This window comes from Lynx canadensis, chromosome D1 (assembly GCF_007474595.2).
Source record: "Lynx canadensis isolate LIC74 chromosome D1, mLynCan4.pri.v2, whole genome shotgun sequence".
Lineage (NCBI taxonomy): Eukaryota > Metazoa > Chordata > Mammalia > Carnivora > Felidae > Lynx > Lynx canadensis.
Genome location: NC_044312.2, coordinates 97,933,347 through 98,003,715, shown reverse-complemented (window position 1 = coordinate 98,003,715; position 70,369 = coordinate 97,933,347). Strand labels below are relative to the sequence as shown.

Sequence of the window (70,369 nt, the reverse complement as noted above, 5' to 3'; positions counted from 1 at the left end):
TCCTCTGCACACTCGCTGGCAAGCTCAGCCACCCCCATGACGTCAGGGACCAGCATTAGAAGCTGCTGTCTGCTGCCCTCTCTCCTGAGGGCCAGCGTCACAGACAGACCCATATGAAAAGCAGGAGTGACTGTCACCACCCCCAGGCTTGAAAGGGCAGGAGAGAGAGGAGCTGCCCGATGGGGCAGCGCGCTGTGTGGAGAGGGCCACCTGGAGGAGCTGGGGCGTCAGTGGGGGGACAGAGCCCATCGGAGGGGGAAGCAGCAAGCCCACTCACTCTCCTCCTTTCCTCGGCTCTCCTGCCCCGTTGATGGAACCCAGCCAGAAGCTAATGGGTGAGGCATGCCACCAGCCTCCCAGGACACGGAGTAGGGGGAGAAAGAGGGGCGTGGGTTGAGGGTCTGGAGGAGCCAGTGGAAGATGCCCAGCTCAGGGAGGCTGACGAAGGAAGAAGCTGTCGGGATCTGCTAAGTTTCCACTGCGTGCATCGCTTCACCTTTGGGCCTTCTCTCCCCGTGGGCATCTGGGTCTGGGAAGTATCAGGGCTTTGGATTCAGATAGACCAGAATCAGAATCCCAGGGCTCTACGTCGCTGGCTGCGTGACCCCTGAGCAAGTTACTTAACCTCCTTGTACCTCAGTGTTCTCATCTGTAAAATGGGAACGAGAGCACCCACTCAGAGCACTGTTGAGAGGCGAGTGAACAAATGTACGGGGCGTGTCCGGAACATGGTAAGTGCTGGATAGATCGGTCTCCTTTTCATCCAGATCTGTCTGTTCTCCATCTCGCGGCTGGACTTGCAGGACCTCAGAGCTGCTCTCTGCCCCCGGTCTCAGCCCTGCTAATTCGTTCTCCACAAGGTCCCAGAAAATCTCTCCCTAAGACCCCGCCAGGCTATGTTATGGCCTTCCCCAGAGGGAAGTTCAAGTTCTGCCCAGAGGATGAAGTTCAAGTTCGTTACTGTCACAGTCAAAGCCATTCAGCTTAATCCGCCAACCACACCTTGCCAATCCCTCCCTTGGTCCCCTTGCCCAAGCGACATGGATCTACTCTGTCCCCACTGTCCCCAAACAGCCTTTAGGTCTCCAAGCCTTGCTGAGGCTATCCCCTCCACCTGGATGTACCCTCTCCTCTCCCTCTCATGAGACTCAGGTGCCATATGTTCCTTGAAAACTCCCCCTCACTGCACCCAAACGTAACCACCCGTAACACGTCCCTCACGCTTTTACGTAGCACCCACTCCGACCTTGCCTACTGGCATGAGCCGCTGTGACATGTCTGTCCCTCATTAGTCTCTGAGCATTAAAACATTCTTTTTTTCATGTTTATTTCTTTACTTTGAGAGACAGAGGGCGTGTAAGCACGTGCGTGCATGGTGAGCACCCAAGAGGGGGAGGCGCAGAGAGCGAGGGCGACAGGAGAATCCCGAGCAGGCTCCACACCGTCAGCCCGGAGCCCCACGTGGGGCTCGATCTCACGAACAGCGAGATCGTGACCGGAGCCGAAATCAAGAGATGGACGCTTCACTGACTGAGCCACGCAGGCGCCCCAGTCTTTGAGCATTTTGAAGGCCAGGCCTGTGGCGTCCTGTCCGTCTGTCCGCAATCCCTAAGCCAGTGCCGGACGTGAGTGAGGACCACCTGTGGGCCGGGGTGACCCATAGGCATTCCTGCTGATGCTTCGCCGGTGCCATTATCCTTTGGTTTACTAATAAGGAAACTGAGGCAGACAAGTTTGCCTTAGGCCCCCTTCCTAGGCAGTGGAAGAAAAGCTCTGGACCGGGGGTGTCTGGGCTCTGAAATCCGTGTTTTGCCCACCCCCTAGGGGATCCAAGAAATATTTGGAACCTGGACCAATGGATGAATGAATGAAACAGAGATGGCCGGACCTTGGGGAAGTCACTCCCTTTCCCCGAGCAGAAAGTAGGCGCTCAGGGAAGGTTGCTTTCCTGCCTTTCCCGACCTCCTCTCACGCCCGATCTTTGGACATGATCCGCTTTCCTGGGCCGGTGGTGAATCCCCTCTGGAACCCAGCCTGGCGGCAGGGGCCTCCCCAGGGGGGAGCAGGGACCCACGGGGCTGGGACAGATGCGGTGTGGGGGGCCCCCAGCCTGCAGGGGGGTGCACACGGCTGCCGTGACAGCCTTGCGAGCCAGCGAGACGAGCGTCTCAAGGTGTCTGCTCCAGCCCCCAGCGCGGGAGAGACGCCCGTTATAACTACTTACAGCCTGTCTGCCTGGAAGCAGGGGGTCAGAGAACGCGGATGGTTAAAAGGGTGTCTTGCCCCGAGGCCCCAAAGCGCCTGCTCACAGGGCCCAGGTCACCCTGTGGAATGTCTCCCTTCGTGACGGAGACCGTGATGGAAGCCATGTGAATATGTGAGATTCTGACCCGGATGTCATTCAGGCCTCAAAATACCCTGCCGCCAGCTGTAAGGAGGTGGGCAATCCAGACGGAGAAACGGATTTGGTCTTTCATTTATTCGTTCCTTCGCGTCTTCCCCCCGCTAAAATATTCTGCCCCGAAATCTTTGCGTGGCTCCTTGTCAAGATTCAGGTCTCAGCCCAACGGTCACCTCCTCCGAGAGGCTACGCTGACCGCCCTTCCCGATGGAGCCCCTCTCCTTCCATCCTGCCCGGAGGCCGTAACATCTTGGCGTTTTATTTCGCCACCGCACTTCCCAGTAACCGAGGCCCCCTCGTTTATCTGTTTGTTTACTGGTTCGGGGTCCACTGTGCCTCCAGGGCATAAAATCCTTGAGAGGAGAGATCTTGCCTTCTTGTTCACTGTTCTGTCCCCCAGTGCCCGGCACCGTGCCTGGTCCGTGGTGGCCCCTCATCCACCCACCATTTGCCAAGAGCACCCCCCCCAAGTCGTCAGACCGGTGCTGGGGCTCAACCGTGGCCCGAGTGCCGCCCCCAGGGGAGTCTGGCGAATGGGGTAGGGGGTGTGGATTACCCATGCGTTTCTGATGCTCTGACATCTGGGGCCTTTGTGACCCTGGAGGGACGACCCCGCCCCGGGCTGGCCAGTTCCTTGAGAGCGTAAACCACTGGCCTGTGAGTGTGCCTGTTAAGGGCAACCCAAACAGAGACATATTACAACCACCTCATCTATCCCCTATATCTGGGCCGCTACCCACCTGTCCTAATCACCCCGGGGCCAGATACCAGACAACTAGCGACAGTTCCTGGGCCCCAGAGCCCAATGAAATTACTCAAACTCGCCTGCTTACCTGCCCACCCACTCTTCCCTGCGGAAACCACGATACAGGGTCTTGCCCCTACGCTTCCCTCCCACTCGCGCTGCGTCCTGACCCGCCTGCTGCTTCCCTGCGTGGCTCCCCATGATGTGACGGTCCCCTCCTCTTGGGATCTGCGGGCGGCAGACTATGCCCCGATCTGCTGGCCTCACCATACCCGGATAACAGTGAAACCTACATGTGGCAACAGGCCACGGGGGTGAAGGCAGGCCCACGGGGCCAAGGTGATGCGGGGGCAGGTCCCAAAAGTAGTGGCTGCGGGCCTGCGTGCAGGGTGACCCGTGTCCCCCCCCGCCTTCCCTGACTCCTCTCACTCAGCTCCAGTCCCGGCCCGCCCCAGCCATCAGCACCCCCACCCGCTCTTTGCTGAATCACAGAAACAGCTGCTGTTTGGGCTGCGGCCCCTCGACTGAGTCGCACCGGCCCATATTGCCCCCTGTCCCACTCTCCCCACCTCCTGCACCCGCGGGTGGGGCTCCATGGGCCTGATTTCGAGGCTGGCGGGATCATCGCTACATGTGGCGCCCACGAGTCCAAACCCCTGGGGATTCGGACTCCACCGCCAGCTTCCTAACGGAGACTGAAGTGGTGATGGAGTGAGGAGCAGGGCCGTGCAGTAGGGGTGACAGGTGCAGACGTGGGCCCTTCTGGGTCCCCAGAGGCCTCATAGGCTTATCTGTCTTCCCCTCCTGTTGTCTCCTCATGGACCTGACCTGAGAGCTAGGAAGAAAGACAGGGTCCCCCTTGCGCCGGCCTGGAGGGAACACAGGTGCATGGAAGGAGGCCCTCCCATGCCCAGGGCCGAGTGCCTTCGGGCCAAGGTCAGGATGGCTAAGGAAATGGACCAGACCCTTGGCCTTCTGCAGCCGTGGCCTGAAAGAAAATAACACAGGCTGTCTGGGGAGATGGCCCGTGGCCACGGACATCCACGGCGCATTTGTTCCATTTCTTCATCCACCCGTTCAACCAACATGTTTCCAGGACCTACTAGGAGTCGGTCACGTTCTGGGCGCCAGACCTGCAGCCGCGCACAGAGCGCCCCGAATCTCCGTCATCGGGGTGTCCAACTTCTGTCAGGGCAGACGGCCGTAAGGGAACAAGGAAATAAACATAATGTCTGTCAGCGATGCATATTAGGGAGCAAAGTGAGCAGGTCTGAAAGCAGGAAGCACCGGGCAAACAGAAGGGAAGGTGAGGAGGGTGCATCAGATGTGACAGGGCATAGAAGGGACACAGCGGGTCCCACCTCGAGACAAGGGAGCCGGGGTCGCTCTACAACAGCCCGACCTGTCGCACCGAGCCAAGCCCGCCAGGGCCCAGCCGAGGGCAGCGGCCGTGCGGTCATCACTCAGATGGCTCGAGGAGGCGGGGGGCCCTGTGCGCCAAGATGGCCGGTAACTCGCGTTCCACAAGCCCCGTCTACGTGTGCCGGGCGCGGTGCTAAGGGCTTTGCTTGCACCATCCGGTGTTCCACGAGAAAGATGCTCGATTACCCCCTTTCACGGGGGAAAACACTGAGGCTTCCTTGCTCCAGATGAAGCAGCTTATAGGAGAGACTGGAATTAGAGCTGCACCTGTCTGATGTCAGAGCCCGTCTTAACCTTGTCTTGCTGCTGGGTAGGGTCGTGGGTGACAAGGCTGCAGAGACCGAGGAGAGGTCCTGGGCTGGGCCGAAGCCCACATTTGGCGGAGGAGGCCACTCTGAGCTCAAAGGACCCCTGCCTTGGGTGTCTGGAGCGCCGGATCCTGGGCCCCGCTCTGCCTCAAACTCACTCCCCAGCCCAGGACCAGCCCTGGGGCGGTGGTAGGGTCCTTGTCTGCGGCCTTCCTTTCATGCGGTCATGAGGACCAGATGAGATCAGGTGGGAGAGGACCCTTGCACAGCTCACGCGGCGGCTCAAATGTCCCTTCCTCAGAGAAGCCCTCCCTGACCACCCACTTACCTACAGCATCCCCAGCTCTGTCCCCACCTCTGCTTGACTTTTGCCTTTGCTCCTATTACCGTGTGGCATGTTACGGATACTTTTTGCTCGCTTGCTTGTTTCCTTTTTCTCTCTGTCCACTCCGTCACCTGCCACTTGCCCCGGCCTCACAGCATACCTCCAACAATCGGAAATGTCTGTATTGCTCCTAAACTCACCGCTCCCTTACGCCTCTGTGCGTTCGCTGCTGCCGTTCCCTCGCTACAGAGCAACCTTTCCATCCTTCTGAACCTTCTCCTGGCTTATCGGGTGTCCCTTCCTGTGGGTTCCCCGTCATCCCTTGGTGCACCTGGGGTACCTTGGACTGCCCCAGAAACCGCACCCTCCAGGCAGCATGAAAACCGGACATTTAACGGTGATTGCCCACGGGCTTGTGCATTTCTTCACTGCTGAGCTGATGCCTGCACCAGAAGGTGAGCGGTCAGCGAGGGGCACAGAACGGCTCACGGCAGGATAAGCCGTCATATAAAACAACACGGGCCCCCAGCCTGGGCCGTCTCAGTGGTAATGGATGGCCGCGGGGACTCCGGGCCCTCGATTCCAGCCGTTGGGGAGAGATCTGGACCACAGGATGAGTGCATTCTTTCCCGATGTGGATCGCCTCCCAAACAAAGCTGCTTCTCTTGGCCGTGGCTCCGTGTGGATGAGCCACTCGCTAAGATTCTGTCTGAGAAGGGTCTGGGGTCTTGTAAATCACCTGGTAGTCCGTGGGTGGTGGATGAAGAATGAGACGGCGAGAGATGGCCGGTCAAGAGAACGAGGTCCGAGAAGACAGTGAATAAATGGGCAAAGTCTTGGAAACCCTGGCTCAGGAGAGAGAGAGAGAGAGCAAAGGCCCGGGTAGGAGAGCCTGTTGCCCATCTTCCCCTAGTCACCAACCGGCCGTGTGACCTTGGAAGAGCGACTTCATTTCTCTGGGATTCAGAGTTGACTTTTAAAGCTTCAAAGAAAGCATCTGTAAACTAGACTTTGTCTCACAGAAAACTGGATACCTGGAATGCTGCTGGGTTGGGAAGGATTCTGAGGTAGACAGTGAGCTTCATGGGACATTACCATGATGCATTGGTAACATCTGTCTTGCGCATCGTCAGGAAGGTGTGTGTCGTTTCGGGCCCAGAGCCTCTTTCATAGTCTGACATTTCATAATTCTATGACTCCAAAGAGCTGAAGGTTGAGAGTGTGTGTGTGTCGAGGAAGGAGGGGGTAGGAAAGATAAGAAAAGTAGGTTCCGAAGCTTGGGTCAGACCCATGGAGAGCTCCAAAACAAATGGAGAGGCTTAGCAGCCTTGGTGCCCACAGAAAGCACACCCCAGGATACTGGTTTGTTTCCTGAGACGGGGTCTAAGACCCACTCCCCCCAGAGTATGGCACCTTGGCATACTGAGTATTTTACACTGAAGGAGTTTGAGAGGGTGGCAGGTCAGAAGGCTAAGTCGGAGCACCGGCCCCTCCACCCTTCTTTCGTGAAGCAGATCACGTGAGTGGCGCCCTCTTTAGACCTGGAGGAGAGGAACGTCCTTATCTCTGAAGACCAGGGAATCACCCAGAAGAACGCTAACAAACAGCCTTCTCTGGATGCCCGCGGTTTACAACACGTACTCACGGTATCACGTTCCTCCACAGCTGTTCGCTCCTCATCAAACGTCACGCAAACACACACGGGTCCGTTCCTCTGGGACTTCGCTTCCTTGTGGAGGCTCCTGTGTCACAGAAAACGTACATTAAATAAGTTTGCGTGGTCTTCTCCTGTTCATCTATCTTTGTCAATTTAATTTTCAGATCCAGGCAGGGACCCTAAGAGGGTCAAGGAGAACTGTTTTCCTCCCCTACAAATGTAGATGGTAAGGTTAAATGCCGTTCTGTGAACTTTTGTTTCAGTTACATATGTATATGTGAAGAAGGTCATAATTGATTCAAAACAATTTTTTTTAATGTTTATTTATTTCTGAGACAGAGAGAGACAGAGCATGAGCGAGGGAGGGGCAGAGAGAGAGGGAGACGCAGAATCCGAAGCAGGCTCCAGGCTCCGAGCGGTCAGCACAGAGCCCGACGCGGGGCTCGAACTCGTCAACTGTGAGATCACGACCTGAGCCAAAGCCGGACGCTCAACCGACTGAGTCACCCAGGCACCCCAGGTCATAATTGATTCTTAACTGGAGCTCATGGTCCAAACATTTGAGAGACTGTGAAGGAGTCGGGTGACCAAATATGCTTTGTGCAGGACAGTCTTGGTTCAAATCCATCATTCTGGCATAATTATAAAACACCTCCCTTCACCCATGTGGTGACTTAAAAATATGTCAGCACGCCTTTTTTGGATACTCTTTCCTTCAAAATGCGAGGCCTAATTCTCCTCTCTTTGAGTGTGGGTAAGACTTAGCGACTTGTTTCTAGCGAATAAAATATGGCGGAAGTGGCAAGATGTCACTTTTAGGACTATGTCATAAAGATATTGTGGCCTCTTCCTTGCACTTTCTTGGATCACTCATACTGGCGAAAGCCTGCTGCCACATCGTAAGGGAAGTCAAACACTCCCACAGAGGCCCACGTGGTAAGAAACTGAGGCTTCCTACCAACAGCCACGTCAGCCATCTTGGAAATGCGTCCTCGAGCCCAGCCAAGACTTCAGATGACAGCAGCCTGGCCAACATCTTGGATGCAACTTCCGGAGAGACCCTAACCCAGACCCTCCCGGCTAAGCCACTCCCCAACGTCTCACCTGCAGAAACTGTGAGAGCCAATTACTTGTGGTCTTACGTTTTAGGGTAATTTGTTACCCAGCACTTGATAACTGATACACTCTCGAAGTTATCTCTTTTGGCTGAAAATCATATGGTCACTCCATATAGCAAAGACTTCCAAGATCCTGTGGAGGGTCCAAGGATCAGGCAGAAGAGAAAAATCGCAAGGAGACTGCAGAGGGGCAAAGTTCCTTGGTTTACCAAAAAGCAGGGAAGGTAGAAGGGTGGATTCTGATCACCACAAAAAAGGTTTAGACTGGTTGACTAGACAGAAAGTCCAGAGCATCTGGAAAAGAACATGGCGTGATCCAAGGGCCAGACGGGCCTCATCAAAGTCAGGTGTCCCCTAGTTAAACATTGCCCCCCTTTCACAGGATGACTGGAAGGCAGACCGTAGGATACAGAGCACATTGCCCTGCTCAAACCTGTCTAGTAATTTTGCCAAAGACTTGGACGAAGACGCAAAAGATGTGTTCATCCAAACCTCGAAAGCACAAGTTATTCTGATACAGCTGATTTATGATCCAAAGCTCTCTTCCCAGGCGGGATGCTGGGCCAAAATCAACAAGAAGAAATTTAACAGTAATCAATGTAAAATCTGGTACTTTCAGAGGAAAAAAAAAAAAAAAATCAATGGTCCCAAGGAACAAGCCCAGGGTGGGTGGATGGGGCCGGCTTGGCAAAATTCCACTGGAAATGATCCGGTCATTTGTATCTGACCCTTCAAGTCAGTGTGAGCACAGACGATGTGATGTGGCTGCTAAAACCGTGGACCGTTCCTAGCTTAATGGGGGCCCTGGGAGTGGGGCGAGTTCCCTTCTGTGGCGCTATGGGTTCAAATCTGGACCCCGCACTTTATAGGCACAGTGTCCAGAGGGGAGGTCCAGGAGGGGGCAGCAGGACCTACTGTCCTTGTGTGGGGACTACAGGGGAACTATCGGGGAAGCAGCGTGGGACAGGACAGGAAGCCGGGCAGGGACAATGGGGCTGTCGTGGGCCATCTGGGGCCGGACCTGGGAGGAGGGAGGAGCCCAGTCCAGTGGGTAGAAGGGATGGGGTGGCGGGTTTGGGGTTGCTGAGGGGAGGGGAGTTCCTCTGTGGGTGCTTGGGCGGCTTCCATCACGGGGGGAGCGAGTAGAAGCCAGGTGGCCCTCAGTCTGGTCCGAGTGGGAGACTGGACCACAGGAGCCCAGAGTCCCTCCCCTCCTCTGTCCAGACTCAGCCTTGGTTTCCACGGGGGCCTTCCCCATGGTAAGAGATGCTCTTTGGTCAGGCCGGGGGGAGGACGGGCAGAAGGGACAAGGGCAGAGAGACAGGCAGAATCTGCCCGGGCCATGCTACGGGCCTTCGTGGACACCACACTCACAGAGCAGACGTCAACTCCTGCAGGCGTGCATCACACGGGCCAGCGAGTGAGAGGGAGGGAGAAACTGGGGAACCGGGCGGGCCCACGTGTCATCCCCGCCCCGCCCCCTCCCCCCCCCCCCCCCCCGGCTCTGCAGGGCTGCAGGGAACACGACCTCCGTACGTGTGCGCACATACGCGTGGACGCACACGCGATCCCGCTCACACGCGTTCACACGTCTGCCTTCACACGAAGGCTCACATACACAGTCACGTGTGTTCCCACTTCACTCATCTGCCTGCGCACGGGCTCAACCCCCCGCAAGGGGGTGAGCGAAGCAGGACCAAGCAGAAGGAGGAATTGGGCCGGAGGGCGTCACGACCGCGGCCGCGCCATCCCCGGGGAGCTCTGAAGCTGGGACGGCCCTTCAGAGAAGTCCAGAACTGAGGTGAAGGGGCTGGGCCTTCGTATCCCCGCGTGGACCGGTCTCTGGGCACCTGTGTGCCAGAGGTGGCCGTCTCCAGCCCAGGGTGGTCCCTAGAGATGGACTGGCTGGTCGCTGGATGAGTGGTGATCCCAGATTTGGGCAGCATCACGGCATCTACTCCCCTCCGGCGAACACGCACCTGCACCCACAAGCCTGGCTGGGTTTCTCAGCCTCTCCCGGGGCCTAGCCCTCCCAGGAGGGGAGGAGGCAGAGGGGCCCTGCCAGGAAGGCTGCCTCCCTGCCCAGGGATGGCAGGGGTGGGCGCAGCTCTGGGCGGGACTAAGGAGAGGTCTGGAGCCCCCGGGATGAGTGCGAAAGGCCTGCTTCACCAGTTTCATACCCTCCCCGGAGAAATTTCCACGAACTGATCTCCCTCCGCTCCATTTTTTATACCTTTGATCTGGCCGTGGAGCCGGGGAATCGCGGAACCAGCTCTCGAAATTGTCTTTGGTAAACTCTTCCCATGATAACTGGCCTCCTTCTCTCTGCTAATATCTACTCTCGGTGTCTCCCAGGCCAACGCTCAGCCAAAAATCTCTATTTTCGTATCTGGTTGTCGAGGCGCGGTCTGAAGCACAGGGCCTAAATTTGACCACCCAGGATCCAACGCTCGCTCCGCCCTCACTGGAGGACCTTGGTCCGATTGGACGATCCGTCTTGCGTCACTTGCGTCACTTGCCCCACCTGCAAAAGGGAGTAACACGCACTGGAGTGCCCTGGTAAGACGCCGCGTAGACCCCCTGGCAGGGTCAGGGCTTCCCAAGCTTCCTGCTGCAGGGCTCCTCCAGCCCTTCCTTAACCACACAGCGCAGAGCTCACGCCCTCCCCCTTCTCCTCCCCTGCCCTCCCCTCCCCTCCTCACCCCCAGGCTCTGCTCCGCTCCGCTCCTGGAATAGATCTCGGTGGCCAACGCTGGCCTTAATTGTGTGTGTTTGATAAATGGCTCTGCTAGATCTCCTCCCCCGGGCGGCAGCTGCAGACCTGAGTCAGGATGGAAAAGCCCACGAGGAAGGTTAGGAGCACAGAGTCCAGGAATGGGCTAAGGATGCAGGGCCCCTGCCCCCTCCAACCCAGGGCGCTGGGGACGGGGCAGCCCGCTCATCACCCCTCTGCAGCCGCTCTTGGGGAGTTAGTAGGAGTGGCAATCTGAGAGAGCCTACAAGGATCCTTGGAGAACTGCCCCCCCCCCCTCCTCCCGACTCTTATTTTCACAAATGAGGACGGTGAGGCCCAGAATGGTTAAGTAACTTGTCCGGGGACACACAGCTGATAAAAGGCAGGCTTGAAACTCAAATTTAGACCTTCTGCCTCCCCACTGGCCCACTCTGCCTCATTCCACAGCCCCCCAGCCAAGTTGCTTCCTCCTCTGTGCGAACTGGACTTGCCGACAAGGTTGAATTGCCCTCTGCCAACCTTCTCCCTTCTGAAATGCTTCTGGGAAGCATTTCCCGTGACGCCCAGTCATGGGAGCTCACCCCCTGGAGCTTTTATTTATTTTCCATGTGACTTGGGGTGATTTGCAACTTCCTCGAGCCTCGGCTTCCCCATCTATGAAATGGGGACGCTGCAAATTGTAACTGACCTCGCGAGATAGATGTGGGACATACGACAGCGCAGTGTATTGAGCAGAGTGGGGGCACAGGGTAAACTCAATGCTGGCCGTTACTGTTCCTGGTCTCAATGGACAAAACATCCAGTGCTTGAATGTGAAGATCTAATCGGCTTTATTAGGCGATTCACGAATCAGGCAGCGTCCCACCTAGCAAGGAGAGGGGAGCTCCAAGGAGTTGTATAAAATGGATGCTTTTTAGAGGAAGGTCAGCGGGGCAAGAAGTTACTAGCAAAAGGAAAGGAGACATTGTTTCAGGCAAGGTCGCTTTCTGTTAGGGGGAAAAGCAGAGAGGATCTTATCATGCAGATTACCTCATCTGGGCCGGAGGAGGTGGGGGAGATAGCGAGGGCCCTGTGACAGATTACCTCATTGGCAATGCCCAGAAATTTCCCGACTGACTGGTTAAGAACTACATTTCGGGGGGAGGTTGAAACTACAGTTAGGTTAGGTATTAAGCCTGGGTTTGATGACCGGGCCTCCCATAAGTGACTCTATCTTATGCTGGTGGTTTTCTTTTTAACACTAGTCAGGGTTTTTGGGGCTTCCTTATACGGCTGGGCGGTTTGCACACTGCACAAAGGTACTCAGCAGGAATAAGTGGGGCTGAAATGCAGCCTGTATTCACCGCCCCCCCCCCCCAAGCTGTGGACCCTTGGAACTCTTGTCTGTCCCCAGGAGTTGCCATTCTAATTCACCTACCCAGCAGCCCGGTATGCCCTGGCCGTAATTGGAAACGTACAGGGCAGGACTCCAAACTACTTTCATCTGGAGGCCGCAGTGCCTGAATTCCACCATTTAAGCTTCCCCTTGGGCCCCATGGTCATTCTCGATGTTCCAAAAATCCCACTTAAAGTGAAACATCCTCCGGAACACTAACACCCTAAAAATAATGATGCCTTATCATCATTTTCATTATCCTGGTCACCATTATTTCAAACCTTGAGTGGAGGGGCCTCCCTGCAGCCGGAGGCAGGAAAAGCCCTCCGGATGGGGCAGCGGAAGGAGCCAGAAGGAGCAGGGAGTGGGGAGCAGGGAGCTGAGGTGTGAGGCAGGCCACGGCAGAGGCCCAGCCTTCTGCCTTCCCCATTTTGTTTAAGCCCGACTCCAGCAGGAGGAACAGGCCAACTGGGGCCCCACCAACAGCCACGGCGGCAAAGGCTCTGATTCACAGGGAGCCCCGCTCCAAGGAGCAGTATTAACGCCAGTGATGAAGCTGTAGTCCCAGAAGCAGCTCCACTTTAAGGGGAGTGAGGGGCACATTCCACGGGACTGAATCTGCAATGGTGAGATTTCAGACAAGGGAGAGAGGCCTTGGGGAGGAGATTATGGGGCCCCGGGTCCTTCAAATCACACCCCAGAGGTGGCTGTCAGCATCATGGGTACAGAAGGTCTGTCTTGCAGGTGGGCTTCAAATGACACTGCAGAGGTGGCGCGTCTTAGGCCAGAGCCCCCAGGCGCCCACCTGACCCGAGGTTTCCCATGGGAGTGATTTATCAAGCAAGCGCTCCCCCGAGGAAGCCGCCGGGCAGTTGGGACAACAGGAAGGGAAGCTGAAGAAGGCCGGCAAGGATGTGACCTCAGGTGCCATCACAGTGGGGGCAGGGGCAGCTTCAGCTGGCAGGGACATCTGGGGGTGTAAGTGATGCCCCGAGGTAAGGCGGCGGGAACTTTCAGATGCCGAACCCATTAGTCACTAGCGAAGTGCAGCCCAGGGAGGGGCTGCAGGATGTAAATCCCCGGGATTTCCGGTTTCTGGCCTCGAAGCAAAGGGGCAGAGCTGGAGGGCAGGACAGTCCTCAAGAAAAGAGACACGGGCACTGGCTGCTGGAAGGGAGAGCACACACTGAAGCCCAGCACCCACTTCCGGATCCCCTTGCCCCCATAAAGGGGGTAAAAGGTAACAGGATCAGCGCTGGGCGCCTACAGTATCTGGTGTCTGATGGATGGGGCAAGGGGGGGGGGGTGGAATCTTAAATGCCCCCCACCCCAGCCCCCATGGAGGAGGAGTGTTCGCTCCAGGAATGAAAAGTTTTCTAATATTCCAGGTCCAATTTTCCACTCTCCCCGTGCTCTAGGAAACATGCTCTGTGTCCCACTCTCTCCTTGTTGAAATCCCAAGATCACGGGCAGATGGACAGGTGGGTGCACCCTGAGGGCCTCGATGCTGGGTGGCTCTACCTTAAGCATCCAGGTCCTAGGCTACCATGGCTCTCTAGCTGCTGCTCTCTCTCTCTCTCTCTCTCTCTCTCTCTCTTTTTGGAATGATTATTGTTTGCAAATGTTATCGAGTAGAGTTGGATTACTAATGTAATTCAAAAAAAAAAAAAAAACTCACACACCTCAGAAAAGGGGAGCATCACAGACACGCGTGCTGCAACCGATTTTCCGGCTCCCTGGGCCCCCCTGCAGCGAGGGCTGCGGTCTTCACACCAGTTCCCAGGCCAGCCTGGAAAAGAGCAGGATAAATGGAGCTGCTGAAGTTGGTTAAATAACAAAAACTCAACCGAGTACGTTTTAAAGATCTAATTGGCTTTATTAATCGATTCACGAATCCGGCAGCGGCCCATCTAGCAAGTAGAGGGAACAGAAGATGAAAGGTTTTCGGAGGTAGAGAAGGAGCGGAGGAAAGGAAATTGTTAGCAAAGAATCCACGGTTTGAGGCCAGGCAGGTTGCCCTCCTAGAGGGCACAGAACGGGTCTAAAATAAATTTCCTGGTGCTGGCCAGGGAATTCCCACGTTGACTGGTTAAAGGTTACATTCCTGGGGGGGTTGAAACTGCAGTTAGTTTAGGTATTAAGTCTCGGTTTACCGACTTGGGGTCTTAACCTATGTGACGCCACTTGGGGCCTTCAGTTTTCTTTTTAACAGGGTGAAGGATTGCTCTCCGTTTGCCCTGGGACTAAACTGCCCCCAAACTCCCAACACAGGTGTATTGGGTTGAACGGATCCCCTCCCCTCCGAACCGATGTCAACCCAGCACCTCAGAACGTGACCTTTTTTGAAAACAGGCTCTTTGCCAACGCAGGTGGTTAGGAGGACGTCGTACTGGTGTAAGGTGGGCTCTACATCCAGTATCACTCTGGTGTCCCCGTAAGAAACGACAGAGGCACACGCAGGGAGAAGCCAAGCGAGGGCGCAGGCAGACCGGGGTGATGTGTCTACAAGCCAGGGTGTGTCGTGGATCGCCAGCGCACCCCAGAAGCTGGGAGAGGGCGGTGGTGGGACACATTCTGCCCCAGGCTCCAGAAGGAACCCATCCCGACAGCACCTGCATTTTGGACTTCTAACCTCCAGGACCGTGAAAGAAAAAGTTCCTGTTGTTTGAGGCCATCCAGTCGATGTTATTTGTCTAGGCAGCCGGAGGAAAGGAGGGTAAGAGGAATAGGAGGGGCGGGGAGGGGTGTCAGCACTCAGTCCCCCCAGGAGACTCACGCCTCCAGGCTCCAGGAGGCCCGAGGAAAAGCTCACCTCACCCGGGCCCCTCTCCCTGGCTGCGGTACCCCTTTGCCCGAGGCCGGAGAGAACTTTACCCTTTAGATTCCGCCCCCCACCCCGCCCCCCACCCCGCCCCAGACCCTGAGACACAGGGACTCGTTTGGATCTGCCAGTGCATGGAAGAGTCTAGTTTCTTTTTCTTTTCTTTTTTACATTTATTGATTTTTGAGAGACAGAGAGAGACAGCGTGAGCGGGGGAAGGGCAGAGAGAGAGGGAGACACAGAGTCCGAAGCAGGCTCCAGGCTCCGAGCTGCCAGCACAGAGCCCGACGCGGGGCTCGAACCCACAGACCGTGAGATCATGACCTGAGCCGAAGTCGGACGCTCAACCGACTGAGCCACCCAGGCTCCCCGGAAGACTAGTTTCTAACTGGATCTCCTGAGACCCTGGGGGTAGGCTGGGCGTGTGAGTCAGGGTTTTCCAAGGAAGCAGAACCAATAGAATGTGCATGTATATACGTATATATGTACATATGTATACCTATACTGTATAGATATAGGGAGAGAGAGAGGAGATTTATTTTAAGGAATTGGCTCATTTGATTAGGGAGGCTGACAAGTTCAAAAGCTGCAGGATGGGCTGACAGGAGACCCAGGAAAGAGCTGATATTGTGATTCAAGTCTGAAGATCACCCGCTAGGATTCCCTCTTGCTCAGGGGAGGTCAGTCCTCTGTTCTATTCAGACCTTCAACTGATTGGATGAGGCCCACCCATCTTATGGGGAGCATTCTGCTTTCATCGAAGTCCACTGATTTAAATGTTCACCTCACCCAAAAACACCCTCACAGAAACATCCAGAATGTTGTTTTACCAAACAGCTGAGCACTTTGGCCCAGCCAAGTGGGCACATAAAATTAGCCATCACAGTGGGCAAGTGTTATGATCTGCCTTCTAGAGAAAGGAAAACTAAGACCCAGAGAGGGCGAGTGATTTACCCAAGGTCACAAAGCAAATTAGCCGTGATTAGGAGTTATAAACAGGAGGTTGGGCTGACAATGAAAAAAAATGGATGCAATTCACATCCCCTCTGGGCCAGAGCTTTAAATCTTTGTGGCGTTCCTGCACAGATGCAATGAACAAGGATAAACATATCCCCTCGGGATCCGCATTCGTGTGGTACATTTTGCTTTTATGAAATCCCGCAAGGCAGGAAAAACAGAGGCCACCGTGGAATGAACATTGTTTTGTGCCAGCAACCACAGTGGTGACAGTAAATCATCTCAGTGACGCTCTGAAGTGACTATCGTTGCCCCCATTCTCTCGACGAGGAGACTGAGGCTGCACGTCCTAAGCCCGTGCTTTGGGCAGTGAACTGTGTCTTCCAGAGCACGGCTGGGCATGTGGCTTCGTCTGGTTCTCAGAGCAGCCCTGTGGGGGAAGAGGAACGGGTTCCATCTTTCAGAGCAGGACCCCAGGCGTGGGGAGGTTAACTGACTTGTCCAGCCTCCCATAGCTCACCAGTGTCTTGCCCAGAGCGGAGCTTGGCAGCAGACCTGATGTTGGGGGTAAGAAATCACAGCTCCACCATGAGCTGGGTGTCTACTGTGTTTGAAATATACATGTCATCTTATTTTCTTAAATTTATTTTAAATATTTATTTTTGAGACCGAGAGAGAGAGAGAGGTGGTGGGGGCGGGGGGGGGGGTGGGTGGGACAGAGGATCCAAAGTGGGCTGACTGCAGAGCGCCTGATGTGGGGCTTGAACTCATGAACCTTGAGATGGCGACCTGGGCCGAAGTTGGTTGTTTAAGTGACTGAGATGCTCAGGCGCCCTGTGGCGTATGCAGCATCTTAGTTAACCCTTTCCACGACGTAAATGTAAGAGTTGACACGGATTCAGCATTTTTCTTTTCTAAAAAAAAAAATTTTTTTTCATGGTTATGTATTTTTGAGAGAGAGACAGCGTCGAGCGGGGGAGGGCCAGACGGACCGAGACGCAGAATCCGAAGCAGGCTCCAGGCTCTGAGCTGTCAGCACAGAGCCCAATGCGGGGCTCGAACCCACGAACCGTGGGATCAGGACCCGAGCCGAAGTCGGATACTTCACCGACTGAGCCACCCAGGCGCCCCGAGGATTCAAGGATTCAGCATTTTGCAGTGTCATTTCACTTAATCCTCCCTACAAGGCCATGAGGTAGGCAAGGGTATGACTCCCATTTTACAGACGAAGAAACTGAGGCCCTCAGAGGTCAAGTAACTTGCCCAAGGTCACACAGCTACCAAGTATATGGCTGGGGTTTTAATGTAGGAAGCCTGACGCCAAAGCCCAGAGCCTCACCCAGTGTCCTGGGACGCGTTCATTCACTCGTTCCTTCAATAATCTACGCGGTCTTGCTGCCGAGGTGATACGCTTTCTCCTTCTGTTTACCTTTTCTTTCCCCACCATATGGAAGTAGATAAGGGGTAGACCTATACACTCAGCCTTGAACTCTCTCGATTTGAACCTGTTGGTCTCCCAGTGGGGGATGACGACCACCAAGGAGCAGACAAAAGCCTTCAGAGAGCGGGAGGGTGAGAACAAAGCAATTGAGGGAGGCCTGAGGACAAGGGAAAGTCCTGTTTGGGGTGGAACCTTTCTGGGCGAAGCTCTCTGAGTGACAAGGAAGATCCAAGAACAGGGGTAGCTGGGAAACAATATTCCAGGTAAGAGCAAAAGCAAGGGCAAGGGCCCCGGGGTAGGAACAAGGTGTTGTGTTTGATGGGCAGAGTCGTGGCCCGGGTGGAGGAGCCTGGTGAGAAATGAGAAGGCTCCGAGACGGGGCGAGTGAGAAGTCCGAGAGGCCTGGTCGCACAGGGCTGTTGCTTCAGATGTTCTTGGTGCCGGCGGTCATTTCTCCCGCCCACCCCCCTTTATGTGACGGAAGCCTGTCCTCGTTCGGATGCTCCTCTGTCTTCATCCCCAACTCGGGCTGTTTAGTCTAAGACGGAGGCTGGCCAACTTTGAAGGGCCCAGATAGTAAAGATTTGGGGGGTGGAGAGCCATATGGTCCCTGGTGGCCACGCCTCCTCTGAGCTTGTGCCCACACTCTGGAGGCAGAATCCCGCCTTAAGAGAAAGACTCCCCTACAGGGCTCTCTGTCTGCTCTCCGAAGTACACGAGAACTTAAGAGGTAGGCGCCCAAACCCTGCGGACTGGCATGAGGGTGGCCGTTAGGCAGCGCACCAACAAGTGGGCAAGCTGGGTTCTCAGCAAACTTTATTCACACGAGGCGAGAGAAGGGTTGCTGGTGCTGACGGGCAAGGGGGCACCTGTAGGAGCAAACCCTTGAGAAGGTGACCACCTGTCCCTTCAGCCCATGCCGTCTCCTTCTGCGCTCCCCCTCTGGGCCAAGCTCTGTCCCGTCTAAGCATCCCCACCGGACACGAGGAACCACAGTGCCCTCCACTTTGGGACACAGGTGACTTCATGCCACACACACTCAACCCCCCTGGAGGCGGAGCTGCTGAGTGGGCCATGCCCACAGGGGCAGGAGGCAAGGGCCTGGGGTCGGCAGGGATTTCCTTCCTTCTTTTTTTTTTGTTTTTTATGTTTATATTTATTTCTGAGACAGAGAGAGACAGAGCATGAGCGGGGGAGGGGCAGAAAGAGAGGGAGACACAGAATCCGAAGTGGGCTCCAGGCTCCGAGCTGTCAGCACAGAGCCCGATGCAGGGCTCGAACTCGTCAACCATGAGATCATGACCTGAGCTGTCAGATGCTCAACCGCCTGAGCCACCCAGGCACCCCTTGGAGTGGGGCCAGGGCACCCTCAGGACACGCCCCCCGCCTCTTCCCACCCCGCCCACCTTTGGCCTTTTCCCTCTCTGACAAAAGAGAGGCAATGGAGCACAGGCAGAAGGAAGGAAGGAGGAAGGGAGCCCCTCTCCCCGCTCTGGCAGCTCGAGCAGCGAACCTTCCACACATGACAGATGCTTACGGCTTTAGACAATGAAACGGATCATCGCCTTCTATCTTAAGCTGGGGTCATTACCCCTCAATTCTGCAGAGGCGCATCCGAGGCGTAATTTTTTGCTGTTTGCATATGAGATCATTTCAATTAAAGAGAACTGGAAACATTTCCCTCCATTTCTTTAGCAAACAGAGCCTTATTGCCTTCCCACCCAAAAAAGCAAAGAAGCCAATATTACGATCTAAAAACAAAAACAAAAATAAAATAACTCTTAAGCAGAGATGGGCGGGCTGTGGGGGGAAAGGACATTTGTACGTATAGGGATTTTATCAGGAAAAACACATCTGTCACCTTCTGCTATAAGTCACTGAGCAGTGGAACTAATCGAAACCATCTAACACAGTGGGATCACCCTTCTTTGCTCCTTGGTGCTCCTCAGATCGTCTGCCAGTCTGGTTTGGTGCCAGGAAGACTATTCCATTTGGTGGAAAGGAAGTGACTCGGGAACTGGCACCACCCCCTCCTGCCCCCCCCCCCCCCCCGTCGCTGGGTCACAAGAACCACTGGGGTTGATTGCTAAAATACAGAGTGTTACGCTCTGCCCTTAAGAGTAGAATCTCCAGGGAAGGGCGCTGGAGAATCAGTATCTTTAACATTTACTCCCAGCAGGTGCAGGGGGGGGTTCGGTGTATGATATAAATGATGCGTAGGCAAAGCGGGGAGGTTGCCTGGGTTCTGAGAGGTCAGGAGGAGCCAAAGTCATAAGGCAACAGAGCCCAGAAATCACCAGATACCTCGAGGTAGGAAAAACAGTTGAAGGTGAAGACGCCAGGTCGTGAAGGGAGAAACAGACCCCTAAAGAGCGTAGCTGACTCAGTGGAGTGGAGAGAAGCCTTGGAAGGAAAGCACGCGACGTTAGCCTGTGCAAGAGGGAGCGAAAACAAGTGTGCCAACCAGAAAGAAGGTGGCGTAATGGTTATCAGCAGGCAAAGTAAAATGCAAGATTAAAAGCACACATCCGTGCAAAGAGGCACGTCAGGCGACGCAGGGCATAGTTTGCAGAGAAGACGTTATGGTCACAGACAACACAGCAGCGAATACAAGGGCCACACGCACTTGAGACGGACGGAGAATTGCCCCTAAGATACAATTGAAGTGGGAGATCTTGAGCCCGCCCTTTTCAGCACTGGACAGATCCAGTCCATCAAAAAGCTGTCGGTTTTGGTAGCCACTCACCGTATGTGGCTTTTGAGCACTTGAAATGCGGCGAGTTGAGATGTGCCGAAAGAAGGAGATATAAATACCAGATCCCAAAGACTGGTTAAAACAAACAAAAAAAAAGAAAGACAGAAAGAAAGAATGTGAAATATCTCACGAGCGCTTTTCATGTGGACCGTTTGCAGAAACGATCGCATTTTGGGTGTATCGGGTTAAATAAAATATCAGCAAATCGAGGTCATATGTGTCAGTTTGAACTTTTTTGGTACGGCCAATAGAAAATGCCAAATTACATATGGGGCCTGCACTGTTTTCCTCCCGGATGGCGCTGATGCAGAGGAACCAAATATCCGCTGCAAGTGGATCTTCGATTTATTTATACGATAAAAAAAACCACAACAAATCCTACCGGCAGGGTTGTCGTGAGGACTAAGTGGGATAGCCTAGTGACCCGTTTTCTGAAAAGATAAAATTAAAACCCAAACAGAGGTGAAGGGGGCCCACTCATTTTGCCTCCTGTCCCTGTGCCCCGTGCATACGGAGCGATCAGTGAAAACTCTTGAGGCAGAGCTCCCCAGGGAGACAGAGTCCGGCTGGAGGGGGGGTGTGCCAGAAGTGAAGATTTCCATCCCTGGGGATTCTACTCTGTGGCTTTCAGCTGGACGCTACTCCAGAGGCCCCACACCGCCTCGACTTGGGACGGCTTCTCCTCTCTAGAGGCCTTCGAAACAAGACATTGAACTTCAGCCGCTCTCAGGGAAAATTGCAGACGATTGCCATGGCACAGTCCCAGCAAGTTCGAGCCAGAGGGCCCCTGGGTAGTCATCTTGTACAGTTGAGATAACCGAGTTGTCCCAGTGGATCTGGAGTATTCCTGGTTGTAGCACCGAGAGTCCCACATTCCAGGAAACCCCTCAGTCCCAAACCACCTAGGACGATCGGTACTCCAGGGGTGAAGGTCCTCACGTCCAGGTTTCACAGACCTTCCCTTGTGAGAAGAATCGCCACGGGACATTTGTTAAGATACAGATCCCCGGACCCGCCTCCTCCTTCAGAATCACTAGGGCCACAGCCCCAAATTGGGACCCCCCCCACCAACTCCACAGGCGGCTCGACATCCAGTCAGTTTTGGGAACACAAATGGGAACAATTGTTGTGTTATGCGGATGGGGAAACTGAGGTCCAGAGAGGGGCACTTGGGTGAAATCGATACCTTTAAAGGGCCTCCTTCCTCATAATGATTCCAAATGACAGTACAAAATGGGCTGTAAAGCAGGTGTAAGAAAGTTAAACAACATTCCGATGTTCCCTCGTGGAGTCTATTTTATTGACCTTTTTTTAATATAAAAAGCATTTTGTAGGTGTCCTCCTCCTTTGCTGGTGCTCATGGCCCAGACTTGGTCTCTCTCCTGGATGGTTCATTCTCAGGCAGTGCCCAGGTGGACGGCCCGGACCCCAGGACCTTGCCATGACAGGTGGTACCTGAAACCACAGCTGTTTAGAGAGCTCTGGGTTCCTCTCCCCAACCTGGGAAGCGGGGTTTCTGCTCGGGCCTGCCCAAGGCATGGGATGTCCCTCTGGCACACTCCTTCTAGGTCCTTCCTGACACAGGTAGTGCCCAAGGATAGTGCAGGGTGAGGAGCTCCTCCTGGAACACTTGTGTGGAAATAGGGGCTGGTAGGGAGAAAGTGGAGGGACCCGGACCCCATGAATCCTCTGTCACTGCAGGACACCATAGGGTAAACGTTGGGACCCTTTGGTTACCAGTCGAGTGAAACGAGAGTCATCTTTTTAAAAAAATTTTTTTATTTTATTTCTTAATGTTTATTTATTTTTGAGAGGGAGAGAGACAGAGTGTGAGTCAGGGGAGGGGCAGCGAGAGAGGGAGACACAGAATCCAAAGCAGGCTCCAGGCTCCGAGCTGTCAGCACAGAGCCCGATGCGGGGCTCGAACTCGGAAACTGCGAGATCACGAAGCCGACTGAGCCGAAGTCGGACGCTTAACCGACTGAGCCACCCAGGTGCCCTGAAAAGAGAGTCATCTTTTGCAATACACAGACTACTTACTCTGTGTCCTTTTCCTGCTCAGTCACGCTCAGTCAAGCCTGATATTCCCGTCGCTTGGTCTCTCCATTGCCAGATTTTTCCTTTCTTGGAAAGGAAACGGCGTGTGGCATGGAATAGCTCTTGCTCTGGGGCTGGACGATGTGGGTCCAAAGTCCAGCTTTGCCACCTACTGGCAAATCACTTAGCCCCCCCCCTGGATTTCACAGCTCCCGAGTGAAACGAGGCAACAGCACCAGTCCTTCAGCATCACTACGAGGATTAAAGGTACAGTAGGTAAACGTCTCAGGCGCACGGTCGGAATCCATAAATAGTAGTAGCTGCACAATCATCATGGTGTCCATCAAAGTGCCTGGTGTATATTAAGGGCTCGGCGCCTGTCTCTGAGACAGACTCCACTCCCCAGTGACCCCGAGTCCCCAAGGGGAGAGTCTACACGAATAAAAAGAAAGGTATGCAAACAGACAAGCAAAGACATCCAGGCAGTTGGTGTTTTCTGGCTGTGAGGCCTGCCCTAGTTTATTTTGGCAGCTGCCTCCGCCATCAGTATGGAGGCAGAAATGGCAGTAAAACAAACGATCAACCAAGGAGGGGAGGCCGTTTGGTTCCAGCTTCCGAAGGAGAACCCAGCTGTCCCTGCGGTTGAGATGTGATGGGTCCCTAGGTTCAGATCCGGCCTTTGCGTGCTTGCCCTCCACATAGAGGGATGTTTCCAAGATCGCTGGGCTGGGAGGAGTTCAGGTCGTTGTGCTGAATTCAGGGGTAGCCAGCCATATATTTGCTCGTGATCCTGCAGTCTGGGCTGGGCGCAGTGGCTCTATCAAAGGTCATCTGGAGTCATTCTTGCGTGGCTGCATTCATACGATGGTTTGGGACCAAGATCCAGGATGGGCTCTTGGACGTGTCCGGTGACTCGAGGTGCTTCGGTTGAGATGGCTGAGGTGGCAGGGGGAGGGCGTCTCTCTCCACGTGGCCTCTAGTCCTCAAGGAGCCCAACCCCGGCTTCCTCGAGCGGAGTCTGTGGGCAGCAGAGGCCGTAATGGGAAGCCGCGTACCTCTTGGAGGCTCTGGGACTCCCACAGATCACTGCCGCCATATTCTATTAGCCAAAGCAGTCACCGGTCAACCCGCATTCAAGGGGTGGGGAAATAGACTTCATCGCTTCGAAGAATCCACATCAAGGATATGGGTACGGGGAGAAGGGATTCATCAGCGACCATTCGTTACGACTGACCCCAGCAACACAGGACATTCTCTAGGATTCGACACTCAAGGCCCTGTCCTCTGGTTCCAATACCCTTTCACCATCCTGGTGAGCTTCTACGCTCCGGCTTCCTTCTCTGAGTGTCTCAGACCCTTTCCCGCCTTTGGGCCTTTGCCCGTGGGTCACCTTTGGCAGGGCTCAGTGTGAACAACGACACAAGCCCTGGAGTCAGCCTGGAGTGGGGCACCCCGGCTCCACCCCTCACTCCCAGCGCCATGACCTTGGGCAAGTACCTCCACATCTCCGAGCCTCATTCCCTCCACGGTTGATGAGGGCACTGAGGCCTGCCCCCATCAGATGGCTGTGGCGATGAGGTGAGAGACAGCAGGTCAGGTGCCTGATGGAGAGCCCGCCCGTCACTGGGAGGTGACCGCTAAGTGGCAGTCCTGGTCCACTCCATCCTCGGCCGCCTCCACGTCTCTGCCTGGTGCACACCTACGTGGTTTTCTATGGCATATCCTTTGAAGGTTTTCCCTGGTTCCGTCCAAGCCTCACCCCAGGGAGAAGTAGCCACTCCCTTCTTTCGGCTCCTGTGGCCCTCTGCAACACCCCCACTTATGTCCCAGGGCCACGGTGACGTGTACACGTATGTCTCCCCGAGTGGCAGCTCTTGTATCCAGGAACTGCTTATCATCCCTTTATCTGCAGGGCCCAGAACACGGCAGGTGCTCTGCACGTGCATTCAGGGAATGAACAGGTGGATGTCTGGGTTCCCAGAACTCAGGGACGCTCTTGTGCGCCTAGCACCCATTTCTCTCACGCCCGACTGCCACGGAAGAGGAGTGGAAGAGAAACAGGCATCGGGTCTTTGTTCCAGCCATGGGGCCTGTGGACACGTGATCCAGGGTCACGATGGCGGCTCTGGGTACAATGCCTGGCAGCTGCCGAAGCTCCGTCCGCCATCCCTAACTCCTGAGGGCTGCACAGCTCGAGAAGAAGGGGAGCCGCGCTCTTCCCGCAGGGCCGTGATGCATTACAAATTCAGGCATCAAGCAGGAAGGCTACAGCTCAGTGCCCATGAGATAAACGCACACAGCTCGTTTGCACAGAGCAAACATGCTGGCTGCTGTCAGCTTTGTTGGACCCACAGGGACCACAGCGTGGGGATCAAGGAGGCTGGCTTCAGGCAGACGGGCCTCACCCTTCCGGCTCAGCAGGAAATAGTCCTTGCCGCTGAGACTTCCGGGGGGGGGGCGGGGGGTAGGACGGAACTGGGTTCCAATTCTAGCTCTGTCACTCAGCGATTCAAACCTGGGCTCATCTCCTCTCCTCTCTGAACCTCCAATTTGTTCATCGGTAACATGGGGATTATGGGAACTCTTCGGAGAGGCCCCGGTGAGGATCAAATAAGGGAACGTAAGTGGTATACGATGGGCATAGTATACGTGGGTTTTTCACTGCTCCAAAAACCTTCTCAGGTTCTCTGATCTGTGACCGTGGCTCTGGCCGATAAATTATTCCATAGAAGAAGTAACTGAGCTTGTTAAGTGCCTTCCTAGACTTTTAACGAAGTTTATCGGATTTTAGGAAATAGCAAAGTATACGTGTTAGGGGCTGCTAGGTTCACTCACTGGGCAATAAGTATCAATGCTAATAATGGGGCTAGCAGATGAGCATCTAACATGAGCCTGCGATCATTCTAAGCATTTTATTTTTTATTTTTATTTTTTAAGTAAAAAAGCCCATTTTTAAATGCTTATTTATCTTGAGGGAGAAAGAGAGAGACAGAGCACGAGCAGGGGAGGGGGAGAGAGAGAAGGAGACACAGAATCCGAAGCAGGCTCCAGGCTCCGAGCTGTCAGCACAGAGCCCGACGCGGGGCTCGAACTCACGGACTGTGAGATCATGACCTGAGCCGCAGTCGGACGCTTAACCGACGGAGCCAGCCAGGCGCCCCTCTAAGCCTTTTGCATACATCATTCAGTCTTGGCAACCACACTGTGAAGTTGATGATATTATTTTTCTGGTTCTATGGAGGACACTGAGGCCCAGAGAGGCTGAACACCGTTCACAGTTACACAGCCAGTTAGAGGCAGAGCCTGGTTTCAAGCCGGTGGTCTCGAGCCCCAGCCTGTGTCTGAACCTCGGGGCTATACCGTCTACAAGGGGCTCATTCTGGCTTCCCAACCTGATGGCATTTTACAGTGCTAACTGTGCTGTCGCAAATGACAAGGACAAGAGTACCTGATGCTCGCAGAGCACTTACCCCGTGAGTGCACCTGGCTGAGGCTTGGGTGCGCGAACCCACAAACCGTGAGATCGTGGCCTGAGCCGAAATCGAGAGTCGGAAGCTCAGCAGGCTGAGCCACGCAGGCGCCCCTGGCAGAGCCCGCCTTTAACCAGCACGTAGTTCTTACAAGCGGAGGATGACGCAGGTGCATGAGTTTCTGGAAACGCCCAAGCTTAGTCTTGGCACGTCATTACTCAACCGGCGCAACTCAATTCCAAGACACCGCACGGGGCAACCGCTTTGACCTCAGGGCTCCCCACCTACACGGCGGCTTCGCGAGGGCAGGTCTCCTTCCTGAGCCCACCGCGGCTGCTCCTGCCCAGCCCGTCAGCCTCATGCCCCGTCCTTCCCTTCACCAGAGGGTCTCCCTAGGGGCAGGACTTAGCCACCCGGGTCCACGGGCCTCCAGAGGGTCATCTGGATAGAATTCAGGGGGTCAGAGAACTTGGAAGGGAGTAAGAAAAAAATCACAGCTCTGCGTTCACTGATGTCGACTGAGTTGAGTATTTCCTTTAGTTGTGCGTCACCTCTAGAAATCACATATAAATTCCTCTCACGTTGTATAGGTGCAGATGCCTTGAGATACCACTTACGCCTATCACTGCCTCGAAATTATGGTGCTTATTAGACCTGCCTCTGGATCTTATTATTGAATGCTTTAATAAAGAAGCACATATCGTGCTAAATTATAAATTTGTGGTTTTAATATTTTGATACTATTTTTAATGTAATTAGTGCACCTTCTAATCCAATATATTTTTATTGGATGCATTGAAAAACAATATTCCCAGGAGTCTCTAGTCTTTATCAGACTTCCAAAGAGTCCCTGGCTCATGAAATATTTATAGCAATCCTTTGAGGTAGGACTCTGTTATCGCCTCTCATAATTCCCATTTTACAGAAGATAAAGCTCGGGCACAGGGAGGCCAAGGATACGGCCCAAGGGTACACAGTTAGTAAGTGAAGAACAAGGATGTGGATTCAAGGCAATCTAGAGCAGAGCCTGCGTTCTTGGCCAGCACACTTGGTCTAGGCCCCCTCGGTGCCCTTGTAGGCTTCCAGATCATTCCTCCCTGGAATGGAATCACTGCTTTATCTCTTGGCAAACTCCAAGGACCCTCAAGATGCCCAACCCTCAAGATGCTTGGGCATCTTGGTTGGGCATCTACCCAACCCTCAAGATGCTTGGGACTGGTTTTATTGGTCTCTGAATCCCTGGTGCCTGAGCCAATGTTGAACCCAGAAAGGGTTCTAAATAAAAGTTTTTGAATGAATAAACCCATAATGCATCATACACTGTTGAGCAAAGACCCCTTTTTCCTGCCAGAAACTTTAGTGCATTAACAAAAAGGCCCCAAACCAAATAATTTGTCCACATTTTATAATGGCATCAGTATCGAGTTGTGCATTTTTACAGCACTTTTGATGTGGCCAAGAATTTTTATATCCCTTCGACTTGAACCTCGAGTGTAAATTGGGCTGGACGGGAATGAGGCACTTGCTTTCACAGAGTAGTAAATGGAGGCTCCAGGCGATTGGTTCCAGGCAGTAAAGCACAGGGATGAAGGGCAGAGGCTGGGATCCCAGCAGTGGCCTGGATTCAAGCGCAGCTCAGCCACGCCCTGGCTGACCACGCACGAGAGCTTCGCCTCCCAGAGCCCAGTGACCTCACCCGCAGGACGGGGACAGCTATAGCTGCCATGTGGAATTGCCGTCAGCCTTACAAGGGAGGGTGCGTGCTGTCCAGAACAAGTTTCTGGCATGGCGTCAGGACGCAGTAAATAGTATCGGCCCCCCAAGATCAGGGGAAGGATGTTACGGTGTTGGTGTTACCGCAGGGCAAATGCAATCGAGAGCGTGTGCCGCAGCCGAGTTAGAATTCAATTCTCATGCCAACTCAGCCACACGGCTGGAATAAAACCCCGTCCTTCCCTGGACGTTGGTGTCCTGATCTGCAAAACACGGGGGGGTAAGACAGGTTCAGGATGCCTGGGCTCCAAGTGCCTTCTTCACATGAAAGTTCTGTGCAGAGTCAGCTTGGAGAACAAAACCGGGGCCGCCCAGTGTAGAGACAGGGTGGGACCCCCCTCCCCGCCCCCGGCTTGGGGGATGTTGGTGGATTTCGGCGTCTCTAGACGGGCTACCTCATAAGGTAAGGTGGCCCGCTTTCATCCATGTTCCAACTTCTCCAGCCCAACTCTTAGAGTGTGTACGTCTTTAAGGAGAGTCGGGATCTCCCCACCCCAACCTGTTCCCTTCTTTCCTCTGATTCTCACTGTCCTGATTGGGAGCCTTGAGGCTTCCTGGGAACATAACATTGATGCAAAAGGCTGACTACACAGGGCCTCTGCCAGGGGACGCTCTCGGGAGCTGAGCAGTGAGCTGGGCCGGTGGAACCCCCTCCTACGAGATGGGTCCATGGGCCCGCGGTGTAAACGGCCTTTGTTACTTCATATTGTTAAACCGCGGCGCGGGGAGACGGGAACCGTGTGGAAGAACGCAGCGGGGTCAGGCCAGGCTGTGGCGAGGCTCGGGGAAAGCCTATCGAGCGGATCTTCTTTCCCAAATGACTTTCCTCATGTAAAATTGTCTTCTATTATTGCTGGAAAAGGGGTTTTTAAAAGAGGTTAACACGCGACTTAATGAATATGGAGTAATAATGTTCCTTGTATCAAATTAAAATTCTAAGAGTGCCACACGAAACAAGTACATTAGGAGTATCCGACATTATGTATGATTATTACCGGACTGCTTGATTGCCCTACATACTTGGGAGTGAAAGAAACAGTTCCAAGTCTTGCATTTGAATTGGCGAGCGGCACCCTCACGGTGAGAACCTGGGCAGGCCAGAAGCATGCCCACCCCGCTCAGGAACGTCCTGCGATATTAAGATACATCCTCATGATAAACCAGAGGGATAACGGAACCGATAGACAAGAGCATTGTCTCCGTGGAAGCAGGGGGTAGAGAGGGGTACGGACCAGTTGGGATTCCAGGGACTCTATCCTTATGCTGCGTGGCCTTAGGCAACTCACTACACCTTTCTGAGCCCCCCGTTCGTGACACTGTTATGTAGTTTGGATAAAGGACCGCCGTGAGGGTACACCGAGGTTCCAGATGTGACGGCACTTTGGAAAGGCTAGTGGGTGACTGAGTTCTGGGGATTGAGGATGATGGAAAGGTCTTTATGACAATTGCTTCCCTGTTCTCGCTGCTCTCCCACTCCTGAAGTCCGGCTGCCATCTATAACACTTAATAACAGTAACCCACACTTATTAAGTGCTCACTAAAGGCCAGGTATTATTTCACTCGGTTCTACTGTAACTTTATGTGCTAAGTATTGTTATTAACTCCATTTTATAGAGTAGGAAAGAGAGGCTCAGAATGGCTGATAAGCCGCCCAAAGCCACGGGACCAGTAAGCAGCAGGGATTTAAACCCAAGTCAGAAGACGCTACAACCTCTCAGTTCTTATGCTGTATTCGCCTCTAAAATACGCCTGACAAGCTGCTTCCAAACTGTGCTTGAACACCTCCAGGGACGAAGGGCTCATTACCACCCTCATCCCTATCCTCACAATGAGTGCTCTCCCCTGACACATAAAGCATTATTATGGTGAGATTATTATCTGTAAAATAGAGTGATTGGAGTAGATGCTCTCTTAAGGTCTATTCCAGAAACGTCACTTGGAGAGCACAAGCCTTTACCGACACATCCAGCCTGGCTGCAGAAGAAAGGATTAAACATCTCCGTATGAAAATGGAACGCAGCGAGTAAGAGGTGCGCGTCAATGGGGGCAATTAATCCTCTTTTGCCGATCACTATAAAAAAACATTTGCTGGAGAGGAGGCATTTATTCCCCGCAGACACACGGTGCGATTTTAAAATATCTCCACAGAAGGAAAGATGACGGAGGAAATACAAATCTATTAAATGTGCAGGGCAGAAGAAAAAGGGGCTTCCATAAAAGGATTTCTAAAGCATATCAAAGGCTTCTGGGGTCAGCGAGGGCTGTCGGAACACTACCAATTAGAGCTAAATGGGAAACCGGCTTAAATCTCAAAATTAAAGATTAAGAGCGCCAATTAACTTGTCTTCTAACAGAAAACACAGCCCTTAATGCTCAGTGTGATTTAATATTTCAAAATTATGACCACAAGCATCTAAGGCTGCCATTCGACAATATAAAACGGACAATAAAAATCTCCGCGGGGCCTTGGCTATCCCGGCCGAACGGGCGTTGAACTACGCGGGTACAGGGTGGCTCTGAAGTCACAATGGCTGGACTGGCCCCGGGCACAGTTAGAACTCGCCCCAGGACACCTCAGCTCCATTTTCCAAAGACCCGTTCTCTGGCCAGCAGGAACCTTTTGATTTGTGTTTCGCAGGCTTTAATAAGGTGGATTATACTGATGTGAGCGGAGAGGAAACCCCCAGCCGCGCTGAGAGGGGCCGCAGACTTTTCCGGCAGATTTCTCCAAAGCAGGGCTTTTCAACCTTGAGGAGCTTTGAAAATGCCTCACCCCTGGGCCTCCATATAGACCGCAAGCCCAGGGCATTGGAATTTTTTAAAGCTCTCGGTTAATTCTCACTGGCACCCGGGGTTGAAAACTGCTCCTCTGAAATACTGTGGACCCACCGAAGAAGAGAAAGCGGACATCTGGAACACAGGGAAGCCTTGATTTATGCTGGAGTCACCAGGATGCGGGCCCACGGAAAAATTTCCTCCTGGCAGGTAGGAACTGGGAGCTGAGTAGAACACAGAATTCAGCCTCTGACAAAGTCTTGGAGCATAAAACCAGAAATATAAAAAGCCCACGGCTGAGACTCTAGGTGTCTGGGGACACCCCTACACGTGTGAGGCCCCTGTGGGTGACCGGCCTTCCTAAGGAGGGTGAAGCTGAAACCCCCATGTGGAGCTGTCCAGGACCTCCTCCTGGCCTTGAACCAGCTTCCCTGTCATTTCTCCGTGACTCTTCTCCCATTGCCTGGGTAACAGCGTGGGGCACTGGGCAAGTGCCCAGCTCTGCAGACAGATGGATGAACTCAGGGTGCAGAGACACCATTTAACGAGTGATCTTGGGCAAAGAGCTCCCCACCTCGAGCTTCCTCAGTTTCCTCATCTATAAAACACAGATAATAACAGGACTCACGGGGTTAGTGTAAGGACCGCCTGAGATCAGCCCTGCGGGCCCCCGGCGAGGCGTCTGCTTCACGGATGTCCCTTCACAGACCCGCTCTCGACATCCACCGTGTATCACCTCGTGCCTCCCTGCCGCCGTGCTTTTGCCCAGCCAGGACCCTCCACCTGGAGTGCCTTCCCTCATCGTCCATCGCTCCCTGTCCGATCCCACATTATTTGCCCTGATGCCAGGTTAGATACTACACTTAGCCCTCGCTTTTTTCTCTTTGCTTCTTCTCCATTCCAGAATTTAGGTTTTAAACTCTCCAACAGGACTGCTCTCTCCTCTGACCGTTCACCTCACCTGCGTCCTGGACCCCTACTTTGCAATGACCATCGTCTGCCTGAATCACACCGTCACTCCCCCCCCCCCACCCCCGCTGAGGATTCCCTGAGGATAACCGGTGTGGCATTTCATCTCCTGGAGGCCAGTGTGGAGTCTCAGAAAAAGCATGTGCTTTGGCACGAATCCTCCCAGCGAGCCAAAGAGGTAAGCCCTATTCTTATCCCCACTTTACAGATGAGGAAATCGAGGCGGAGGTTAAGTCACTTGCCTCAAGGCAAACAGCTCTAGTTCAGAGCCGGGGCTCGAGCCCAGTAGGCTGGGCTCCAGAGTCCTGGCTCTCTACCGCTTTGGGATGCATCCTTGCAGAGTGAGGTGAGAAGAGACAGGAGGGAGAAAGGAATGACCAAGGAGACTGGGTTATGGAGACACCCTGAGCCCCAGCGGGAGCAGGGAGGCTCTCATCAGCATCAGGGGGCCTCGGGGAGGTCACATGAGCCCCGAGTTTCCTTTCCCATCACTGTCTGTGTGAACCACCAAGGACGGGCTCAGAGGTCACTGACCAAGCATCTGGTCCGGAGTGATGCCCTTGTGCCCAGACACTGCCCAGCCCTCCTCCAACCTACCTGGATGGGTGGGTAACTCCGAGTCCCAACCTTCCCCCAACCAGAAGGTGGGGGGCCCTAGGCGTCTAGAGTGATGGTGGCGGCATGAAGGAAAAGACCACACCGTGGCCGAGAGCAGACTGAAAGAAGAACCAGCTGGAAACCTCCCATCTAGCAGGGCCCGTGTGAAACGCAAGCAGTAACATACCATGTGGCCCACGATCCCGTGGGCTGGAGCTCTGCTAGAGCAAAGCAGCACTCCTTCTCCCCTTCTTTCTCATGGCCGGGCTCCAGTGGCCTCCTCTGATCCCGCTGGTGACCGTCCTCCGGCCCACAGCCCTTCCCACGCACCCCTCTATAATGACAGTGGTCACTCTGCCTTACGCTTATGCCCGTGGCCTGCTTGGGCGTGCAGACCGTGCTGGGCTTGAAGATCAGGTCCAGTCTTATTCATCTCGGTCTTCGCCAAGCCATCCCCCCAGCATGTGCCCGGTAAGCCAGGGTCGGCTGGATGGATGGTGCCCCCCGCCAGACAGATCAGCCAACTGGCGCACATCACCTTGACCCGGGGGGCCACATGAATTCTGAGGCCTGCACAGCTCCTGGGAAGTCTCCTTCCCTCTGCCCTCTCCCCACCAGCTCACTCTATGCTGCTGACCATCCTGCCTCCACCACGGTCGTTAACTGGGTGGGGGAAGGTCTTAGGTGGCTCACTTAACTCCTCTGAGCCTCAGCCGCCCCATCTGGAGAAGGGGGCCGTTGTAACGGCCTTACAGAGTCATTCGAGGATACAGTGAGCTGCCATTGAAGGAGCCTCGCACAGGCCCTGGCAACAGGAGACTCCTACAGTCACTGGTTTCCTGTTGGGATCCTCCCTTCCAAATCGCAAAAACAAAGTGCTTCCGTCTGGCCCCGCTGGCGTCGTTCTGCTGGTTCCTAGGCAGTGCGGGGGCTCCAGGGTTACCCCGCAGGGCCCTTCTCCCAGCCTCCTTCACGGTGATGGCATGAGAACAAAGCCAGGCCTCATACGGGTCTCCCAGGACCCTTGCCAGGGGGACGTCAATCCCTCCCCCTCAGCACAATGAGGGCCCTTTGCCTCCCCACTGTCACCTCCCCCGGGAAGGCTGGTGTCACGGAAGGGCCTCCAGGGGAGGATGCCCTCGGGCAATACCGAAACCTGGTGCTGGTGGTAGTTGTGTGCCCTCCCCCCATCCCGTCCCGACCCCCACCAAAGCTTCTGAGGGGCTTCCGTGCTGCAGACCCAGGGGCTGAAACCGCTCTTCTGCAGAAACAGCTTTCACAGAGCAAACCAGAACAGGAACAGTTTGAAAACTCAGTGATTTTAGGCCCAGAGAACTAAATGTTCAGAGGAGAGCACAGAGCAAGGTCTGCTCCATGGAGGGGGGGCTGGGGGTGGGGGCGGACACTAGTGCTCCCCCCCCCCCCCACCTCCCGCCCCACCGCCAAGTAAAACGTAAGTCATTTGGATTTTCCGGCTTGCCTTCCTTAGCAGTTCATGGAGGGGCTGCTTCTGCTATTTGTAACCTTAAAAAAAAAAAAAAAAAGACACAAAACTCCTCGAGGTGTTTTTCCAATTCTTGGGACAGCCCTTCAGGGTTTGTTTTTATGTTCACAAATTCATCCTGTTCTCCTGGCAAAGCCGAGAGGCGGGCGGCCGTGGTTCTCTTCCTTGTTTTCTAGATGACTAAGCGGAGGAGGCTCAGAGAGGTGAAGACAGTTGTCCCTGGTCACCCAGCTAGCGAGTGCTGGGCTGGGGTCTGAACCCCTCTCACCACCAACTGGTAAATTCCCCTTTGTGCCCTGGGGCTTCCGGATTGGGGGGGGCGGGGAGGGAGGAGAGCGACCAGGTTTCGGGCTTTTTCTGCTTTTCTGTCTCTCTCTCTCACCAGCTACAGGGAAGGCCGGCCCAGAGCAGAGCACCTGCAGGGCTGTCTAGAAGGCAAGGAGCGTGGGAGGGGAAGAGATCGGGGACATTCACTCGTGGGCTAACTTCTGTTCCTGTTCCCTGTTGCAGGTACTTGTTCCTCTGCCATATCACTTGGGCTTCTGCATAGTTTTCCTTTGGAGAAAGGGATAGACAGCTCAAAAATAATTGGAAACCAGCGCACCAGACCAAGCGAAGTCCGGGGCTCGTGCCTGGCGGATCGGCGTGTGATAAGGTGGGTTTCCGTGCAGGCCGTGGGGAAACACGAAACTCACAAACTTAGAAGAGACTGGAGAGCCTCGGAGCCGCCAGCGCGAGTGGTGGGGGGCGGTGCCTCTTCGCTGAATTTGAATTTAAAATCCTTAGCCCTTAAAAAAAAAACAAAAAAAAACAAAAAAAAACAAAACAAAAAAACGGGCAAGACCCACCGTGCTACCTCCCAGAGGCAAAACCCCGGGGAAGGTTTTGCAAGGGGAAGGTTTTGTAAGATGTGGGCCTGGCCTGGCCTGAGGGGCGTGGCCCGCTAGGAAGGTCAGCTCCTGATGCCCCGCCAGTGACTCTGACCTCCAGGCCGGTCTGGGAGGTTTTCCCTCATCCAAGCAAAACACGTCAGACCTGGGCACCTCGGGTCAGCCTCGGGCAGGGGCTGGCAGGGCCACTTAAGAGAGGCAGGAGTTTAAGGAAGTCTCTGAAGTCGCTCAGACATCTGCAGAGGCTAAAACAGCAATTTCCTCTTGGTGGCGGGACATGGTGTTCCCAGAGGAACACGTGGCCCCCAGGTGCTGATCGGCCGCGGCTGTTGTGTCCCTGACCCGGTTCCTGCGGCTCGGCCTGCTCAGAGCCAGAGAGAACCTGTTTGACAGTCCACACGGGAGGAAGGGCCAGGGCTGGGGTCACTGTGACCAGTAAGACATGGTCCGTGCCCCTGACGAGCAAAGGACACGCCGGGAACTTCTGTCCCCCTAGCCAGCGGGGTTCTGGAAGTAATGGCTACAACAGACGCTACAATTTGTTGAGAACTTACTATGTGCTAAGTGCTTCATGTGCATTCATTGCCTCATTGAATTATTACCACCCGATGTCGGAGAAGTCCTATTGCTCCATTTAACAGATAAAAAGACTGAGATTCAGAGAAGTTAAGTCAAACGGTAAGTGGCAGAGCAGAGATGTGAACCCAAGTTTAGTGCCTAAGACTTCACCCTTGATCATGGTTCATTATCCAGACCCAAAGTATCTGGAGTAGTGGGACCCCACCCCTACCAAGGGCTCCTGCTTTAGTTTCTCTATACCATACATTTTCAGGGAGACAATGTCCCCCCCACTCAGGGCGCAACAATTGCTTCCGGGGGGGGGTTACAAAAAAATCTTACTTTTTAATGTATAAAGCACTCATACAATATATAAACAGATGTATAGCATATCTGTAGTATTAAAAGTTGATGCGGGGTGGGGGGGCTCCGATTAGAAAAAAAGTGCCTGGAACATAGTAGTTGCTCAGCAAACAGTCGTTCCTTCCTTCACTGCCCACTGGAGCCAGATGTGAATCGGTCCCATTGGGAGCTTTGCATATTAGCCCCAGGCTCGGCCCAGTCTCACCCAGGTCCACCCTCGCTCCGTGAGCCCTTGTTGTCCAGGCCCCAGCAGGCTCGACGTCAGAGTCTGCTCCCATTAGGACCCAGGTTCACCCCCGCCCAACATCCTTGTTTCCTCCTGGGAGGCCCCAGATCCCCAGAGTTGGCTGTTGGGACTCGTTACAGGTTAAACAGGTACAGGCTCAGATCAGCTCCAATGAAACTGAACACTTCAGGTCCCTGTGGTCAATTCTCCCAACACAGGGAAAAAGGTAATTGTCAATTAACGAGCCCATCAACTGAGGCGGGAGGAAAATCAATAGCACGGACCAATGCGAGTGTTCTAATGCCAGTCAGGATTCCCGGAGCGGGAGCCTTTCAAATAGGTACACGGAGTAATTGGCTGCTCCCTTGTGACCCGTCCCGCGGACTCTACAACTCTCCAATTAACATGTACCGTTGACAGGCACACAATTATTTGGGTTCACTGTGCCCCAGCTAGTGTTTGTTCAATCAGAACTTGCAAATACACAGAAAGTGCGCAGAATAGCAAACGCGGGATGGCTCTGGGGGAAGCCGGACAGCAAGTGGGTCTTAAAGGAACCCTGGACTTGGGATTTCTCTTCCAGAGAGCTGCCCCGAGTCTCAGCTCGGATGTTGGCCCACAGCCCTACTGTGGCCGGCCCCTGACTAGACCTGTCCTCATCCCACTGACGAACTCAGAGGGGGCTGCCCAGGGCTGGGCAAGCGCTGCCTCCTGCGATCTACTGGAACCGTCTACCAGGTGACTATCGTCCTTTGCAAAGAAGGAGCCTTCTGCCTGGAAGGCCATTTCTCATCTCTCCCACCCGGATCATTGTGACCCATCCAAATCAGTCTCCAGATCCGCGGGGATTCTTCCTGGATTTTTCCAGGCAGGGCCCTTTTCCCTGTGCACCTTAGCTTCCTGGGCTTCCTTCTCCCTTGGCACGTATCCCATTGGGTTACCCCACTGTTTTATCTCAGTGTGCCTCCCCAAAGAGTAACTGAGCCCTTTGATGTCGGAGACTAAGCATCTCTAGACATCATCGCTAGCAGAGAAGGGACTTAGTAAAGGGCTGTTGGGTGGACGGGCGGGTAGGTAGTGCAAAAAAAAAAAGTTGGTGAGTGGACGGGTGGATTTGTGGGTATACGGCAGAGCAGATGAGGAAATGGAAAGACTGGTTGTGAATGAAGGTGGGTAAGAGCGGAGAGGATAAGTGGGGGCATATAAAGAGGTTGGGGCTGGGAGGTCAATGGGTGGAAGGATGGCTAAAAAGACAGATGGGAGGCTGGCTGGATGGTGTTGGGTGCTATCTGGAAGGCCATTTAGCACTGTGGTTAGCAGCGAGGGCTCTGGGGCCAGATGCCTTGGGTCCCACCTAAGCTCTAGTATCCCGTTGTCTTCTGGCTGTGTGACGGTGGGCAAACGAATCATTCTCTTCGAGCCTTAGTTTTATTACCTTTATTTACTTATTTTTTTTTAATTTTTTTTTCAACGTTTTTATTTATTTTGGGGACAGAGAGAGACAGAGCATGAACGGGGGAGGGGCAGAGAGAGAGGGAGACACAGAATCGGAAACAGGCTCCAGGCTCCGAGCCATCCGCCCAGAGCCCGACGCGGGGCTCGAACTCACGGACCGCGAGATCGTGACCTGGCTGAAGTCGGACGCTTAACCGACTGCGCCACCCAGGCGCCCCAGTTTTATTACCTTTAAAATGGAAATAATACTAGAAATTCCCTTTTAGCTTGTTGCCAGGGCTAAGGTATACCTGGGAAACACTTAAAACCGTGGCTGACACGAAGGAGGCCTGAAGAAACATCAGCCACTGTAATTTTTATTATTATCACCGTACCTATTGAGAGACAAGTCAACAGACGTGTGGAAGGATGGCTGGACGTGCAGACAGCTGGCCGGATGGGCAGACGGATGGCGGCGTGACGAGGGAATGAGTGGGGGGACAATCTAATGCACACACAGATGAGTGGAGGGTGGGGGGAGGAGAGGAAGGGAGAGGATGGGGGGGGTTGGACACCAGAATGGATGCTCCGTGGGAAGGGCAGCAGGTGGAGCGATCGCAGGGAACCCTGCTCTGAACTCACCCCCAAGGCGTCAGAGTCTGCTACCCGCCGCACTCCCGATGGGAAATCCTATTGGAGTCGTCCCTCCCCAACACCTAGGTCTGCTCCTGCTCTGGCTCCTGACAGTTTACAAGCCAAGCTGTTCTCTGAGGCGCTCGTGGCACTCAGCAGCTGGTCACGCAGTCCCTGTCCTCCCCGTCACAGAGCCATGCCCAGGGCCAGGCGGGCTCTCCTCCCAGATGGCCCTGGTCTGAATCTGCTGGGACTTCAAGTCTGCACTGGGGAGCTCAGTGCTCCACTTGAGGCAGCAGGACACAGCTCTGCCCCTGTGACTCCTTTTACGCTGTGTAATTGCCCTCAGCCTCCCGGGAAACTGAGGGAATGGACTGAGCAGCGACTGCGTACCAGACCGACCCTCGGCGCTTTTTGTCATATTTAATCGGTATCACAATCCTAGAAGGTGGAGTGTAATCATCCGTGTCTCACACATGGGGTCGAGAACTCAGAGTCACGGAGAGCAAGTGGAATCAGGACTTGATCCCAGTCTCCCACTCCAGACACCAAGGCTCTTTCTACCACCTCAACATTCTTGGGGGCCTCAGAAGAGGATCCCATCCCATTTCCAGGGGGCACGCAAACTGTTGCTTGGGGACAAAGCTGGGACTATGCCAGGATTCTGGACTCCCCCAAAACGCCTTCTAGGGATAAAATGATATTTCTTATTGACCTTATGTTAGAACAACTTGGCTAGAAGAAGACCTGTTGGTTCAAAGAGTTCAACCATTGCCCCCCTGCCCCCAACCTTACTCCATATGCTGGTGAAGAACATAGACATGTACTCCTTTGGTCGCCAAGGATACGGCAATCTAATGTGATATCTCCCCAGCAGGAATGGTCCCGGTACTGGTCAGACAGGTGGAACAGCCCTTCTCTGCCCGTCTCATGGGTTGGCAGCTAATCCTGAAATCAGCTTGTGATCCACTCTCAGGGCTCCTTGTGTCTTAAATGGGACTCTTGAGAACCAAGAGCCTTCAAAATCATGGATGAATCCTGAATCGCGCCCGCCAGGAGCCTCTCCTACTGTCCTGTGTGGGCAGGCCGACCCACTTGCACAGGTGTATCTCCTCCCTGAGCCAGACGAGAGGCCTTCTGTGCGGATTGTTAAATATCTAAAATTTTCCAGTGCTACCTGATGTTCAAAGTACCTTGTCATAGGATCCCCAAAATAGCTCCAGTACAAGAAAAAGAAATTACAGACCAAGCTCACTTACGAAATGGGACAGGAAATTCTGAATAAAATATTAGCTGATGGAATTCAGCAATTCATATTTTAAAGTACATCATGATCAAGTAAAGTTTAACCCAGGAATGTAGGGTTAGCTCGATATTGGAAAATTTATTCTACGACACGGCACACGAACAGACGAACGGAGAAAGATCAGAGCGTCATCTCAAAACATGCAGAAAAGAGACTTAATATCATGGAACACATATTCGTGATTAAAACAGAAACTCTTGGGGCGCCTGGGTGGCGCAGTCGGTTAAGCGTCCGACTTCAGCCAGGTCACGATCTCGCGGTCCGTGAGTTCGAGCCCCGCGTCAGGCTCTGGGCTGACGGCTCGGAGCCTGGAGCCTGTTTCCGATTCTGTGTCTCCCTCTCTCTCTCTGCCCCTCCCCCGTTCATGCTCTGTCTCTCTCTGTCCCAAAAATAAAATAAAAACGTGGAAAAAAAAATTAAAAAAAAAAAAAAAAAAAGCTTTAAAAAAAAAACAACAACAGAAACTCTTGGTGAAATAAGGGTGATGAAGTGTACCTATGAAGAAATTTAAGCAAATATTTCACTCAAGGATGAGGCGTTAGGCCTAGTTCCTTTACGTCAGGAGTGAGGTCGGATACCCTCTATCGTTGACACTGCTCCACATTGAACTGAAGACCTAATCAACACAATGAGGAAGGAAGAAATGAGTAAATCATGTAAGAATTCAAAAGAAGTAAAACTGACTTCATTTGCATTGCTATATAGAAATTGCCCAAGAATCTACAGTCTTCTAGAATGAGTAAGAGCGTTCGCTGTAATACAAGCTCAGTATCTAGGTCTCAGTTGTGTTGCTATTCATTCTTAGTAATCAGTTCAAAACTCCTCTTAATGGGGTGGGGGACTTGGAGGCTGGAGGGTAGAGCCCCAGATAGAAAAGATGAGAAGACGGTTCGGCCAAAGACCAAGTCCAGCGTCGATGATGCAGTCGCCATTATTTTTCCCTGGTACCCTTCCTGGGGAAGAGCTGCTCAGCTGTTGTGGAATGCTGAACCTCCCCTTGGGTGTTGGCCAGGAATCTCCATTCCCAGTGGAGGGCTCTACCCCAGAAGGTGTGAGGGCATCTGAAGTCGGTCAGTCAGAGAAAAAGACGTGGTAAATCTTTTTTTTTGGAAGTATATTTAACATCGTGTTGCATTAGTTTCAGATGCACAGTAGGAGTCAACAATTGTATACACTTCTCAGGGCTCATCAAGGTCATTGATCCCCTTCATCTATTTCACCCATGTCCCCATCCACCTCTCCTTTGGCAACTACCAGTTTGTTCTCTGTTAAGAGTCTGTTGTTTTGTTTCTTTTTTTTTCTTTGTGTGTTCGTTTTGTTTCTTAAATTCCCCATACGAGTGAAATCATATGGTATTTGTCTTTGTCTGTCTGACTTATTTCACTTGAGATTATGCCTTCTAGGGGCGTCTGGGTGGCTCAGTCGGTTGAGCGTCCGACTTCGGCTCAGGTCACGATCTCGCGGTCTGTGGGTTCGAGCCCCGCGTCGGGCTCTGTGCTGACAGCTCGGAGCCTGGAGCCTGCTTCGCATTCTGTGTCTCCCTCTCTCTCTGCCCCTCCCCCACTTACACGCTGTCTCTCTCTCCTTCAAAAATAAATAAACATTAAAAAAAATTAAAAAAAAATTATACCTTCTAGGTCCGCCCGTGTTGTTGCCAATGGCCAGAACTCATTCTTTTTTATGGCTGAGGAATATTCCATTATATAGATAAATGGATAGACAGACAGACAGGTTCCACGTGTTCTTTATCATGGCTTAGCTGCCAGCTGTCGACTTGGAAACCCTCTGTCAGTTTTTGCTTACATGTGGGAGCCTGCCTTGCGGGAAGCAACTTGCTTCTGACCCTTTCTCGCCCTCTCTTCATGGAACCAAAGGGTGTTAGCATTGTAAGGGCACCCAGAAGCCACGCCCTTTGTCACTGGAGAAGCTAAAGCACAAAACAGTGAAGTGATGAACCCAGATCCCTACAAGCAGGAGCAGCCGAGCCTGGATTACACGCACACCTACCTACACCCCTGGGTGTGTACCTGAGACTCATTCCACAGCCTCCTGCACACCCACTGGGTGCCAGGCTCTACACTAAATCCTGGCATTGTACTTGGGATTGAGACAGACCCTGGGGCGCCTGGGTGGCTTAGTCAGTTAAGCATCTGACTTGTGATTTCGGCTCAGGTCATGATCTCACAGTTCATGAGATCGAGCCCCATGTTGAGCTCTGTGCTGACAGCAGCACAGCGCAAAGCCTGCTTGGGATTCTCTCTTTCTCCCTTTGTCTCTCTGTCCCTCCCCCACTCATGCGGCTCTCTCTCTCTCTCTCTCAAAATAAATAAATAAACTTAAAAAAAAAAAAAAAAGACAGACCCTTACCCTCCTCTCTTAAACCTCACAGTCCTGGAGAGAAGACAGCCATGAATGGATAATTTGCATTAGCGAAATGCACACAAATAAAGAAATTAAGCAAAGAAAAATAAAAACCTGGGAGAGGCGTAAAGGGGACACTCAGGGTGCCGGGAAGGGGAGTCAGGGACTGCTCCAAGGAGGCGCCAACATAGAAGGTGTGTCCGGAACGAGGCGCCACTCAAACAAATAAAAACTGTACAGGGGAAAAAAGACTCCTTTCAAAACCGCAAGACAACCCTGAAAGGTACCTCGTAATAAACCGAGCAAAAGAGGTGCCTGGCTTTTATGGAGAAACTCACAAAGCATTACAGAAGGAAATACAAGAAAACTCCGGAAACTGAGGGCAGGATGGGAGATGAGAAGGAGGGGGCGAAGGCAGGCAAGAGGGGCCTCCCCGCTGCCCACGCTGGATGGGCTCTGAGCAACACCCAATGGGAACGCAAAGAACGATTCGGATTCTGGGCTCTGGGCACTTGAGTTAGAGTTTCCCTCTGGTCACAGGCGGTGCTTTCATGCCCACTTTTTGCAAGCAGAGCTAATGCACATGCAATTTTGTAACCAGCCTTTTCCCACTTAACGATACAGCACGGATACTTCCCATATCGTTAAGGGCTGTTGAATAAAAAACCATGAAGAGTGGCTCTCCGAGGCAGACAAGCATGGGGGCTTCCCGGTGTTCGGAGAGGAGGACAGTGTGCGATGGGGGGGGGGGCACGGACTCAGCGTACCATCTGATCCCCTCGACCAGGACCTCCACAGGATGCAGAACTTTTCCTTTCATTTTGCAAATGAGGGAGTGGGGCTGGGGTGTACACGTGCCAGCTGCTCAGGGTCCCCAAGGCTCTTGGCTCTGTGCTGCTCCCAGAGCTGAGGGTGGGGGCAGACCATGCCTGTCCCCCTTTGTTCCCTGACAGCACGGGCACCGTGTTGTGGGGAAGGACACTCGTCCAGTCGCGTGCTGCGTGACCACACTGCCTGGCGGCATGCTGGAGCTTGGGCCGCAGGGGAAAACAGAACCAAGATCCTCCTGCCTTGGTTTCCTAGGACTGAGGCAACACCACCACCTTGGCAGCTTAGAGCAAGAGAAAGGTGTTATCTCCCAGATCGGAGGCCAGCAGTCCAAATTCAAGGCGTGGATAGGGCTTCGCTACCTCGGGAGGCTCTGGAGGAGACTCTTGCTTGCTTCTCGCAGCTCCTGGCGATCCTTGGTTCGTGTCCGCATCATCCGCTGTCTGTCCGCATCTTCACGTGCCATCTTCCCCGTGTCTCTGTGTCTCAAGTCTCTCCCTGTCTTCTCTTATAAGGCAACAGCCATTGGATTTGGGGGGGTCTACCCTAAATCCAGGATGCTCTTATCTCCAGATCCCTGACTTAATTTTATCTGCAAAGACTAAGTCCAGGTAAGGCGAAAACACAGCCACCGCGGCTCAGGACTCGGACGTGTCTTTTTGGGGGGACGCAATTCAACCCACTCCCCTGACCCACATTCTAGTGAAGGCAAATGAAGACGTTAGACGGTGACGAGAGCAAATAACTAGGTAGCACGTTAGACGGTGACGAGTGCTGTGCCGAAGGCAGAAGAAGGGAGGGAAGAGGACAGAGCCTGCGGAGCGGGCAGGGCGGTTCTGAGCGGGACGCTCAGGGGAGGCGTCACTGGGAAGGTAACATCTGAGCACAGACGTGAAGGCGGTGACGGAAAAAGCCATGTAGGTATCAGCGCGAAAAGTGTCCCAGGGAGAAAGACCAGCAAGTTAAAGAGGCCGAAGAAGAAGCATGCCTGGAAAGAATCAAGCATGGGGAAGAGAGGGAGGAGGGGAGTCCGGGCAGGGGTGGGGCCCCCCGGTCCGCAAGGTTCCTGCAGGCTCTTGCTCTGAGCAAGATGGGAGCCATGGGAAGGTTTCAGCAGAGGTGAATACAACAGGGGCGCGTCACCTGTTGGGCGCAGACCAGCGAGGAGGAAGCTACCAGATCCAGACGGGGGATACTGGCTTGGACCGCCACGGCGCCAGTGGAAATGGAGCATTGGTGGGAATTCTGGGTGCGCTTCGAAGGCAGGGTCAGCAAGATTTCTGATGGGTGTGAAATGTGAGCAAAAGGGAGGAACCCCGTACAACAGCTGGGTGTTTTGGCCTGAGGAACCCAAAGCGCAGACTTGCTTCTGACCACGTTGATGGAGGCTGCATGGCGGACAGAATTATGGGAAAGCTTAGGAATCACATTTTGGACAAGTTGGGCATCAGACGTCAATTAAGAAGCAATGCTGACTCGGGGCAGGGGGTGCCTGGCTGGCTCAGTCGGTAGAGCCTGCAACTCTTGGTCTCGGAGTTGTGAGTTCGAGCCCCAGGCCGGGTATAGAGATTACCTAAAAATAAAATCTTAAGAAGAAGGAGGAGGAGGAGGAGGAGGGGGAGGGGGAGGAGGAGGAGAAGGGTGGCGAGGAGGAGGAAGAGGAGGAGGAAATGCTGGCTGGGCAGTTGGATATTTGAGTCTGGGGTTTGGAGCAAGGTCTGAGCTGGAGATACAAAGGTGGGGGTTGTGAGCCTAGAGACACTGTTTAAAATCCAAAGGGCAGACGAGGTCCTGATGGGAGTGATTGCAGAGAAGAGGCCCCGAGAATGACTTTACCAAGGATACGCCAACATTACAAGATCGAAGAGGGAACCCACAGAGGAGAGGGACAGGAGTGACCGGTGAGGTGGCAAGAAAGCCAGCAGAAAGTGGCGCCTGCAGAAACCAAAGAGTGATTTAAAAGGGAGGCCGTGGCCAGTTACGGGCCATGCCGCAGCTGGGTCAGGTGGGATGCATGCAGAGGGACCCGTGGGGTCTTGGAGGTGTCGGCGTCTTAGGCGAGGGAGGTTCAGTGGAGGGACGGGATGGAAGTGGCTGGCTTGTGATTAAACAAAGTGGGGGCAGGGAACCTGGGGACACCCGCAGAGACAACTTTTCCGGGTGTTTGGCGGTAAAGAGGAACGAATGAATGAGTTTGAGCTCCCCGGTGCTGGGGGACCTTTTCTTCTGGTCCCTATGCTACGTGTCTATCCCCTGGTGTGGAGCCTGGCACTTAGTACCCATTCTTTAATGTTTATTTATTGGTTTGTTTTTGAGAGAGAGAGAGAGAGAGAGTGCATGGGGAGGGGCAGAGAGAGGGAGAGAGAGAGAATCCCAAGCAGGCTCCGTGCTGTCAGTACAGAGCCCGACACGGGGGCTCGATATCACGAACCGTGAGATCATGACCTGAGCCGAAGTCGGACTCTGAACCCACCGAGCCACCCAGGCGCCCCCCAGAAGTGGGGTTTTTTTTTTTTTACCGGGCTACAGACACGGTTGTGCGGAGGTCCGATAGATGGTACAGTCCACCACCCCCTCCCCCCACCGGAAGGTTTGGGAAGGCTGGGGAAGGACGGGAGGGGGTGCTTGCGCTGGGGGTTTGGATCCACTGAAGGCCTCGGAGGAGGAGGGATGTGGTCGGAGCAGGGGAGGGAGGAGAAGGGGCATCAGGGAGACCAGGCGGGAGGCTGCTGCTGGGCCGGCTACTGTAATAGCCCGTGCAGGGGTGGGGGGTACGGGGGGGGGGGGGGGAAACAGGCAGGAGCCGAGCTGCAGACCCGCCTGCGGGCACGCAGGGCAGGCCCCGGTGCCCAGCTGCTGACTGCTGGAGGGCCAAGCCCTTTTCACGAGGCAGTTAGAAGCGCTCTTGGGCAATCTCATCTCTAAAAGACTGAATTTCATTATAATTTAAGTCTTTCTTGGGCTTCATCAAAGGCTCTGAGTGTCTTGAAACAGAGAAGCATCTCTTTCCTCAGGTGAGGGGAAACCACGCCAGAGCTTTCTCTTCTAATATAAACTAGACAAGGAGATGCGGCTGAACTGGGCAGAGCCTGCCGGAGAACGCTAATAGACTGGCCGAGAAGAGAATTATAGAAAGAGACAGCTCCAGAGGGTGGTGGGGCAGAGCAGAAAGAGGGTCCGGGCTGCCCGCCCCAGGTGGGCTCCCCGGGGACCCGGGATCAGCGTCTGCAGCCAAAGGGCCGCAGGGCCTGGAGGGGCTCCGCTTCTCATCTGGCGAGAAGCTTCTCCGCCCGGAGACCAAGGAGACAAAGACCCCTCGCCCCCCGCATCCTTCCTGGTGCATTTCCAGTGATCCCATTAATTGTGGAGGTTCCGGGGCTGGAATGGAATTCATGGCGTTTCCTGCATAGGAGCACGCAGTGGGGGTGGATGGAAGTGACCTAAAAACATTTAGCCAGAAAAAAAAAAAAAAAAATAATAATAATAATAAAACCCACGCAGGTTTGACGCTCCCACCAGAGGCCGGGAAGGGGTTGGGGGCTATTGTGCACGCATGCATGGTTTAAAATATCACAGGCGGTTAGATGTCTCACGGCCGCCTTGGCTTATAAGGAGGTGCTTTGCTTTTGTAAAATCAGATTATTTTCTTTCTGCCTTTAATAAAAACCAGCGCTGGTCTCTGACTCACAGGCTCCAAACAGCCTTCGCTGGTTACAGAGGCTGGGATTTCAGCAGGGGCACGGGCTGGAACTGTTCTCAAATAGGAAATCGAAGACCCAGAGACAAAGGAGGGGAGCGGGAAGGGGGGAAGGGGGGAAGGGGGGAAGGGAGAGGCAGAGCAGGAAATAAATGCAGAGTTAATGCTCAGCGAGGGCCTCAGCGGAGGCTCCCTGGGCGCCTCTGCAAGGCCGCTCAGACCCAGGAGTGCGGGAGGCGGGGGTGCTGGGCTTCCCACCGGCAGCCCATTTGTCCCTTGCCAGCAGGCCCTCTGCACCCCGGGGGGCTCCTCATCCCATCTCCTGTCAGAGGCTCTTGAGTCTTAAGCAGATGCCCTGTCACGCAGAGCGAGAGGCTGTCACCTCCACGGGAGGGCGTGATCACTCAGAGTTGATATGGTGGCTTTGAGGCTGAGGCTGGGGCTGGGGCCGGGGAGGCAGGGTTGAGCAGGGGCGAGAACCCCAGGGGAGGCGAGAGGGGGGGTTCCAAGAGAAGGTGTTCCCTGTTCTGTCTTGCCTGTCCGTCTCTCCCTCTCTGCTCCGGCTTTGGCTTTGTCTTCCTCTACCTTCCTTTGAGTCTGGCTCATTGTATCTCATTGTCTCGCTCATTCTTTGTCTCCTTCCCTCTTTCTCTGTCTGAATCTCTTTTATTCTCTTAAGAAAGATGGCCGAACTTGTTAAGCCAGAGATCAAACACCCTAACGGGCTGAATGTGTAAGAAGGGAACACGACTTGAACATCTGGTACGCGCGTGCTCTCTCTCGCTCTCGCTCTCGCTCTCTCTCTCTGCGACACAGTGGGTTCCCCGTGGAGAGAAAGGGCAGGGAGGGCGTAGGGTGTGGGTGAGAAAATCAATGAAATCCTGTCCGTCCTGGGCCTGGTAACAGTGGCTAGAGCTGCGGGAAGGGCGAGACTATTCCCTGAGGGCCGGACAGTCTGCTACCAGGGCTGGACCACCAGTGAGGCCACCGTCCCCGCAGGAGGAAGCAGGTCTGATGTCCCGGTGAGGTCTGGAGGCTCTGAAGTGGCTTTGCACGGAGAGGAAACATGTATGGGGGTGAAGAACAAGCATTTCGCTTCAACCTGTACCAGCCCCGCGAGGGGTATGATTCTCCGCTTAAAGATGAATGAGGTTCAGACAGGCCACGGAACGGGTCCGGCACACCCCGCCGGCAGAAGCGGGGCCGATTCGTCTGGGAGTATTTATTGTCGCAGGTGGAAGCTTGGACCTTGGTAGGTTCGGGGTAAAGGCGACCAGGTGAGGACACAGCTAGTCTGAGCCTAAAGGTGGGGAAGACGGAGGGATGGGGGGGGGGGAGGAGGCGGCTGATGGCACGGGAGAGCGGTGGCCTGCCGGAGACCCGCCCACCCGAGTGTGCCCTGTAGGGGCAGGTCAGCAACGGGGGCTCCTTGTGCCCATGTCCCTTCTGAGAAACGGGAACATTCCGTTGCCCTGGGGAGCAATGAGAGGGGGGAGGGAAAGACGGGGGGGGTGACAGGGAGGAGACCCGGCTTCTCCACACTCCCCCCCACTCTCCCCTCCCTGGAGTGCTGACCTGTGGACCGCTCCCTGCAAGGGCATCGGACCAGGAAGGGCAGGAGGGGGCGCTCACGGGGCCTGCCCTACGCCTGCCTTGCTGCGCCCACAGATGTGAGCTCCCCTCCCCCTCCCGGGCCCCCCCCCCCCTCATTTTGCAGAGAAGGCGACTGAGGCACAGAGATGTTGTACGCTTGGCTCATGCTCATACAGCTAGTAAGTGGCCGGGTCAGGGCCCTCTATTTTCCATGACCCCGGGCGCTGTCTCTGTGTCTGTCTGTCTCTCCCCTCTCTCTCCCTCTCTCTCTCCAAGCATGGAGGCGAGGGCAGGGTGGTCAGGGGGAGGGGACACGTCACCCAGTCCACTCAGCTCCAAGGTTGGTTGGGAGCCGTGCCTGCCACCAGGAGAGGAGGACACAAATGACAGAGGGGGACCACACAGCAGCCACGTCGCCTCCCTTCCGCACCCCACACCACCTGGTGAAGGGTCATGCCTAATAGCAGCAGGCCTCTCTCGGCCCCACCTCTGCCCGCTGGAGAAGAAGACTGTGACAGGTGTCTTCTCCAGGGAGCGGGGCTGAGTGTGGGAGGGGGTCTTGGTGGGCAGGGACTCGGGCAGTGGGTGCCACGGCCCCTGACTTAGAGCTGCACACCTCTACGCCTGGGCTAGGACATACGTGCGTCCCCAACCCATTGGCTGCGGGCGGAAAGGCTTCCGTGGGGCCACCGGGCTCTGAGAGAAAGAACGCGACCCTTCCCTGCCAGGCAGGTGCAGCGTGCCAGGGGAGGGGCTGGAGCCAGGCAGGTCAGCAGGGCGGGCTGCTGACACCAACGTGTGAGTGGACACAGGACCGAGATATTTGTGTCACATCACAGCACCCGCCGCGTGGCTCTCTGCTCAGAGCCCCTCGGGTAGAATATGTGGCTGCTGTGCACGTCTGACATCCACTTCCAACGTGAGCCCCAACTCTGACGTGCTCGTTAGAACAAAACTCAGGTACGTGCTGCTGACATTCGGCACCGTTTGCTGAACCCAGGACTGATACGCGGCTTTCACCTATGTTAGCGTTTCTGAGCCAATGTTTTAACTGTTTTAAATGTGTATTTATTTGTGAGCGGCAGGGGAGGGGCAGAGAGAGAGGGAGACACAGAATCGGAAGCGGGCTCCAGGCTCCGGGCCGTCAGCACAGAGCCCGACGCGGGGCTCGAACCCACAGACCGCGAGATCATGACCTGAGCCGAAGTCGGACACTCTTACATAGTATATAATTATACTATGTTTATGTTTTTAAAAACATTTTTAATGTTTATTTATTTTTGAGAGAGAGAGAGAGAGAGTCAGAGCATGAGCAGGGGAGGGACAGAGAGAGGGGGAGACACAGAATCCGAAGCAGGCTCCAGGCTCTGAGCTGTCGGCACAGAGCCGGACGTGAAGCTTGAACTCACGAACCGCAAAATCATGACCTGAGCCAATGTTGGACGTCTAACCAGCTGAGCCACCCAGGTGCCCCAAAGCAGGTTTTTTTTTTTTTTTTAAATCAGGAGATTCACATACAAATCAGAAGGTCTGGCTTTCCCGGGTGCCTATTCTCTGTTGGTTTCACAGGCTGGCACTGAGCAGGGCGCCCCCTCCAGGCAGGGCTGGGCTCTCCCAGAGGAGCTCGAACTCTGCCCTGCCTACTTCTGTCATTCCCACTGCCCACCTGGCCACGCGAGCCCCAGGGCTTGGGACCTGGTTCTGGCACATGCCCGTGGCCCCCAGAATATGTTCCTTTGGGTCCTGGCCCAAATCTATGCAATTTCTGGACTCAGGAAAGGATGGATACAACCTGCTATAAGTGAGGCAGTCTTACCCTGGGTCCTTCCGTTGCTGCCAATCTGCAGATGACAGATGACACGTTTCTCCAAGGATGCCCAGACTGGACACGTAGAGCCTGTCATGACGGCACTGGAGTCCCCGTCACCTGCTCCTGAGCTGCCAGGGAAGCCTCTCGGTCTGTCCGCCATGCCCAGAGTCAGGCCAGGCGACCCCGGGGGCCCCAGAGCCTCCCTGGCGTCCCTCCCTGGTGGTTGCCATGGGAACCAGAGCTGGGGCTGGGCAGGGTCTTTGCTCTTCACACCTTGCGTCTCCTTTCTCAGTTCTTGCTCAAGGAATGTTTGCAGAGCACCTGTAACGTGCCAGGCCCCATATGAGATACGAAAGGACGCTAAGCGTCAGTCCCTTGCCTTAAAAAACTCATAGTTCAGGGAGGAGTCAAAGTCAGACCACAGGTGACCCTACATCCTGGCTGGCTTTACAATTCAAGGTCAGGGAGAGGCCCAGGCTAACGCTACAGGTTGAGGAAAGCAAGTGGAGTGAAATCAGGAAGGTTTGTGGGAAATACGGCTTTTGAGTTGGACCTTGAAATGTTTCCCTGGGGGGAGGGGGGTCAGAGAGGGTGTTCTGGGCAGGGGTGTGGTGGGCGAAGGGAGCAGGAGCAAAGGTGTGGAGGCGGGCAAGTACAGGGCAGGGAAGGGAGCCCATCCAGCCGCAGGAGCAGACTCAAAGGAGCTGATGTGCAGGACATTCCTTCGGCCACGATCAAAGAAATCTGGGGAAGACCGGGCTGATTTCCAAGAACGCATAGAGAACACAGAATTTTCCAAGTTGATTTGTTCGCAGGCCCTTGCTCCACCCGCCCCCTTTTTATTTGCAGCCGGCGGAGCACCCGTGGGGCTGGGGAGGGGGGTGACAGAGGAGGAGATGGGAACAGCCTGGAACGGAGGCAAAGCCAGGTCATGCAGAGTCTCCGGTGCCCAGCAGCGGCTTTACTGCGAGGGTACTGGGCACGTGAGAGGGTTCTAGGCAGAAGGTGACGTTACCTGGTTTGCTAACATTTCAGAAAGATGGGGGGCTGCTTGAAGAGGCTGGAGTGGGAGGGGCAAGGGGAGGGGTGGGAGGGAGAGGATGAGGAGGAAATCTTCAGCCCTTGCATCCACAAGAGGAGACGGGAAGGACAAGGCAGGTGGTTGCGGACGTGGAGAGGAGCCGGAGGGGAGATTTGCTGGCCATCTCAGGGCCTGCTGGCTTTTCTCAGGGGGAGAGGAGCCAAGGTTTCCCTTCCCAGCAATGTGGAGCATCCCAAGGGTCGCCCATGTAGGAGGGCCACCCCCCCACCCCCCCACCAAGGGCACACATAGCATCTGTTCTCTGCAGGGGAGGGAGGCCAACAAGAGAACTCCCTAGCTGCGTGTACTTGACCTCCCATATCTCCATCTCTTCAGCTGAAATGGGGAGAGAGACAGACCAGGGGCGCCACCAGGTTCAAGAAGCCGGGTAGCACCTTGTAGCTCTTCAGGGAAAGTTACTTCCGTGATCCTTAGGCTAGCAGCTTCTTAGGAGCCAAGGTTCTGGAGGTGAGCTGCAATCAAACCTTAGCTTTGCTCTGTGCTGATTACGCAGCCTTGGTCAGGTGACCACTCGAACTCCCCGCACCTTTGTCTGAAAACGGGGCTAATGACAGTGCTCCATTCAGGCGTGGAAATGAGTAAATGAGAGACGACGCTATACAAGGTGCTACAGAGCGCCAGACGCGGTAAGTGCTCAATAAATATTAGCTATTGCTAATTTTAATATTAATGAGGTTTTATACTATTGGCGATCAAAGTCCATTTGGACTTATATTACAGAGCTTTCGAACGCAAGTTTATCACTTTGGGGTGCGTACAGTGACCCCTATTTGGCTACTACAATATTAGCAAGAAAGTCTTTGGGGGACTGGTCTTAGCCCATTCGGGCTGTTGTGACAGTATCCCGTAGCCTGAATGGCTTATAAATAACAGAAATATATTTCTCTCAGTTCTGGAGGTCCAAGCTCGAGGCGCCAGCAGATCCAGTGTCTGGTGAGGGCCTGCCTGCCTCTGGTTCATGGACCGGTGCTTTCTAGCTTCAGCCACCAGTGGGGGAAGGGCCAGGGATCTTTCCTGCCTCCTTTATAACAAGGGCACTAATCTCATTCACAAGGGCTCCCCCTAACGACCGAATCATCTCCCAAAGGCCCCACCTCCTAATCCCACCATCGCGGGCCTTAAGATGCAGTTTATAAATTTGGTCGGGGGGACACAAACATTCCAGTCCATAGCTGGGGCCCATGTTAATCACCGGATAATAATGATTTGTAATTAATGGCCTGTATTTCAGAATTTGCTTCTAAGTGTTTAAAAGTGTTTCTCCTGTCACATAGTCCCAACGAACCATTAGACTATGGACCCTGATGCTTAACTTGCCGAGCACGTCTCTTTACTGAGTAGCAAGGCCAAGGTCTAGGTCTGGCTCAGAGCCATCGCCAGCCAAGAATGAAAGATAGCAGAGGGGCTGAGGCCGGGTCGGACCACTGAGAGCACCGTGCAGAGAAATGGGCAGACACAGCCAGGGGAACCCCAAGGTCCTCTCCCCGGCAGGAGGCAGGGGCAAAGCTCATGGCTCTATGCCCTGAGTGACGAGAGCACAGGGACCTGGCGTCACCCACCAGCCAAGCCTCCAGCCACCTGCTCCTGGTGACCTGGGGTCTGCTATGGCAGGTTCCTCGGCTAATCGTCCACCAGACACATTGTCGTCTTCCTCCCGAGTAGTGGGATTGTAGGTGGGCACCCAGCCGCCCAGCTAGACTACACTTCCTGGCCTTTTTTGCAGTTGGCCGAGTTCTTGCCTTGCACTTTATGTCGCAAAAGTGGTGCGTGCTCCATCTGAGACGGAGCCTCTAAGACAGCAGGCACGTTTCCTCCTCGATCTCCTCGATCTCTTGTCACCTCCCTTCCGTCTACAAACAGGACATGGCTGAGACCCAGCTTCACCCCGTAGATGTTTACAACACCCGAGGGAATGGTGGAGAAACGAGATGGGAAGAACCTGAGTCACCAAACGACTGAGTGACAGGATCCACTCACCCAAATGTAAGGTCTTTGTTCTTTACGTTACCGGATTTGGGCGGTGAGGTGGGGGCGGGGGGGCGGGGAATGAAAGTCTCTTTGTTACGGCAACGTGGGTTCCCCTCACAAATACAAGGAGCTTCCAATAAATACGACCGAGGAGAGTAAGCAGGTGCAAGGCGAGTCGCTTTGGAATCTGGGACCATTGGTCTCCCCTTTTGTAAAACAGAGGTAACACCGTGGGTTACCAGTTTACATCCGGGATTTTTCGTTACACGCCCACCGTATTGTCCAGCACAAGAGAAGGGCTAAGGATGCAAAGAAATAAAAAACAACAAAAATATTCAAACTCCTTGACCCACCACGGCAGGACTTCAGGGAAATTTCCTAGCTTGCCTTGTCCCCTCTCACCACATACCTGTGTCCCTGCTGGGAGACACCCTCTCCCCGGACGGGCTGTGAGCGTTAATGTCTCTGCACCTTTGCTCAGGCTATACCCTCTGCCTGAAAGCCCTTTCCCTTCTCCCTCACCCGTGGAATGGTCCTCATCCCTCCAGGCTTCCTCTGTGGCAGAGTTAGCCTTTCCTCATCGGGTCATATTACCAGGAAGGTGCACACCCCTCTGGTTTAGGAAACTTGGGGGGTCCAATGTTGAGTGCAGGGCTGGCAAAGACAGAGGGCTCAGAACCGTGCATTCATTTGACAAACACTGCTGAGGTCCCACACTAAGGACAAGAGACAAAGTTGTGAACAAGACACACATCCCTGCCCGCAGACAGATCACATGATAGCGGGGGGACCAGACCCTAACCAAACGCACACGCCGCAAATGTATCATTACGTACAGGGACGGATGAGGTGAGGAAATGAACAGGGTGCCGTGCCGGCCACCTTGCATGGACGACTGCTTGTCGGTGGGACCTCAGAGCAGGCCTCTCTGGGGAAGAGTGCCCTGGAAGCTGAGATTTCAAGGGAGTCGGGAAGGTGAAGGAAAGTACTGACGTGGGTATGGTGTCGTAGGCAGAAGGCACAGTACGTGCCTATAATCGGAGACCGGAAAGAGCTCGGAGTGTGGTTGTGGGATAACGCATGGGAGACGACGGCAGGAGGTGAGGGGGGCTGGGGGTTTATCTCCTGGGCATCCGCCCACGGAAGGGGGGGAGAGTGACCTGATGCGGTTTCCATCAGCGGGAGGGAGAGGTACTGCAATGGTCCAAGCCCAACACAGTGAAGCCTGGGTCTCGGGAGGTGGCGGTGGGGAGGGAAAGAGGGGTGTCTGAGAGGTGAGGGTAGAACATGGAGGTTCAGTGTGGACTCCTGGAGGTTGCTGGGAGAGGGAAAGGAAGGGTACAGAGGAGGGCCCGTGTCTCCAGGGAGCGTGTCTGGAAATCGGCTGGAGCTGTAACAGGCGGCGTGTAAGGAAGGCTCGACGAAGGGAACGGCGCCATTTGCCCCTTAAACAGGTGTCAGCGGTGAGCTGAGGGGGGAACAGAATTTGTTCAAGACACACAGCTCTGAAGAATGGAAACAGCCTGCCATCCATCATAACCAGGGAGACCGGTTAAATAAGGGCAGGGCTCTTTAAACAGACCACCGTGCAGCCATATAAAAGAACAAAGAAACTCAGCTTGAGTGAATGAAGAACTGTCTCCAAGATACATCACGAAAAAGCAAGGTGCAGACCGTGGACATTGTATGTGACCATTTGTATTAAAATGGGTGAAATATAGGAGTATAAATACATATTTTTTTTTTCTCGAATACAAATAAACTCTCTCGGAAGCACACAAGAGCCGGGAGAACACGGGCTGCCTCCAGGAAGGAGGGCAGGAGGGAGACTTTTCTCCCTCTATCCTTTTGTGGTTTTGGGGTTTCAATCATGAGAATGAATTAGCTATGAAACAATTCATAATTATCATTGAATAAAGAATACATTCCGGCTTAAAGATTAACCAGCGGTAACACAAAATGTTACGTCTGGAGAGCCGCTATCAAGGAGGCTTTGGTCCAGTCTGATGGGTCCCCTCCCCCCACCCCTCCCCCTCGCGCCCCCACCCCTGCCCCAGCAGGGCCCTGGGGGCCCTCTGGCTCTCTGCCTTCCTGTCCTGCAAACCCAGATGTAAAGCAGCACCATGATGGCAGTTGTGGGTTTCTACAGTTTTGATCGCTGCTATTAAAATTGATTTTTTTTCCTTGAAATCACCTAATACACAGAAAATTTATGGTCAGTTCCACGGCGGCAGATAGCCTAAATCAACCCACTCCGAGGTCAGAATCCCAAGCTAAAAAGTTTCCACTGAAAACAGCTCACACGTCACCTGGCGGGGGACAGTGGCCCTTGTGCCCGTGGAGGCCCAGAGCCTGGTGAATCAGCCACTGCTGGGGAGCGACAGCCAGCAGGAGCCTCCAGAATTCTGTGCATGGTGGCCCCTGTCGGACCAGCCACGGGCCTTGCTGCCCAGTCCAGCCAAGGTGAGGCACAAGACAGGAGAGAGAAACGCAAGCCATGATTTGCAGGACCTGGTGCTAAAGGCTTAAAAGTTATTGGGCATTTCAGGAGGGCAATAGCGGAGAATAGCCAAGCGGGAGGCCCTTCTGAGCACGAGGCCTGTGAGACACACGGATCTCACGCCCCCGAAGCGGGTCCTGCAACCACTCTCCCGGGAGGCAACCCAGACCAGGCTTGGCGAGATTACAAGAGACACCTAGAGTCACAGGGCAAGCTAGCGGAAGGACCCAGGGAAAGCCTAGGCTTTCTGCACAAGCCTGACTCCGACGAGAGTGACAGCCAAGGCAGAATGCCCGCCCTGCACAGGGCTCCGTCCTGAGATAAGGACGTCCTAAGATAAGGACGTAAACACAGAGAAGTTCAGTAACTTTCCCCAGGACACACAGCCAGTGAAGGGCAGAACTAGGGTTCAAGCCCAGGCGGCCTGACCCCTAAGGCCCACTCTTCATTCCCACACTGTTCTGGGGAGGCGGCGAAGGCTTCTGTAGAAGATGCAACTCAAGAGGGAGGCTCAGGGGGCTGCAATCAACGCGGCCAACCTCAGTGGGCCGGTCAGACTTCAGAGCAAACTGGGAAAGGCCAGAAAGGGCTTTGCTACGACCAGTTTCTAGATCTGTCCAGGACGACACAGCAAGTTCCACGTCATGCCGCAGGCCTGTAGCTCAGGTCCTATACGCTCCGACTGGTCGTGGGAACACGGCCATCCACGTCTTCACTGATGGCCTGGGGTTGATGGGATAGCCACTCAGAGAGAGAAGGAAAACGGTAACGGAAAATGCCAAGAGAACTTGGAATGTTTCTGCCCCGCCCAGTTTTTCCCCAGTGAGGATGGGCAGGGACTAACCCCAGGAGAAAAATCCACCCCCCGCTCCCCCAAAAGAACCTCCCACAGCCCACAGCCCCACAGAATGGACACAGGGCCCGCCCAGCCACAGCTGTCTGTGTGTCCTAGACAGGACAGTAGGGCTCTGAAGAAGGGTGGGGAGGAGGGGTCGGCAGTTCAGGGCAGGAAACGGGTATTTTGTGACTGTGGCGAACCGGAGAGCGGGGGCTTTCGCAGAAGGTACGGTGAAAGCCAGGGATGCGAGAACTAGACTTTGCACCCCAGCTCCTTCTCATCCCTGTTCTGTGGGAGTCCCGTGCCAAATGTTCCACGACACCGTTCAGCGGATTCTCACACAAACCTTGAGCCGTAAGTGTGTTATTATTCCCATTTGATTGGCGGGCAAGTCGAGGCTCCGGAACAGTAATTTGTCCGGGAACACCCAGACAACGGGGCCAGGGCTGGGACCCAGACAGGTCGAACTCCCAACGCCTGAGTGGGGAACCCCTACGGTATTCCGTGATGCTAGGTCACCTGACGGTTTCCATCTCTGCATCTGAAAATGAGGACTGGGTTGCTACACCACGCGGAATTGTGTCGATGCGACGATAAGGCTGCACATAAAGCTCCCAGCACAGCAGCTGGTACAGAGTAAGTGTGCAAGAAATGAGCCGCGCTCAAGAGCCCCTTGGCTGCAGGCCTGTCGAACCTCCCAGATTGGGTGTAAAGCCAGCTGGAGCAGGTTGTATAACTTCATTCTATCTCAGACACCCAGAGTCTGGGCCTTCGAGGCTCAGCACGCTAATGGATATAAATGCGATATGAATCGAGGTGTCCCCAGATAAACAGGAAACCAGGCATCTGTGCCATAGCCCTCTCTTCTCCTTCTTCTGGGGATCAAGGCGATGGGCTCGGTCTGATTGGTCACCACCAGTCCTCCCAAACAGACGATGGCACCTGATTCTGGGGCCCTTCTTCCCTCTCCGCGCTCCTTAAGGAGCCAGGTCCTTATGGAAAGGCCTTGATCAAACCAGCTCCGTAGATGAGGTGAAATTTCCTCTTGCTCAGGACTCAGGACGGAGATCAGTTCTAAGTCGTGGTCCTACCGGACGCATCCACGTGACAGCAGAAATGACAGCCACAGGAGTAGATGGAGTAGTGTCGGGTGATGGGTGCAGAGGGACAGCGAGCTGACCACATGAGAAGGCCCACAAATGACATACGCAACTGGAAAAGGCCAGTGGAAGGGAATCTCCAAGCCGCCCGAGGGTGGTAAGTGGCAGTGGACCCTCGGCGTCTGGGAAGCCGTAGGGACTCGGGTGACGGACAGCACCGGCCCTGTGTCCACTCGCGGCCCCCACCACGCAGGAGCCACAGGCCCGGCTAGTCTGGTATTTCAAAAGAAGCTAGAATCTTGACTTTTAAGGTGACACTTTTTTTTCTTTTCTTTTTTTTTTTTTTTTAACGTTTATTTATTTTTGAGACAGAGACAGAGCATGAATGGGGGAGGGTCAGAGAGAGGGAGACACAGAATCCGAAACAGGCTCCAGGCTCTGAGCTGTCAGCACAGAGCCTGACGCGGGGCTCGAACCCATGGACCGTGAGATCATGACCTGAGCCGAAGTCGGACACTTAACCAACCAAGCCACCCAGGCGCCCCAAGAATGTCCTGGTTTTAAATAGCTGTATCATCTCAATAGTAGTCTGGGTTATGGTCCTATGAAGCTTTTGTTTGTTTATTTATTTTTGACAGAGAGAGAGAGAGAGAGAGAGCGAGCGAGCATGAGCGGGGGAGGGGCAGAGAGAGAGGGAGACACAGAATCGGAAGCAGGCTCCAGGCTCTGAGCCATCAGCCCAGAGCCCGACGCGGGGCTCGAACTCACGGACCGCGAGATCATGACCTGAGCTGAAGTCGGACGCTTAACCCACTGAGCCACCCAGGCGCCCCCATGACACTTTTTTTTAACGTTTATTTATTTTTGAGAGAGAGGGACAGAACGTGAGTAGGGGAGGGGCAGAGAGAGAGGGAGACACAGAATCCGAAGCAGGCTCCAGGCTCTGAGCTGTCAGCACAGAGCCCGATGCGGGGCTCGAACCCACGAACCGCGAGATCGTGACCTGAGCCGAAGTGGGACACCCAACCGACTGAGCCTCCCAGGTGCCCGTAACGCAACATTTTTGATTTCCAGTTCAATTCACTGTAATGCCACTGGGCTTAACAAAAGTATGAGGTTTTCTAGCTCACATGCCTCCTGTTTACGGAACCTTAATGTAAGTGGTTATCAATCTTTTCTGGGGTCATAGACCCTTTGGAAACACGGTAACGCAAATCAAAAGAAAAACCATGGTGTGAGAAGGTATTTGCAATTCATATAACGGCAAAGGATTGACGTCTAGAATGTAAAAGCGAAACAAACAAAAAACCTTATACGGATCAATCAATAACAAAACCTACAACTCAGTAGAAAAGTGGGTGATAGATCGGAGCTGTCCTCTACAGGGAGGAAACCCAGTGGCCAAGGAATGTATAAAAAGTGCTCAGTCTTATGAAACGCTAAAGAAATGCAAATTAAATAACATTACCAACCCCTCCCCCACCCCAAACACTCGCCAGATTGATAAAACCAAAAATGCCTGACAACATCAGCACCTGCGGGGTGCAGGGAGACTGGAACTCTCCTTCACGGCTGATGGGCATGTAAATTGGTGGGAACACTCTTTTTTTTTTTTTTTTCAACATTTATTTATTTTTGGGACAGAGAGAGACAGAGCATGAACGGGGGAGGGGCAGAGAGAGAGGGAGACACAGAATCGGAAACAGGCTCCAGGCTCTGAGCCATCAGCCCAGAGCCCGATGCAGGGCTCGAACTCACGGACCGTGAGATCTTGACCTGGCTGAAGTCGGACGCTCAACCGACTGCGCCACCCAGGCGCCCCGGTGGGAACACTCTTGAGATGGTTTGGCTAAAGCTGATATGCACATACCCGTGACCCAGCCGTCCGACCCAACCCAACCCCGTTGGTTGTTTTCCCCAGAGAGACCCTTACACACGTATAAGAGAATGTCTACAGAACGCCGTCCGTGAGTCTCAGATCCTGGAAACACCCCGAATGTCCAGGGCCTGCCGAGCTGTGGTTGAGCTACTTAAAGGCAGACTATGGAGCAGAGAAAAGGAACGGACGTCAGGTTCACACATCGACAGGGATGGGTCTCAGAAACAACGGAATGTGGCGCTCGAAAAGCAAGTCTGAATATTTCTAGTATAAATCCTTGTATAGTATAAACTTTTGCAGTTTAAAAGTTCAAAAAATGGGCATAGCCCAAACAATACGTCATTTAGGAATGGGTTCATAGGTGGGAAAACTATAAAGAAAGCAAGGGGATGATAAATTTTTTTTTCAACGTTTATTTTTTTTTTTTTATTTTTGGGACAGAGAGAGACAGAGCATGAACGGGGGAGGGGCAGAGAGAGAGGGAGACACAGAATCGGAAACAAGGCTCCAGGCTCTGAACCATCAGCCCAGAGCCCGACGCGGGGCTCGAACTCACGGACCGCGAGATCGTGACCTGGCTGAAGTCGGACGCTTAACCGACTGCGCCACCCAGGCGCCCCTAAATTTTTAAGAACTCAAGAGAGTAGTCGTCGTGAGGGGGAAGGAGGGAGATGCGATCTGGGAGGGGCCCCCGGGGGTGTCTGAGACGGTGACAATGTGTCCTGTTTCTCGAGCTGGATGATTGGTCCGTGTTTGTTTCATCATCCTTTACGTTACGCAATACACTTCACAACTCTTCTTTATGTACATTTCATAACAAAATAAGCATACAAATAAATCCACCTTCTTTTTGCCATTTAAAAATAAATCTAGAGGCGCCTGGGTGACTTAGTCGGTTAAGCGTCCGACTTCGGCTCAGGTCATGATCTCGCGGTCTGTGGGTTCGAGCCCCGCGTCGGGCTCTAGAGCTGACGGCTTGGAGCCTGGAGTCTGTTTCGGATTCTGTGTCTCCCTCTCTCTCTCTCTCTCTGCCCCTTCCCCCCCCCCCCCGTGAGCTCCCTCAAAAATAAATTTAAAAAACATGTAAATAAATACATCGACATAAATAAATAATCCAATGAACTCTATGGATCCTACTTCCAGAACAATTAAAAAACATCCAAACATTCCATTGCATTGCCGAGGCTCCTGGACCCCTTAGAGATCTTCTCTGGGAAGAATTTACATGCACTACAGTTGATTCGAGCTCCCGTTGTCCCTGGGGGGGCAGGGGGCGGGCGTGGAATCTTTATTCCACCAGTGCAGGGATGTGCCTCAGGGAGCAGCGAGGAAAGGAATGTTCCAGTGCTGTCAGCACCAAACCAACACCCCCAGAGAGAACTCTCAATGCCTGCCCGACCCCTTGTAGACAACCTCAGCACCCTTCCCCTCCCTTCCTGGAGCATTTCCGGCTCCCCATCGCCTGCTCCGGGGTGGCGGCTTTGGCCAGCACCCCTGATGGCTGGGTCCTCTGCAACTTCCAACCTGAGCCCTTTCGAGAAGAAGGAAGTGTGGAAACCCCAGAAGGTAGCTGATGGCTTGTGTCACAGAGAGGAATCTTCTTTTTCAACCTTAGGTTTTTGGTATATTAAAGCTTAATTGTTTGAGGAGGGGAATAAAAATCAACTTCGACACAGGGGAGACTGGAAGCAGGACACACGTCCTGGAGAAATACTGCAGTGAGGTAGAAGGTGAAGACTCCCCATGCGCTTGGGGAAGCCACCTCCTCCCTCCGGGACTCAGTGGCCCATCTGTTCAACGGAGCGTTTGGGCTTCTAGAAGATGCCTGCCATCCAGCCCTGACATCCCAGGTTTGTGACCACCAGCCACATCCACTCCCTTCTGGAATCGTACGAGACGACAACAGTCCTCCTGAGAACAGCCCCGTGCCTGGCGCGCGGTAGGCACCCAACCCATAGGGTTACTGGCCTGCACTCTACTTGCTTCCTGCTCCTCACAGGACCCTCTACAGAGACGAGCTCTCAGCTGGCCCCCCTGTATCGCTTTCCTGATCTATAATGGTGAGTGCCGTGGCTGGCCAAGGTGAGAATTCACGCAGGTGAAAGCCCTTTGCCCAGTGCCTAGCACACGCCAATCCCATCTCGTTGGTTCCTGTCTTTCCTGGTCCCTCACCGGTCACCCGAAATAGTGCCGATGCTCTGGCCGACCCCCTGTCCCTCAGCACACACCCAGAGCAGCCGGTCACCCTCAGGACTGACCACCACCTCCCTGGACGGTCCCGGCTGCCGGGCAGGTGGGCCAATTGCTCCGGATGGCCAGGAACCCCGGGCATTCACGGAATGCGAAGCCTGTCCACCCGCGGGAGCCCCTGAGAGCCCCTGTTCATTAGACTCAGTTCCCAGGGTGGCTGGGGCCCCAACTAACTAAACAACTAACTCCACAGCTCCCTCCCCTCCCTCCTTCTCCGGAAACGTTAAGTCAAAAGAGAGGGCATTCTGACTGGGGAGTAGTTCTTTGAAAGTGTTAGGTGTTGAGGGCGGTTGAAAGTGGGGGTCTGGGCCAGGACAGAGACAGGAGAGAGGAGGAAGGAGGAGGAAGAGGAGAAAGGTGGGGGGAGAGGGAAAGAGGTGGCGGAAAGAAAATGAGAGGTGCAGAGGGATGGGGCGCAGAAAGGGAAAAAGATCATCTGAGGTCCTGCTGGTGAACTTGGGATAAATTTGACTTTTTTTTTTTTTTTCTTTTTTCAACGTTTATTTATTCTTGGGACAGAGAGAGACAGAGCACGAACGGGGGAGGGGCAGAGAGAGAGGGAGACACAGAATCGGAAACAGGCTCCAGGCTCCGAGCCATCAGCCCAGAGCCCGACGCGGGGCTCGAACTCACGGACCGCGAGATCGTGACCTGGCTGAAGTCGGACGCTCAACCGACTGCGCCACCCAGGCGCCCCAAGGGATAAATTTGACTTTGTATCAGCAGCTTGCCTTGGCCTCTCCATCCGAGACGGCTGGGGTCAGGGGTGTGAATCCATGCTGACCTTTGCATAGGCTGACTGTCACACACGCCGTCCCCAGGGCACACACTGCCCAAGGCCCCGGGCCCAGGGCTCAGGATGGCAATGAAGGGGCGGCCGGCATTCACGGCTCCTGCCAGGCAGCCTTCCCCACACCGGCCTGGGGGTGGTAGCGGGGACCACTGTCACCTGGGGCACAGCACTGTGCCTTGAGATTTCCCTACATCCCACCCAGATCTCTGTAGACGGTCCCTTTATCAAACTCTCTTTTAAGTCATCCAATGTGAGCGATCAGTCTGTTTCCTGCTGGGACCCACCTGAAACACACAGCCCTGCCTCTGGTTATCCCATTTCCAGATAAGGAAACTGGAGCCTAGAAGCCCAGAGAGGGGAAGGGCCTTTCCTGAGGCGGCAAGGCTGATAGAGGAGGGCTTGGGATCAGAAGCTACATCTGCTGGGCTTCCTAACGAGAGAGTGGACCAGGCCGGAAGTCAGGACGCTCAAAAACTGACGCTGTGGCCGCTCAGCGGGGTCCTCTCTAAGCTGGAACCTCAGAAGCAGTCGGGAACCCTGCCTCCCTCACCCCCTAAAGGCCCGGTCAATCCCTTCCCTCCTCAAAACGTCTGTATCAAACCTTCCCTCCCTCCGACCTCTGTCCCAGAAGTGCCAAACACTTCCTCATTCCCAGCCCCCTGGCCGGCCTCCTGCCTTCATCAGCGTCACCACAGTGGGAGGGATCTTTCCAGAACGCCCACCTCACTTTGACACTTCTCCCTCCTTGGGTCTGTCTGTGCCTCCTCACTGCCTGTGGGATGAAGTCCAGACTCTGTGGCGTCGAAGCCCTTTCCAGCCTGGACCCTGCTGACTTCCCCCAGCTGGCCTCCTCACTCCTCTGCACTTGAGCATTCACAGTCAGGCATGTACCCTGCTTTTTCCTACCTCTGGGCCTTTGCATAGGCTTTTCCCTCTACCTGGAGCACCCTTCCGAGTTCTCTGTTCCAGGTAAACCCCCGTGTTTCAAGATCAGGCTGAAGCACGATTAAAGACAGGGTTTCCTTCATCCCCCCTCTACTACCCCTCCCCCTGCCCCCCCGCACACACACAGAGACCATCTCTCCCACTATTGCCCCCAGAGTCTTTGTTCCTGCTTCTGATATATAGCACTTCGCTGTTGCCTCAAATCTCTCGGGGGAATGAACCATGGCAATAAATCTGAAATTAACCATGGATCTCTTTACCCGCATCATAATTGTTACTGTGCCTTTCTCCCTTGCTGTCTCATGAACTTCTGAGGGCTTCATTCTCTATATGCCCCCCTCTCCCCCCGCCATCAGGGCCTGGTCCCTAGCAGTGCTCAATGCTTCCCGTTGGCTGAGCCATTAGGACAAATGATCCCAAGCCTGAATGAGGAGCCTTTGGACCTGGGGTTGCTGTGTGGCCTAGGGCAAATCTCTGAACCTCTCTGTGCTCCTTTCCTCTTCCTGACATCTGAGTAGTAAGAACCGCCACATAAACATTTGCTCATAAACCTTTAACTATCCTGTTCGCCCCTCCCTCAGAGCCAAGCCTCTCCCAAGTGCAAGCATGCTTTATATTTTACGTTTATCCAGAGCCTTCTTTTAAACTCCCCTCTTTGAGTTTCTCCAAGTCCTCCTGCAGTTGGTTTGTTTATGCTCAGAGGAAAGCTGGTTGGATCACAGAGGTGCTGGGAGCAACCCCCGCACCTGCCCACGTGAGTTCTCTCATCCAGGCCAGGGAACACACGCCTTCTTGGTACCAACAGGCCCTTGGTGGCATCCTGGAAAAGGACTCTGAAGCTTCTGGAAACCCGGGCAGGGTGGGAAAGGTAGGGGTGTCCTGGATGGTACTTTGCCTCTTCCAGAATCATCAGCCAGGGTTTGGGGCCACCTATGTCATTCTCTGCTGGAGATTCCCTTTTCCCTATTGGCTCCCTCCCCCGCCCGCCCCCAGCCTCCTGATAAATGTGCTGCCCGTCCCTGAGGTTGAAGTCGTCGGGAAGCCAGGCTGTGTGAAATATCTGGCTGGTGGAGGACACCCCCTGGGATGACCCGGCCTCCCTTGCTGCCTCATTATAGCGAGCTTTCCCGAGCTTTCCCACACACTCCCTCTGATCCATAGATCCCACGAAGCCCTCCGCTTACAGTGACGTGACTTAGGATTTATGGTTAGGATTATGATTCCTTTTTTTTCTCTTCTTATTCCCCCCCCCCCCAAAACATCTGATTTAACAGGGAAAATGCTATCCAGAGGAGCTGGGGGCTGTAAAAATGCAATAGCAGGAAAAAAGTGCTGCTAATGGTCTCTGCAGAGCCTCCGAGATCAGCTCCCAGGGTTGTAAGCGAGGCCGTCCGGCAGCTGGCCTGGGATGTTCCCACCAGGGCCTGGAAGACACCCGGGCTCAGCCTCAGCCTAGAGAGGCGGCTCCGGAAGGCTGGGTCTCCCTTTAAGTCCCCGTCTTTGCCTCCTGGTAGGGTCTGCATAGTTCGAGGGCAGTGTCCCCATCCCCATGTTTTCTATCACCTCCAGGCCCCACCTGGCCCCCACTGTCAGTGATGGGAGGGGCCAGGGACCCCAACAGCCCCTTGTCAGGCTCTTGGGTGAAGGAGGCAGCCAGCAGTCATGGCCGGGTTTCCAAACCTACCTCTTTCCTCCAATTACAAGATTAACAACCATGACGCAGAGGCGACCTACTTTAACTCCTATGAGCAGCCGGGGGTAATGGGAGCCCTGCTGGGTGGCACCCTAGATGCCCGGGCTGGGGGTTCTTGCTGTGTGACCCTCGGCGAGTCCCTTCGCCCTCTGGATGTGCTTCTCTGCAAAATGAGGCAGTTGGACAAGATCTCAGGGGGCTTCTAGGTAAGAAAGGCAGGCAGTGTTATGCCTGTTTTTTTTCTGCATTGAAATAAATTTCCAGGCGGACAGGATTCTCTCACCTGCCGCGTGCCCAACACCTAAGGTACACCTGTCACCTGGAGTCACTTAAAAAATATTCGCTGTGTGAATTCTGCAGAGCAGCGAACGATGCCGTGAAGGTTCAGCGGGCGAGAGGTTCGAGAAGAACACAGCAACTCAGAGCTCCTAGCTCAGTAGTTTTCCAGGACACTTTTATTCCCCCTGACCCCCTGACCCCCTGCCCCAACAGCAAACTCTGTCTTCCTGCTGGAAGGAAAGTCACATCCCTAGGGCTGATGCTGCCAACCCCAGGTCAGCCAGAAGGGTTAAGAGTCCTCAAGATTCCTGCCTTGAACATCCTATCAAGAGGAACAGGCCTGGCCCGTGGGCCTGGCGCTCAGGCCCCAAGAGCTGCTGCCTCCTTCTGACATGCTCAGTCCTGATTAGGGGGTTGATTGCTTGAGCCCACATCTGGACGGGCCTCTTAAAGCTTTGCTGCCTTTGCAGCATTTTGCTGCTTTTGCAGAAAAGCGAATGAGCAGTTTCCGAAACCCAAATCGTCTGCCTTTGATGAGCTGAAGGTCAGGATGGGTAACCAGGCTAAGGAGATCTCTGGCCAAAGGGGGCTGTGAGGCAAGAGGCCTTGACTGCACGGTCACTGAGGGTTGCGCTGTCCCATCCGCGCCAGCCCGAGGAGCTGCAGCGACCTGGCGGCTACAGGAGAGAACAGAGGACCCCCGCAGTGTTCTCCGGACCCAGCCTGTCTCCTCCCCAACCCCCAGCCTCTCCACCTCCAGGCACCACCTGGCAGAGGAGGCTCTGGAAATTGGATCCCCACCTGTCTCTTCTGCTCTTCTCTGCAGAAATCAAATTCAACATCTCCACCCAAACCTGGTCCTCCATGAGCCAAGACTGAGCTTTAAGGGACCCTTAGAGGCTCCTCTCTCATCCCCATTTCCCGGCTCCAATCTGCTGGAGAGTTCTGGACTCTGTTCCTTTACCGCTCTCAGTCTGCGCTCCATCACACTGCCATCACCCTCTCCTGGCCCGGTCACCCGGTCCCATCACCCTCTCCCGCCTTCATCACCCTCTCCTGGAGAACTTCCCATCAAGGGCTCCTAAGCGGCCTCCCTGCCTCTAGTCTGGCTGTCAGCAACGAAGGGCTGAGGGCAGACCTGCGGCTGTGAGCTTGTTTTGGGTGGGGAATCTACTGAGGCTGGGAGGCTGGTAACCAGAAGGCACGAGGCAGGAAGCTGGGCTCGTTCTTCAGAGCCACGGTGGGGCTGGTTTGGAGAAAGGCAGAAAGAAATGCAGGGTGAGGGAAGAAACCTCGGAGGCTCACCCTGACCGCCCCCCTGTGGTGGGCCCACCTCGGACAAGTTGCTCCCGAGTGACTCAGGCCGAGCTACTCCCGCCAGAGTCCGGGCAGCCCCTTGGCTAAGCACTTACTTGCTCGCAGCACGCGGGGAGGGATGAATGGCTGGAATTTATTAAGCGTTTGCAGGGTCCTGGTTCCGTGAGGACGTGGAAACTCAGAGAGGCTGCAAAACCTCCCAAGGTCAGACAGCAGGTGGTCGAGGCCGGGGTCCGAATCCGGTTTCTCTATATTGTATCCGAAGCAGCTACTTAACACGGGCCTCCGTTTCTTGGACTTCAAAAGCAGGGATGACGAGGCTGATTCCGCCGGCTCGAGGCACGTCGCGGAGATCAAATGGGATGACGTTACGCGTTAAGTCAAGGTCAAGAGCACGGAAGCAAGCTGGTCAGTGAGGGGCCTGGGATCCTGACTCGCGTGCGAGGGTCGCCAAGCGCTTCACCTGACGCTGTTTCCTGCTGCAAAGATCACGCACCGCCGTCTCCACCTTTCATGCGAACCACAGCACAAGAGGAAGGAAGGCAGGGTCCTGGGAACCGCCTCCCGCCTCCGGGCCCTTAGGTTCTAGGAGAGGGATGGCCCCGGGGTCAGCAGCAGAGACGGCAGCAACCCCAACATTAGCCGGAGGAAGACCTGGGCATAGGCCCTTTGCTTGGATCGGGGGCAGGGCACACCCGGCACCCAAATCACCTGGCCCAGCCCATTTCGAGCCGATCTGTACCTTCCTCTGTCCTCAGAAGCTCGAGGGACCATCTGGAGCCTGAGAGCCCGTGTGCCATTTTTACAAGCCACAGAATGAGAAAGGATGCTGCCTCATCACTGCATTCCAAGAAACAATCTGGTCTTTGTAACAATCGCTTTTTCGGGACGGTCTCAAATTCTGCTGGTGGATGCAGCATTGTTTAGTGCACGGCAACAAGGAAAATGCTTAGGGTCGGATAATGAGGGAACAAAGCAGACAGCAAAATGGTGCGCTCATTCTGGCTACGCCTCTTTAATAGTCTACCCACCCCCACCCCACCCGTGGAAGGGAACCGACCCACATGAAGGCTGCTTTATGGGTGGATCTTTCCCACGGTGTTCTTTAATATTATCGCCGCAGTGTTCTTGCTGTTGGTTTTAAATTGTGTGTTGGACCTTCCTCAAGCTGTAACACGTTTCCAGCCTCCTTTGCAAACTCTGAAAGTAACTTTCTGGAAAGAAGAGGGGGCAAGGGGGCGGAGCTGGCTTCCAGTAGCGAAGCACTGGGCAAACGGGTGACTAAATACATAAGTTGGCGAGAACTCCACCTCCCGAACGCACCCGGTGAGCCTGGGGTGAGGGCAAGATTCTCCAAGGGGAGGGCCGGAGAGACGGAATGCAATCGTCGTCGCACAGAGGTACCTCGGGGATTCTGGAAGGGAAGGGGGTAGCCCCTCACCCAGGGATCCAGAGGTCTGTCTGGCATCTGCGAGGCTGAGGCCAGGAGCCACAGTTACAGGTGATGAGCCTGACGCTGACATGAACAGCTAGTCGCAAAGCTAGAAAGTGCTCATGTCCGTGCATACATTCATTCCACAAACACTTCACGCGTGCTCACTTTGTACCAGGCACGGTGCCAGATGCTGGGGCTGTCGGGCTGATCCACACCCCACGTCTGGTAGCCAGAGAGCCTAAGTTATCTGTTTCTGCAGCCAGACCCCCTTGCAAAACCCCCAACCCTCTCCACAGGCAGCAACCCTTTCCAAAGCCTCTCCCACTCACGCTGCCATTTAATCCCCACCATGGCCATGGGACTTCTGCAACCCACACGGGCTCTTTCCAGAACACCAGACTCTTAATTAGTCTAATTTCATAGATTCTTTAAAAAAAAGAAAGAAAGAAAGAAAGAAAGAAAGAAAGAAAGAAAGAAAGAAAGAAAAACGCGGACCTGCTCCCCCTGACCCACTCCTGAGCTTGCCCAGCCCTCCAGCCCCCTCCTCTGCAGGATTCTGCACGCCTCTCTGCCTTCACTCTTTGCTAGCTCCCACACCACCAGCGAGGACCCTGCCAGGAAGGGGAAGCATAGCCACAGAAGGGGTTAAAATTCCCAGAGTCTCTTATAAATATTTCATGCAAAAATATCTGCCGAGATAACCCCAGACTGTTGATGTCGACACTATTGCACCTGCACATTTTAATTGGTCCAAGAGAGCTGGCCCGTAATTGGTGCCTGGAAATCAGCACAAACCTGACTTGGTTGTAAAAGGGAAGAGTGGCTTCTCCAGAGAACTTGGCATTTTAACTCTTCAGTGGCCGAGGGATCTGGGGGAGGGGCGAGTCAGATAAGGAGGGGGGCACATCCCCCCGCGATGTGCCGAGCCCCCAGGCTATTGGGAGAGGGAAGGGTGGCACGTTAGGGCCGAGTACCTGCGAGAAAGGCGAGTCGGGGTTCGGGCACAGCCTGGGGAGCACGGGGCCTTCATCGTTCCTGTACCATGACCTCAGCGACTGATAAACACCGTGCAGTCTTTTCAGAACAATGTTTTTAACTGCATAAAATATGTCTGGTTGCAAAACAAGCCAATTATATTTGAGAAAAAAGTTATCAAAAATTTTTAAATTGGGCTATTGCAACGGATGCTTCTTCACTAGTGCGTTAATTACAACCCCTAACATCCAGCCTGGTGACTCCTGTAATGTCAAAGTAGGGATGAACACAGACGATGTTTCAAGATATCTGCCACCATGGCGGCATGGCATGGAAAGATCTGTGATTTGGCTTGGCGACAGAGTCACAGGCGCGCTAGGATAACCGTGGGGTGGGGCGTACGTTCACGCGGGAGGGACGTGTTACATTTCCTTGAGAGGTGAGGCGACATCAAGGTGTATTTCTTTCCCACCCAAGTTCACAGACTCTCAGTCAAGGAGCCCGGACTCAGAGCCTGACAGCTCTGATATTTACTAGCTGGGTGGCTTTGGCCTCTCCTGACCTTGGTTTCTTCGTCTGCAAAATGGGCTTTGGGGGCGGGCGGAGCCGGCTTCAAAACCTGCTCTGGTGCTTGCGTGTGCCTCTGGAAAGTGACCTGGCCTCAGTTTACTGGCTGGAGACTAGAGTGCCTTCCTCACAGGCTGTTCTGGGGCTCGGATGAGATCAGGCAGGCAAAGTGCCTAACGGCGCGCCCGGAGCTCAATACGCGGTAACCTGTAGAAACCCCAGGAATGAACCTGATGCTTTGGCACCCAGCCCAGGCCACACCGCGTGACAGGCAGACGCGACGCCCACGTCCCCCACCAGACCTCGAATGCTCAGTACACTCAATCTTCTGTCCTATGCGCGTCTTCTGTCTGTCCCATGCTCGTTGTCTGTCTCACGTGTATCTATTGTCCTGGCCTCTGTTGCTTCCTGCCATCGCCCAGACTAAGGGGGCCCTGGAACTCTGGAGCACATCGTGTCCACGCTGGGGCTGCTCCAGGACCCTTCCAGGTCAGTGCCTGCCAAGCCGCTGCGATGGGGAAGCCGGAACAGGTCTGTCTGGCAGCTGGCACGTCCCTGCCTTGGGGGAAGTGCCACCTTCAGGACGACAAATACGTTCCCGGCTCTCACACGGCACGTGCAATGACCTCCCCTCCTCTCCCCCTCCCCGTGTCTGCTGAGGAGCCTCACGGGCGGGCATCAGACCTCACCCCAACTCTGTGCTAGTGATGTGGGGCCGGGACGGTCCTCAAAGGAGTCAGCCCCGTTGGGGAGGGCTGGCCCTCTCTGGCCCTCATCTAGACACAGAAGGTGGAGGGGCATCACCCAGTGTGGAGTGCCAGGCAAGGTTGCCATGGCCACCTCCCTGTCCTGCTTCCCACCAGGTCCAAACCCGCCCTGTTCTTGACCGGCAGCTGCAGAACTGGCATCAGTCCCTCCCTGTCCTCCTCTGCTTGTTGACACAAAGCCAACCGCAGGCCCCTGGGAGGCAGCACGCCCACCCCTGACCCTGGAGGAGCCCTCCATTTCCCAGGAGACCCCCTCTTCCTCCAGCATTTGCTGGAGGCCCCGGGGGGAGCCATCATCTCATTTTGGAGGCTGTGGGACCCCACTAGTGCCAGAGTGAGCAGAGAGAGAGGGCCTCGGGGGAGCCGAGGAGCCAAGGACAGGGCGGACTTGGGGAGGTGGGAACGTCCTCGAGGACCACATCTTACAAGCCCAGGCTGGGTAATTGGAGGAGGAGGGGACGCATGGCCAGGGGAAGAGGGGCCAGGGGCTCTTCTGCCTGACAGAGTGCCCCTGCCCCTGCCCCTGCCGCAGGCCTCTGCCCCCTCGTAGGCTCCTGTTCCTCAGCCCCCAACAGCTCCTCTGGGAGGAGGGAAAAGAGGAACCGGTCAGCCGTGGCTGCCTACGACATGCCAGGCACTGTGCCTTCCTTGATGGACACAACCAAATGCCACCTCTGAGCCAGGGGGAGTGCTGTTTGAGTCCCGTTTCACAAGAGACAACTGAGGCTCGGAGAGGTTGAGTGATTTGCTTAAGGTCACGGAGCTAGGAAGCGTCAGTGTCAGAATTCGAATCCTGCCTGCCTGACACTCGAGGCCTCCATGGACCTTGGAATTCCCGCCCCAAACCTGACCCCGAGAAGCCTCCCTCCTGGTGTTTGAGATGTGTCTTTGGGCTAGGCACTGTTCTGGGCTCCTCGGGCCTCACGTCTCCTGCGATCCCCAGGGACGCTCCACTTTCCAGAAGGGGAGAATGGGGCTCAGTGAGGGTTATGTCACAGCTCAACTTCACACAGCCAGTAAGGAGTGGGAATTTAACCTGATTTGTCTGGCTCCAAAAACAATGACCTTAGTTCAGTGC

The 70,369-nt window shown here is 54.3% G+C and overlaps 2 long non-coding RNA genes across 6 annotated transcripts; one reads left to right on the top strand and one right to left on the bottom strand.

The window, feature by feature from the left end:
* Positions 1-3,660: 3,660 nt before the first annotated feature.
* Positions 3,661-10,791, bottom strand: LOC116738330. Its single transcript, XR_004344140.1, has 3 exons — positions 10,679-10,791; positions 10,210-10,500; positions 3,661-6,943 (listed from the first exon to the last, which is right to left on the bottom strand). It is a non-coding gene; the product is annotated as an uncharacterized LOC116738330 (long non-coding RNA).
* Positions 10,792-24,616: 13,825 nt separating this feature from the next.
* LOC115524897 lies at positions 24,617-53,047 on the top strand. Of its 5 annotated transcripts, XR_003972256.1 has the most exons (8): positions 24,617-24,716; positions 29,256-29,369; positions 29,978-30,324; positions 31,019-31,261; positions 33,361-33,461; positions 33,695-33,839; positions 35,805-35,959; positions 37,481-38,333. It is a non-coding gene; the product is annotated as an uncharacterized LOC115524897 (long non-coding RNA). The 5 variants fall into 5 exon arrangements; XR_003972259.1 differs by lacking the exons at positions 29,256-29,369; positions 29,978-30,324; positions 37,481-38,333 and adding exons at positions 51,846-51,968; positions 52,792-53,047; XR_003972257.1 differs by lacking the exon at positions 29,256-29,369.
* Positions 53,048-70,369: the final 17,322 nt, after the last annotated feature.